Source organism: Gossypium hirsutum, chromosome D11 (assembly GCF_007990345.1).
Source record: "Gossypium hirsutum isolate 1008001.06 chromosome D11, Gossypium_hirsutum_v2.1, whole genome shotgun sequence".
Classification (NCBI taxonomy): domain Eukaryota; kingdom Viridiplantae; phylum Streptophyta; class Magnoliopsida; order Malvales; family Malvaceae; genus Gossypium; species Gossypium hirsutum.
The window spans coordinates 3,666,288-3,736,873 of record NC_053447.1 but is presented as its reverse complement, the minus strand read 5'-3'; the positions used below and the strand labels follow the sequence as shown (position 1 = coordinate 3,736,873).

The following is a 70,586-nucleotide window of genomic DNA, read 5'->3' as shown; positions in this document are numbered from 1 at the left end:
ATATGTATATAAAATCCATGCATAAAGATTCAGCTCAAAATTCATAGCTTATATTTTTAAAACACATGGATATATAAATCTTAATCTCCAAATCTAACTTGGTAATTCAATAATTCAACCAAAACGTATTTATATATATAACCTCATACTTTAGATTCTACTACTAATATCATAAGATTTAACTTATAATATACTATGTACCTTTAACATTCGAATACCACATATATACCTATATAATTTCAATACCATTTCAATACAAGATCTTATACATGTACATATATACATATTTGAATCTAACAAATATATATACATATATATAATTCTATACTTATATTCGAAACAAGAACTTATACCTATATACACATACATATTCGAATTTAACCTATATATATAAGTATAATTTCATGCTTATACTCAATATAAGTATTTATTCATAAGTATACATGCTTATTCGATCCAACTTATACAAACATTTTATACACATATATATATCTATTCGGACATCTTGTAAACATATATAACAAACAACATTAACTAAATTCAAATATTATTTACACATATACATACATATGTTCGAATATATCACATACCTATGTAATTCCATACCTAAATTCAATACAACAAAATTTACATGTATATACATGTTTATTCAAATATAATTTATACATACATATATATATTCATTCCTAAATTTATTACAAAGACATTTATATGCATATTTGCACATTCATAGTCATTCGAACCTAACACATATATATGTACATAATTTCATACTTTCAATTCGATTTATATACTTTTAATTTTAACTCAATAAAACTACAATTGATATACATACATATATACTGATTTAATAAAATTAAATAGCTAATAGACTTACCTCGGACAGTGTAAAATCAAAACTGGACGATTACTCGACGACTTTAGCTTTTCCCCGATCTAACTCCAATTTCTTTGGTTCTTGATCTAAATATATTCAAAATGAGCTAGTTTAAATATTATCACATTCAATTTAGTCCAAAAACACATAAATGGGCCCCTGACATTTACACTTTTTGCAATTTAGTCCCTATTGCATAAAACACAAAATACACAAAATTTGTCTACACTATACAAGGGTCGAATATCCCTAGTGCTCATACAAGTCCACATATTTCATTTATTTCACATTTTAGTCCCTCAAAAATTTAATTTCACAATTTAGCCCTAATTACTCAATTTCACCAAAAATTCAAAGACAAAACATGTTAATCTTTCACGTATCTTTCATATTTCATCATCAACTATCACAAAGCTCAAGCATTCATCAATGGCATATCACAAAATCAACACCAAATTCAAAAATTAAAGCATGGGTCTTATAGTACACAAAACAACGATCTCAAAAATGTAAAAATTATCAAAAACCGAACAAAGACTAACCTTAAATTAAGCTCAACAATGGCCGAATGTTTCAAGCTTCCAAACCTTGTTTTTCTTTTCTAAATTCGGTGAAGAAGATGATAACTAGCCTAATTTTATGTATTTTTAATTAACATATAATGTAATATAAGGCTATTTACTTAACTAACCTTATTTACTAAATATAATATATATAAACATTAAGGTTAGTCTTGTCGATAACCATCCACTATCCATATAGTGGTTTAGTTGCACTTTTAAACCTCCTAATTAAAAAGATATTAACAAATAGATGCTTTTAAATTAAATCCCTAAGTTTTCATTTTACGCGATTAAGCCCTTTTTATTAAATTGAGCACTCAAATGATCAAATTTTCATACGAAATTTTCACACACTATAACTCACATACTACAAATACTAATAATAATTTTAAAATATTTTTCTGACTCAAATTTATGGTCCCAAAATCACTTTGTCCGATTAGGGTCAAAATCGGACTGTTACAATTTTTAAGTCACTTGTAACTTTTCAGTTAAACTATTGGAACATTATAAATATTTTGAAAATTTTCCAACATTTCATAATATTTGCTTCCACTCCATTGCTATCCACAATCTACAAGTTTGTTATCCTCAAACAATTTAGCAGATTTATACAAGCCAAATGAATAACAAAAGTTCGATTAACTTCAATTGTAGGTGGTGTTCCATTAGAGGTGCTCATGAGCTAGGTCAGGTTCAGACCGGGCCAACAAAAAATTAAGCCCATTTTCTAGACTCGGGCCCGGTTTGGCCCAAAAAATGAGCTTAAAATTGTATCAAAGCCCAACCAGGATAAAAATGCTAAAATTCGGGTCTAGCTCGACCCGGGCGTATTAATTTTTATATTATTTTTATATAATTTTTAAATATATATAATACATCAAAAATACTAAAAACATTAGAATAAATATTTCCCAACAAATTAAAAATAAATTTTAAAAAATATGTATACTTAAATAACACTAAGATAGATACAACTTAACAAGCAAATGCCTCTTATCTTTTTTTTCTTTTTGTGAATTCAGACCGGGCCCAAACAAAAATATCTTACCTGAGGCCTAGCTCGCTTTTTAAACGGACATTTTTTTTTTTTGCCCAAGCCCATTTTTTTGGCTTATATTTTTGCTAAAATCTTCTCACTTTTCAAACAAAACTTTGAGTTGGGCTATGAGCATGTCTATGTTCCATTAAGTTATAATATTTTAAACAAATGAAACAGAATGTATTCAGAAATGGCGGAAAGAAAAACTAAAAAGACCTAACAACAATGGTAATAGTCGAATGATGGGTTGTAAGGCGGAGAAAGAATAATATTGTAATTCAGAGTAAGGCCAAACAAAGAGATAATCTTTAGATATTTTTAAAGAAAGTTTAGAAGTCATAAGTTTCACAAAAATATTAATATATTTTTACTAAGAAAGAGCTTAAATTGTTGGCAATGGTGAATTGTGAAAAAGAGTTGATTATAATTCTAAAAGGAAAGGAGAAAAACTCAATATTATAGAAAAAGATTAAAGAAAAATATTTGAAGTATCTCTATATTTATCTACCAAATCAAGTTTTTTGGATAACCCGAAAATACTACAATATTCTAAGATTATCTCTACTTCTTCTACTTTAGTAAAATAGTAGTGTCTGAAATATCTTTTGTGGAACATTTCTTGAATAATATTTTGCTTGGGATAATTTTATTTTACTGTAAGTTGTTTTGTTTTTTCACGAGCTTATTTTGAATAATAACTATTGTTGAAAAATAATTGTTCTAAATCAAATTTATTTTGAACATAATTGTTCTTAAAAAACAAGAACTTTTCTAAAGAAGAGTTGACTCGAACAATATTTATTTTCAACAAAAATTGTTTTCAAATGACAATTATTCCGGATGACAATTGTCTTAAATTGTTCTTAGCTATTGTCAAACTATGATTATTCTAAACAACAGCTACTAGTTATCCTAAAATAGATATTAAAAATAGTAGAAGAGATATTATAAGTCAAAACTAAATATATCACATGTGTAATTTATACACATTTAACGACACTTGTTTAGAATTCTAAATTATGGTCTATTGGTTAAGTATTCACTATTTTCATGCATAATCTGATATATTGTTGTGCTTACATAATTATATCTTCGGATTAAAAATCATGACATTGGTGATTATTTTGGATTACTCTTATAATTTTGTGTTAATAATTTCTCTAAATTGACATTGAAGATAATCCTATGTGATGATTGTTACAGCTCTACAGATTAACAATATCTGTTTCATTGATGTATAGCTTACTTACAGGAGGTCAATTTTTTTAATAATCTATTGTTGGTAAAATAATCAAGATGTGAGGGTAAAACCCACACCATATCTTAAACTAAACAAATCATCAGATAATTGTCATCATCGGGCATAAGCACCAAGGATAAAGGGCAAACGAAAATGCACTTCCATATAAGACAAATAGCTAGAGATAAATGAACTCAGTTCCATGGGCATTGGCGACAGTTGCCAGGAGAAAAAAAAGGTTACATAGTGAAGTAATTGTCAGTTCCCACAATTTATGTCCAATCGCCAGCTCTCACTCTTCACTCAAATCCATTCATGCTACAAATTGCTTTTATGGTTTGCTAGGACCTAACTATCGGAGGTCCAAAATTGCCATATAGAAAAAGGAACACAATGAAAACAGTTCCTAATGTTGTTGGTTAGCAGCTTGGCATTGTCAAAAGAGATGCCACAGCTGCCGCATTGCCGCCAAAATGGTGATGGCTCCACCGATAAAAGCTAAGGTACGGTTACCTCCAGTTCCACCATTTGGGGATACCATCATTGGGAGATTGTATCCATCAACAAGGCTAACATCATAGAAATCCACTTCCCCAGCACCATTTAATGTAAACTCTGCAAGAGTGGCAGGAGGGATAGCACCGCTACTTGAACATTCTAGTGTAGATGAGCCGCAGTCTCCAGTGAGGCAAGAAAATTTGCCAGAAGAGTCCTCGGTGCAAAGAGTTTGACACCATAAGCGACCTGACCAAGATGTTGGAACCGAGACGGATGTTGATTCGCCTCGTCTAAGAATGAAACCTGTTGGAGAAATCTGTGTTGTTCCAGCACCTGACAGAACCCCTGGCCAAACTGTGTATCTGCATTTGTTTACCATTGTGAACACTGATGAATGAGATTGAGAACCTGTAAAACAAGAACATGATTTTAAACCAATACGAACAAAGCAAAGAAAAACTAAAAACGACAACGAAATATCAATTGGCAAAAGAATTGAGACTTAAGAACAGTTGAAGGAAGAACATAGCCAACACAATGGAAAGCTGATGAGTAGCCATTGAATAAGGAGGGAATGAAAGAAGTGAGCTTCAAAGAAGGCTGTGAACAATCAAATTTAGAAGCACTTGGTAGGAAAATATTTAGATGAGGAATATGTGTCTATGTGTATAAGTATTTATAACCTAAAAAAGATTAGAATTGATGTGGGAACCATGTGATGTGTTATAGAATAGGAAAGGGTTGTGGGGACAGCCAGACAGGGCAAACTGGCAAAGAGGCAAATGTTCATTGTCATCCCAAATGTAGCTCTAGTATTTTCAACTAATAGGTATGACCTTTTTCTGCATATTTGTAATACTAATAGAGCGAAAGAAAGAAGACAAGGGCAATATATAAAGATCATAAAGGGATTCCTGCAAAAATATGATGATGGGGCCATACGAGAAACAAACAAAAACCAGCTGAACTTGCTAATGGCTTATAGACTTGATTAATTTGCAATTTTGCATCTTAATGTGAAAAGGGCAATTTTGCATTTTAATCACAATGCCTTCATCATTTTTCTTTGAGTCCTCCACAACTTTAGCAGGTAACCTGGGCTCTGACAGAGACCATTCTCCTTCCATTGGAAACATCTCTATAGTAAACAGACAGGAACCTGAAAAACAAAAGAAGCAGCTGATGAACTTCCAATATGCACATTACAAAAGAGAGAGAAACAACATTACTACTATATCATGAGTAGACCTGTCCATGGGTCGGGCGGCCCGGCCCGGCCCGATGGCCCGTCCGAAATATGAGAGAGTTTGGGTAAAAATATAGGCCCGAAATATGGGCTTGGGTAAAAATTTAGGCCCGTTTAAAAAATGGGCCTGGCCTCGGGCAAGATTTTTTGGCCCGGGCACGGACCCGGCCCGGCCCGAAAAATATTAAATATATATTTTTTATTTTTAAAATATAATAGTTTTTTATTTTAAGTTTATTTACTTTCATTTCCTTGACTAGTGTTACTAATCAAATGTTAGATTTTGTTACAACAATGAATACAATTAATACAATTAATAATTTGATAAATTTACTAATCAAATGTTAGATTTTATTACAACAATTAATACAATTAATACAATTAATAATTTGATAAATTTACTAATCAAATGTTAGATTTTATTACAACAATTAATAATTTGATAATTTTACTAACAATTAATTTTAATAACAATTAGTTTTAATTTTATTAAAAAAATAAGTTTAATTTTAATTAAAATGGGTCGGGCCGGGTCGGGCCCTGGCCCCATATTTTTTCTCCTGGCCGGGCCTGGGCAAAATCTTAGGCTCATATTTCGGGTCGGGCTGGGTCCGGGCCTAATAAACGGGCTGAAATTTTTGTGGGCTCAGCCTGGCCCATGGACAGGTCTAATCATGAGTCAATGTGTAAATGTGGTTTTGATTTTGATTTTCACCAAAAATAAAATGTTCATTGTTCAGCTTTTGGGGCAAATCACCAAAAAAAGCCCTATTTTTTTAAAATTTACCGAAGTGGGCCCGGTATTTTATTATTTACCAGAATGGGTCATTTTCCCCGAAATCGCGTCCACGTCAGCGCGATGTCAGGGGACGTGTCAAAACATCGCATCCACGTCAGCGCGTTTTGCTTACGTGGACACAAATCGCGCATTCGAGGACGCGATTTGCTGACGTGGATGAACAATTTATGCTTTTTAGATTGGAAAACTTTGAAAGGCCATAACTTTTGGCTCGGTTGTCCGATTGAGACGTTTTTTTTATTTCGAATAACTTTTCGAGATCTACGCGCTGACAAACGACCAAAGGCAGTTTGCCGCGGTTTTCGTCGAAAAAGATCTTTTTTTGCCCCTAAATTTCGATTTTTTCGGTTTAGAATTGAATTTTGAAACATTCAAATCATTATTTTCCTTATTTATTTGAAGTAAACACCGGATTTTTTTTTTACAGAATTGTTGTATTATTTTTTCTTATTTGACACGTGTATGGAATAGGTCTGATAAATCGTTAGAACGTAAGTAATATAATTAAGATAATAACAATATATCTATAATATGTCAATTAATTAGTTTAGCTTAGATGGTTAAGATGCTTGCTCTTTTCCCTTAGTACCTTGGTTCAAATCTTGTTGGTAACAATTTTGAATCTTTTTTATACTTGTTGCTATTGATGTAATATTGAAGAGTTAATTGATTAAAAAAATAAATACAAATACAAAAAGATTCAAAATTTATTTTTTCAAAATACCAAAAAATCCCTATATTTTTAAAATTTATCGAAATGGGTCCGGTATTTTATTTTTTTGACTGTTAGGTACTGTTCACGCGCGGGCCGAAATCGCGTCCACGTCAGCATCTCGCGCTAATGTGGACGCGATTTCCTGACGCGTACCCTGACATCGCGCTGACGCAGACGCGATTTCCCGGAAAAGAACCATTCCGGTAAATAATTAAAAAATTGGCCCATTTCGATAATTTTTTTTTAAAAAAATGACTTTTATTGGTAAATTGCCCCAGCTTTTGGTGTGGGGGCTTCATGTGTTGCAACTTATTTTTGGGATTTATTGATTTTTATTTTCACATAGTCTTAATAAATTATATATAAATATATTTCAAATATGTCTATATAAATTTATTTATTTTTGAAGAAAAAATATATTTATGATAATTATTTGATAGATTGAGGTAGAATTTTGTTTTAACTCTACAATCGGAGTTATAGAGATAAAAAATTCAACCATCAATATATCAAATAATTATCTATATATTTATATGTAAATATAAATTTTAAAATTATTAATTAAGTTCAGTAACTTAATTTAATAATTATGTTTTAAATTTAAATGTATTTTTTAAAATGTTTAATGTGAAAAAAAAATTATATTTAAAATATCAATATTTTGTACTAATTGATATGAGCTGGCATACACAATAAAAGATAGTATTGATTAAAACAAGTCGAAACATATCGAATCCTCACTAGAATAAAGCCTAAGTTACTTAGTACTAGAGGTGTTCATAGGTCGGGTCGGGTCCAACCAAAACCTTAGGGTTGTTTGCTAGGCTTAACTCGACCAAAAAATGGGTTTAAAATTTTACAGAAGCTCGACCCGGGTAAAAAATACTAAAACTTGAGCTTGTCCTGACTCGTCCGTATTAATTTTTATATAATTTTTAAAATATATATAATACATCAAAAATACTAAAAACATTAAAACAAATATTTTCCAACAACTTGGAAGCAAATTAAAAGAACTATGTATGCTTAAATAACATTAACATAAGTGAAACTTAAAATATTATGTATGTCTCTAAAATAGTAAAAAAATTAAAAATAAAACAATAGTTGTAGAATATTCGAACAATAACAACAAAATAATAGCAACATAATAGTAAAATGATAATAAAATAGTAAAACAAAAACAAAAAAATTAGTAAAAAAGACAGCAAAAAAATTCTTTTTAGTAAATTCGAGTTGTGCCGAGTTCGAGTAAAAAAGCTTTACCCGAAACCCGATTTCTTTTCTAAACAGGTTTTGTTTTTTTTTTCCAAATCCATTACGCGGCACATGGAGAGTTGTACTTAGTACCGACTGATGACCGAAACTGTAGGTACTGGCAAGTACGGTACCGAGTATTATGGCCGACAGTCCTTACATCTAGTGACTTGTTATTTTCACCTACCACTTGTATAAACTTTAATTCATTAATAATTCTTGTAATATAGATTCTGGCAGGTCTGTGTATCTGACATGTTCTTTTATATTATGTCATCTTCTGGGTATTATTTATTCATGTATTTGTTTTAGTCCAGTTGGTTTCATATATAATAATGGTTGATATAAAATTAACGGATCTTCGTTCAAAAGCTCCATGTAAGCAACGGTATTTTGTCCATATGTAAGAACTGCAGGAATGGAATCTGATTCTTAGCTTGCAACGCAATCATCCATATAGGAAATATCACCAAACCAAAGTGCTCCACATGATGTAATGGGTTTGGATGGGTGCGGTGTGTTTAGCTTACTTTTTGTCTCACGCTACAGTATTATTACAGTATCTAATCTCACCGCTATCGCTGTTTGTACACTAATCGCAGGTAAACGTACCGCCCATCCAAACTCACCTATAGTAAAGAGTAACAAATTTGGAGAGTACAAGGTAGGCTATAGCAATAATTTCGAATTGGTTACCAACCTAGTGATGTGAATGGACAGTAGCATGCGAATCTCACAATTGAAAGTGAAGTATGTTGCATTGAGACAAAGAATCTTGCAAATGTACCTTCGGCATGAAATGTCATCACACCATAAACTGATGTTTCAGCAGAAAAAAGAGGCTAACTTTGCATTTCCCAACATTGCATACAGGAAAAGCAATAATACAGGAAATTTAATTTCTAGTTTATAAACTAACAGACAGCTGGGATTCCTAGGGCAATTGGTGAGTACACAGAACAGAAAAAAAAGCAGCAACTCTGCAAATGGCTGACAATACTACTTAGCATGCATTATGGAAGACTTCTAACTGTATGTACACTCCAATTTAGAATTATGAACTCAATGATGGGGTACTGTATAAAGAGAGAAATTACAAAGGGAAAGTGATTGGATCAATGAAATCCGGTTGACCCTCTAGACTGATACAGCTCCAATCTACTTTTGGCCTCTTGTAAGAGTTTGCCAGTTGCATTCTGGGTCATGTTGGATTGCCTGGATGCCCATTCGAGGACGGTAAGAACCTTGGCTTCAGCAAGTTCCTCGCTGTCAGGTACATGGTGGGAAATGTAGCATAGGAGAAGTAATGCTGGAAGTTGAACAATATGTTCCCCGAAATACACAAGCTGAATCAAATGCTTTGCACCTCCTGCATTAATGATTGCCTTGGAGTGATCAAGGTGTAGATAGTTGTCCGTGCAAGCAAACTTGGCAAGTGCAATTGCAGCCTCCTTGGAAACTTCGGCTTCCCTTTCGTCAAGAAGTTTGACCAAAGGGGCAATCATCCTTGTTTCCGTAGCTCTAAACGTCCTAGCCAAATTTCCGATAGCCTTGATACAAGGAATCAGCAGTTCTGAATCAGCCTGCTCGGTGATCTTCAACAGCTGGTCCACGATGAGCTTACAAGCATGAGAGTTGGGCTTGAAAGCAGACCTTCTCAAATCAGGATCCTGCTCTGCCACAGCTGTAATCTCCATCAATGCCATAGCTGAATTAAACCGCACTTCTTCAGTTCCTTTTTCAAGCAAAACCGCGAAACATAGCAATGCTCTGGACTCAGTTATACTCTTGCAGATAAGCGAATTCTCCTTAGCAAGATGCCATAAGGCTCTAGCTGCCATTGCTTTCATATAAGACTTGGTTGCAGGATCTTCCGATTCCCTTCCCTTAGTACTCGCCCCTGTAATCAAACCATTCTGGTGATACTGATAACTAAGCTGGTGAGCTTGCTTGGCAATGACATTGCCCTGACTATTACTCCTAACATGGTTATTACTAGGCTTTTGTGGCAATTTCGCCCCTCCTTGCATTGCCATAGTATTTCTAACCACATGATGGATCTGATTCGGCTCTCGGTTCCCCATTGGATGCGGAATTTGAGTCTGATGATCTTCCTCAACAACAATTTTCACATTCGAATTATTATTACTACTCGCCATAACCACTGCGTGGATGGATGAAGCCTTGTTACTAGCAATTGCATATTTGCTATGCTCTTCAATCGTTTCAAACGCCAAATGACTAACGAGTAATCGGATGACATTGTTCTGGGCAAACAAATCTTGACATTTGGGGTAATTAGCAGCCAACTCAGACACTGCCCACGCACTCACGGCTTGAACTTTCATTGGACCTTCTTTGAGGATTTTAGCAAACACCGTGCAAACGCCAGCGTGGATCATGTGCTCGACGCTTTCGGGGTCCCGGCCGAGAAGCCCAATTGCTTTGGCGGCGTTTTCTTGACCTTCGACTTTCCCTTCTTTGACCAATTTCAATAACGGCCCAACCCCTCCTTCTTCTATAATCAGTTGCCCGTATCGATCATTATCGCTGGCTAGCGAAACAAGCGAGGCAGCCGCTTCGGACCGATTTTCAAGCGAACCGTTGTAAAGAATCGCGATCTGTTCCCAAATTAGGTGTAAAATAGGCTCGTTAGCAGCGATCGGAGGAAGGCCTAAGTACTCATCGTCCCGATCGTCAGCTGAAGCTGACACACGGAGGAGCCAGGACACATCGCCGATAGAGTTCTCGAGCTGAGAAGACATTTTACGGAAGGCGGCAGCAGGGTTGATTGTGAACACGCGCTTCATAATGCCGTTGGCGCGGCATTTGAGGACCAAAGAGAGGGCTTTGTCGAGGACTTGTTCAGTATCGTCGATTATGCGGCGCGTGGGACGAACGTAAAGGTCGGAACTCGCACGCGCCGCTTGTCGGAGCAAGCCAGCAAGTTTCTCTGTCTTGGACTTAAGCTCCGCACACTCTTGCTTAAACGAACTCGCTTCATCCGCCGCTTTCGTTACTTGGTCCGCTAACTGAATCGGCTTCGCCAAGATTTGTTTCACAATATCCGCCATCACAACAACCAAAAAAGTAAATAAAATTGATCGGACCAGAAAACAAATAAATCAAGCTGAAAACAAGACAAAGCAAAAGGGCAGATCTTTGTCGGGTTTTGGTTCTTAAGATTCTAGCAAAAGGCTTGATAAGTGGAGAAAATGGAGGGAAGAAGTGGAGTATTTGAAAGTGTTGGATTCAGCGACGTTTTGCGGCCTAAATTGCTGTTTTTCAGGGCAACAAAAATTTTGGGTGTTTTTTGACTCAGTTTGTGCACGCGTTAAAAAGGAAAAGGAGATTGATGAAGATGAAGAAGAAGCATTCATGGTGAACGAGTTTTACAAGGTCAAACGCGTTTTTCATTCCCTGGGGGGAGAGCTTTAGTGTTCAGAACAACGAAAACTAGCAATTTATTATTATAACAATTATGAAGTCTTGCTGTCATTTTTTACTTTTCTTTAATATATATTAAATTCTTTTCAAATAAAAATAAATTAATCTAACACCAACCCAATTAATAAATACCTTTAAAACAACTTATTAACAGGTAACAACTCAGTTAAAAAGTGCCTTAAAAACCTTTGTTAACAAATACCAATAAAAAGTATTTATGGGTCAAAATAGTCATCATCATGAGTCGGGTTAAATTTAGATTGGGTCAATATTAATTTTTAAGCTTGTTTTTTAGGATTGGGCTCGACCCGTACTGAAAAAATTAGTTTGAAATTCTGCCTAAGTCTAGCCCAAGTAAAAAATGCTAAACCCAAATTTGATTTGGCTCGCTTGTATTAAATTTTTATATTATTCTTTTTATATAAAAATAAATTTTAAAATATAATACATCAAATACACTAAAAATATTAAAATAAATGTTTCCCTACAATTTAGAAATACATTAAAAAAGTTTTTGTACTTAAATAACACAGTTGCAACTTAACAAGTAAATGCTTCTAAAATAGTAATCAAATTAACAATAAAACAATAGTTATACAATATCCAAACAATAACAACAAAATAATAGCAATATAATAACGAGATGGCAGCAAAAAAGAAAGTATAAACTGATTCGGGCTAGGGCCAAAAAAATTTTACTCGAAACCTGATTCGTTTAAAAAATGGATCTTATTTTTTTGTCTAAACCCATTTTTCAAGCCTTCATTTTTGTCTAAAATCTTTCAGTTTTTATACGAATGACTTAACCATTAATGAGGCCTAGCTGAAAGTTGTTAAATGAAATTCATGCCAAAACTTCATGCATCAATAAAATTTCATGCTCCAGCCATTTTCACTGAAATTGGACTCTAGTGGTGGCGACTTTTGAAATCGAAACTCCAGCTACCGATTTCGCATACTTTGCTAAATAACTATACAATCCATACACTTTTACAAAACATTTTTTTTTAACTCATACACGTGAAGAAAAAAAAAACGGTTGCTTTCGTTCAAAAAGTTTTAATTAATATTCAAATCGGAGAAGATGATTGATGGAAGAAAAATCAAAGTTTTAAAGAAAAGTAAACCCTAATATTTTTTTTTAAATGAATAGAAATAATGTGGTTTTAAAAAATAAAAATAATTTTCGGTTTCATTTTATTGGAAAATGAAAGATAAACGCATTTAATTAAAAATTTTGAAAATGATTTTTAAAGAATAAAAATGGAAATACGTACAAATTAAAAAATAATGAAATTTTGTTTTAACTAAAAGTAAAAATAATGAAAACAAGAATTTTTAATTTAAAATAATTGGTACCTATTCAAACTCATATAAAAATAAAAAAAAAATTTATCAACAGTTTTTTGAATATTAAATCTCATACATTGCTTTAATTTTATATAAATGTAAAGATATTTTATTTTATTTCTTAGGTCTCAAAAAGTTCATGATTTCATTATTAAAAATAAACTTTTATTTTTATTTATCATTTTTTTACTTTTTTTTAAAAATAAAAACTGATTTTTGGATATTGTTTGGTTTCTATTTTTATTTTCAGAATAATAGTTTTCATTTTCAATTTTTCAAAAATTAGAAAAATAATTATAATGAACTTTTTTACCCTTCAAATTGATAAAAAATCACTTTAGCCCTTAATTTAATTTTTCGCTTCTTTCAGCTCTTGAACTTGTATTTTTTGCAAATCACCCCAAATTTGAAGAAAAAGTTAATGTTTGCTAACTTTACTATGTGGCATACACCTGGATTGCCACGTAGATGGCAAGTCAACATTTAATTATTTTTTAAATATTAAAAAATTATAATTTTAATGATTTTTAATTTTTAAAATTAGTTTTTATAACTTTTTTAAAATTTTTAAATATTAAAAAATTAATTAAATGTTGATGTATCATCCACATGGTGATTCACATGTATGCAACGTCAATAAAGTTAAAAACGTTAATTTTTCCATTCATTTTGGGGTGATTTGATAATAAAAAACTTAAACTTAAAGACTAAAAAGGACAAAAAAAATTAAATGGGTGAACAAAATAATTTTTTTTATAAATTTGGAAGATCAAATAAGTTATTATGTCAAAAAAAAAAATTTTGCTTTTAAAAGGGTTGAACCGGTACCATTTTTTTTAAAATTAAAAACTTTTATTCATTTTTAATAATTTTCTATGTGAATACATATTAACTTTTTTTGTTTTATTTTTTATTCAAGTATATAAAAATTAACTTTAAGACAACTTCAAATTTTTCTTTATTTCTTTGTTTTTTATATTTTTAATCATTTTTACATTAATATCTTTTACATAATGTAAATTATATAATTTTAAATAAAAATAATTTTACAAATTCATCTAAGGTAAATATATGGTTGAACTAAATATAAGTTTAAAGCGCTTAATTTTACTTAAAATAAAATATAATTCCATGATATCTCAACATAATTATAAAACAATTAAATTTTTATTATTTTATAATTAAAACAAAGGGAAATGAATAAATTAAATAAAAATATGATAAATAAATAAGGATAGAATTACTATTGATTTAAAAATAATTTATGTATTCAATAAAAAAAGGGATCTAGTTATGTATTATTGATTGATAAAATCACCCTTAAGTAAAACACAGATAATAGGTCAACTGTTTGAAATAAAATCATATCTATTGATATTCATTAGTTGAAACGAAACACAAGTAGATATAATGATTTATGCCGTGAGATTGAATAACAAAAATTATCGGTTATCGATGTGTATGACAATCATTTATTTCTTGACATACGTTAACAAAATCTTATAGTCAATCACAAAGCATCGTCTAATGCTTTTATGTAAAAAAAATCTTTTATTAAATATATATACACATTTAAAAATATAAAAATTCAAATATATATAATCTAGAAAAAAAACATATAAATTATAAAACATCTATAAAAGTAAATTTTAAAAGGAATTAATTAAAATCAATAATATTATTAAAAAATATAAAAAAATTTGTAAAAGTTATAAAAATAATATAAAAAATTGTAAGAAAAATTCAATCTCATTTAATTATTGCAATCTCCACTCACCAACCCTCAAAAAATCACTTTAGCTCAGACTCTTTAATTAAAAAAGCTAGCTTTATTCTTTTTAGAAACACGTAAAAAGGTTGAAGAGTACGGGCCAAAATAAACATTATTGGAGGAGATAATTGATGAATGATTATTAGAGGAGATATCACAAAATGATCAATATTAGAGTCCCACACGGGGAAGCTAAAATATTTTTTTACGATTTTAAATTAAATTATAATTTTTATGATAATAAAAATATAATTTTATTATTTTAATAGTTTATATTTTTATAAATTTTAAAGAGTGTCAAAGTACAATTTAATCTTTATTAATTTAAAATTTTAAAAATTTTAAAAGAGGATCGGGGACTCCTGCCAACTCCCTTAGCTACGCACTTTGCCGAGCATATTTGAACCTTACATCAATGTTTATGTCTTTTACTTTTGTAGCTAGTGGGATCCATTCTTAATTTCATATAAAATTCCTCCTCGACGAGAGATATTGTAACTCCAGTTGCTTCGGTTATTATAGTTTCAATAATAAATCAATATAATTAAATTTTTCACACCAATTAAAATTTTAGTCTGTACAGATTATATTAATTTGTTTCGGTCAAAATATTATGTATCAATTTTTAATTTTTTACCGCTATGATAATAAAAAATAAAAACTTTTATTAAAATATTGAGTGTCAACAGGTGCATGAATATTTTATATTTGAAATTTATTTAATATCATTCATTTGATATTTATAAAATATTTTTAAAAAAAATATTAATAAATTTAAAACGATACACTAAAACAGAATAATAGGCACACACCAATCTCAATTGAAAAATAGTGTATATGTAAATATTCTCTTTCTCACCTAATTAATTTGCAAATTTTGTTGAAAAATTTAACTGTTTGTTTCAATAGTTCCATTTCCTGTTTGAATAGTATGATTAAAGCAGTCAAAGTATATCTCTTGTAGCAGTTAAAGGTATATCACAATTTTGACTTGTATAAAATTAATTTAAATTTTTTGAATTTTATAAAATAATTTTAATTTTTTATATTAAACCAGTTGTGTTGAACATGTCTTTTTTAACAAGAAAACTAGACTCAAAAAAATTCCACTTTTTTTTTGATTTTTTTTATGTGTTAGCAGTTTTGAAGGATAAAAAACTCATCTTTATTTAAAATTTCTTACTATATTTTAAAGGATAAATTGTTAAAATAGTCACTTTTGTTTATCTCATATTACATTTTATCAACTTATGTTTGAAATGTTAATGTTGCGTTTTAGTCACTTACGTTAACATTTTGTAATATTATAGTCACTAAGCCATTAATTTTTGTTAACAGTGTAACGGTAAGCTGACGTGGCATGTTAAATCATCTTTCAAACAAAAAATTTAAGTTAAATTATACAATTGGTCGAGTTTTTTACTAAACTAGGCTAAAATTTTTTTTTACTGAAATAGGGTGTCAGAAAAATTATTTACGAAAATGGGTTACTTTTTTCATTGGTGCCTATCTCAGAAGCGCCAATGAATAAAAAACTATTAAATTTTTTTTCTTGTTTTTGAATAAAATATTATTTAAAAAAATTAAATAAAAATACGGGTCAAAATACGGTCAACGGGGAAAATGGGTCGGGTGGCGCCTCATAGGGAGGCACCATTAAAAGTGCCTCATAAGGAGGCGCCATTAAAAGTGCCTCATAGGAAGGCGCCAATGGGTAATTTTGTATGTATATTGTAACTTTTTGTATGAATATTATAATTTTGTATGAATATTGTAATTATTTTATAATTCATTTTGTATTTATAGTTTTGGATTAGTATTTTGTATGAATAGTGTAATTTTTTGTATGAATATTGTAATTTTTTATGAATATTGTAATTATTTTATAATTAATTTTGTATTTATAGTTTTTGATTAGTATTTTGTATGAATATTGTAATTTTGTAATTTTGTATGAATATTGTAATATTGTTTGTATGAATATTGTAATTTTGTATGGATATTATAATATTGTTTGTATGAATATTGTAATTTTGTATGAATATTGTAATTATTTTATAATTAATTTGTTAGTAATTTAGGATTATGTTATAAATTTTTGTGTTTGTAATTATTTAAAATTTAATTTATTAGTAATTTAGGATTAAGCTATAAATTGTTGTGTTTAGTTTAGTATTTGGTGAGTTTAACATAAAAGTTTATAAAAAAATTAAAAATCATTTTATTAAAAGTTTAATTAGAACTGAATTTTTTAATCATATAGTTGTTGTTAACTCATTTAATTTTTATATAATGTAACTTTTATATTATGTAATTTTATTTGATTTTGTATTTATTTAACAGCATTTATTAATATTTTGAAACAAATTTTTACATAAAATAATACCATTGGCACCTCTCAGATAGGCACCACCATTGGCGTCTCTGAGATAGGCGCCAATACTATGTATTATACGGGTCATATACTGACCCAGGAAAATATTTAATTATATTTTATAAAATTAACCCTTTGCGGACCCCATTCTCCAAAGCAATAAACACAGCTTCTTTCCTGATTGCTCAAGTATCCCCATCGAGTAGAAACGATAAACGATGTTTCGTAGTGGTGGCCTGTGGCTATGAATATCTGAATCTGATTTTTGTATTTAGCCATGCACTCAATCATCCAAGCCCCATAAAATGCTCAAATACAATTATGTCCATGCACAATACCTTATAAATTATCATATTGTATTACTGCGTACTTTTGTTTTCTCGTAGAACAGTTCTTGTGTTAGAAACTCTGACGGATATAGACTAAATAACAAACAAAGAGTGGAATACAGCTAGAGTCTCCTTGGGCTGAAACTGCATCGTTTTAAAACGTTTGTAGCAACGACCGAGAAGGAAGAAGGAAGAACAACCATTTTTGCATCTATTAAATAGTTTCAAAAGAGATTATTGGAATGAAAAGCTAGATTTTTGTTGACACTTTTTGGGTTCTTTTTTTTTTACCTCATTGCTTTTGCCTGTCTGCATGGGAGACATCAATGAAACAAGTCAGGGAGCTACTTTCCTTCTCTCCAATAAAAATAACGCAGCTGTGGTACGGATTAAAGGTGAGTGATATGCCAAATTAGCTGAGTTTATTATATGCTATAGGCTGTTTGGCCGCTTGTTAAAGCGTACATGTTTCCTGGAAGCAGCCGCAGATGTGGAATTTGATGTGCATGTGGAGACGTCATAATCCAAACGACAAACTTATAAAACAATTGTTTGTACGTAGATGATATATGGTTATGTACGTATGGTGAAGAGTGATCTTCGGAAACCCTTTTCTTTCTAATACGTGATTCCCAAGTACTGCATATTTCACGCTTTTATAATACTATCTTTTGAATAAAATGAAAGGTTATTTTTTTTTGGTAAATCAAATTCAGTGAGTATCTTTTAAATGCAATGAAAGTTTACTTACCTACATGCTGATTTACTCGAGTTAATTTCTAAATTTGGTAATTGTGCTTGTATTTAGGGGTGTTCAAATTTCGATTAAAATCGAATTAACCGACCGAACAGAATTAATTCGGTTAATTGGTCAGTTAACCGATCTAATTAGGTTGGAGGTCGGTTAATGGTTTTTTGAAAGTTCGGTTATTGGTTACTTCGGTTCGAAATCAGGTACTTAACCAAATTAACTTTGAAAAAATCAATATTATATATTATCAATTCGGTTAATTTTAATTTGGTTAATTCGGTTAAATGAACATTACCAAATTATTTTTTGATATGTTTTATACTTGTTTTAACAATAACAAAAACATAAAAAAAATTGATTAACCGACCGAATGAACCGAAATAGTTTGGTTCGGTCAATTTGTTTTGAAAAAAATTTCAATTCGGTTAACGGTTAAGGGTTTAAAAAGTTCAGTTAATGCTAGTTCGGTTCGGTTAACCGACTGAACACCCTTACTTGCATTAGGTCTTGAGTTTTATTTTCCAAGTTAATCCATAATATTTCCTTATAAAAAAGTTGGACCTAAAAAAAATTAAAGCCCCAATATAGAAACAATTGTCTAATTGAAGCTACAATTAAAGAATAATTATCAAGCTATCAGACTAACTTGTCCTAACCATATTTAATTAAGAATATAAATATCGTTTATTAAATAGAATGTAAATTTTTTAACTTCACAAATGAGATAAAATATTATTATACATCTCATTTTTTATTCAAACCAATTAAGAATACACTATTTTTTTAATGCCATGTGTTTAGATATACACATAAATAAGATAAATATGAGTTTTATTCATCACACAAATTGATATAGTAAGTATTATTTATGGTGTAGTTCCCATTTTCAAAATTGGTGCATTTGGAGTTTGGACCACAGAAAAGTGTACTAATAAATTTCCACACGAGAATTTTCAATAAGACATTGAGTGAATAAGACTATCAATTATCTAACACGAAAAGGGAATACAAAAAATTGAAGAAAATTCCTTAAAACAGCCTATATTAATGGTAATAGAAGGCCATAAACAAGGCAAGAGTGGACAAAAAAGTGGTTGAACCCGCATCGTGCTAATTATCTTTGTTCACGTGCACCCCCTATTGATTTGAAGTAAATGTAGTACAAAGATATATATGTATATATGTACCAAGATGCAAATTCGCGGACCATAAGAAATTGTCCTATATATAATCTCCACAGTAACAATGAAAATGGCATGTGCACATGCATATGAAGATGGATAGGTTATGTTGTGTCGTGACCATAATAAATATATAACCGGCCAAAATTTAGTAATTACTTGAACCGTACCTTTTCAAGATAATATATATGTGATCTACTTAGAAAATTTCAAAATTCATGATAACGATGAAAAGGGGTATCTGATGAGCTGTTATCCCCTTCTAGATATTAGACGATCAACTTTTCACTTCTTTTAAATATTTGAGGTTTAAAGTCATGTCACCCAATGAGACGCATATCGATTAGTAAATTCATGTCGTAAAAATATTATCAATATTTATGTAATTATATCAACTTCATAACTAAAATTATTATGAACGCATACCGAATAGTAAATAGATTTTGATACAAAATACTGAAGATAGAATCTATTGGATTAAGATCATACGCGGTAAAGGGATTGATTGGTATAATTCGTAATTAGTTTTTTTTAGCGATTACTCTTAAAAAAGATAAACAATTAATCACAAAGTATATTTCATTCTCATGACTGAGCATTGAATCCCGGACCACATAGTTAAGGGACGAAATAAGCCATTATCATGTAACGTTTCATGGTTAAAAAATAATTTTTAATAAAATCACTAAATATAAAAATATTATCAAAATACATTTAGTGATTACATCATAATTTAATAAAATCAATCATGCATGGATGCAGGCCCAAACCAAAGCATTGACTGGGCTTTTAGAATTTTCTCCATTATTGGGCCCCAGTTCTTGAATTAGTGAGCAAAGGCCGATTCTGTTTAAATTTAAACAAACGAAAGCTTTTTCTTCTCGATAAATGTATTTTCTCACACTCGGTTTGAATGGTCGGTGCATTTAACTACAGTTAGTATAAAAATAATAGTTACAGTAAAATTAAATATTGTAACGATACTGTAACTTAAGACAAAAAATAAATTAAAAGCACCGCACCCAATCCACCATCTAAACCCAACTTTAATTTTTTTACCGTGCATCAGCCAATAAAAACAAGAAGAAGAAAAAAGCGCTCTTACGTGGCACAATCAACGGCTCTGATTTCTCCCTCAAAACCTTCTGGTGCTTTTTATAACCAACTGTACATGCAATGTTCGGTAGCGTGAGTAGGAGAGTGAGTCAACTCGCTTACCAGCACTGATCGGTCTCCCAACTCCTCCCCTTATTATATCCGGTAAACCTAGAAGCGGAAACCAACGGCCTTTGGCGTCTCCAGATAAGCTTACTATCATATACGGCTCGTTTCTCGGGATCCGATAAGGTACTGTAAGCCGTGTGTATCTTCAGGAACTCCTCGGCGGATAAGTCTTTCCGGCTGATTTCAGCCACGTCGGGATGGCAATCCCTTGCCAACCGTCGGTACGCCGCCTTGATTTCCAGATTTGAGGCACCCACGGATATCCCTAGCACTTGGTACAACGACGTACAGAGTACCATTCCTGGACGGCTCAGATAACCGCCTGTCGAACCTTTCTCTTTTTTGGAAGCATAAGTACTGGCGATGGTGGTGGCGGTGGCGGTGGCGCCGGCGGCGATAGACGGTCGGAATCCGGAAAGAGAACGTGATGGAGGTGAAATTTGGAAATTAGGGAGAGAATAGATCATGGTGAAGGACGGTTATGGAGTTTCTTGTTTTAAGAAGCAAGATATCGAGTTTAGGAGATTTTATTCATAAATTATTTTTTTTACTTTTAACTATGGTTAATTGTGTATTAGCGAATTAATGCGATGCTTATTCCATTTGTGCTGAGTTTTTGAACGAGTGAACTCGGCAACATATTCTCTTCTCTTTTCTTTTTTATGAAATTTTGTTTTCTTTATTTGGTTTAAAGAAAATTATTTCATCATTATTTCAATAATTCATATAATGTTTTTTTTAATTATCGCATAGGATGTATACTGTTTAGATTTTTTTTTTTCAAAAAATACTAACATATATGATTTATTAAAAATATTAAATTTTAATAAATAATAATTATGAAGATTCAATTAAAATTTTAATTGTTTTTGAAAGAAAATTTTAATTATTTGACAGATTTATTCTCTTTTAGCTTAATATACCATTTGGTACTTAAGTTTGATATTTTTTTAACGTGGTATCTATGTTATTTTTTGGTCAAATTTAGTACATGTATTTGACAAAAAAAAATATTTTTTGGTATGCAAAAGTAATTTTTTAGTGTTTAATTTAATTTTTAGGGTTGGATTTAATGAAAATTAATTGTTAGTATTACTATATTTGAATTTTTCATTATTTTGTTAATAGAATAAATTTAGTGTTAAGTGGAATTTTGTTTAATTTTACTATTATTTTGTCAAATATAGTATGATAGATGTGATTTAATTCGAGTTTTAAGGCTAGTTTAATAAATATTTATTGCTGATGTTACTAGCTAATTATGAATCTTCATCAAAATAACCCAAAAACTCAAACTAAACATTAAAAATTAATATCGCTGCCTCTAGATGCCGAAATGTATAGTTTTTATCAAATACATGTACCATATTGGACCAAAAAATAATGCATATATTGCATACTAAATTATATATTAAGCTTCTTCTTTTTTTATAAATGAAACTATAAACTGTCAGCATTATGAGCTAATAAATTAAATTTAAATTTAAAAATGTTTAGGTCACTAATCGACTATCCAAGTAGATGGTGTGTCTTTCTCAAGCTTCTATTAATTGTATGAATTTTAATTAAATAAATGTGTGCATTGTGTTTTGGATTGATTAATTAAAATTTAGCCACTATAACTTGCTTGTAATTAGATTTGGTTTCATTATTAATTATCCTTTCTAACAAAGATTAAGATTTCCATATTCTCTAATTACACACATAATTAAATTGTATCGATAAAAAATATAATATCTTTTTTATTTTTTATATAAAAGACTTTTTTTTATCAAACCAACTAATTAATAATCAAAATTTCCGATAATTTTTTTTAAAATTTTTTTAATATAAAAAAGCCCATTAATTCAAGCAACTAATACATATTAAATTATTTGATTTTAATATAAAAAGTTTGATTAGTTTTTACATTAAACCAACTAAATTAATATTTACAATCATAAAATAATACGATTATAAATACATATTTGAGTAAGTATAAAGTAGACTTAAATTCGAGACAAAAATTCGAAATATAATTGAACAAAACACATACATATGATGAGAAAATGGAAATCCCGAACATTATAATTATAAAATGTGAAAATCAAAATTTGAATACTTAAGGTACAATATCAATGTCTCATTCACATTTGCTTGATCAAAATAATTAAATTACGTGGATCAATTAAGAATAAATTTTTAATGATTTTAGGCTAATATTCATCCCTGCATCAACGTCAATAACAACAACTGCATGTGCTAAAAGATGCATTCATTTCCCACTTCCAAAGAAATGTCAACCATAGCTATTTCGTAACGTTTACTTTATTTGTTGAAAAGAAAACAACTTAATTTTATTAATAAGTATTTATTCATTGGCGGAGCCTGAAATTTTGTGTGGGTCGAAATTAAACGTACAAATATAATTTTATTATTTTGATAGTTTATATCTTTATAATTTTTAAAAAAATTAAATTAAATTTTTATCATTTTTGAGAGGTCAAAATGTAATTTTATCATTATTAATTTAAAATTTTATAAATTATAAGGGCCTCCACCATTACATTTATTTATATTATATATATTTTTATACATAAAATTACGTTATTATATTGACTAGCTCTCTTGTAAGACTAGAAGCGTTCTAATTAATTATTTATCTATAAATTTATACAGAAGGTTTTTTTTTCCTTATATATTTAGACACTCATAGGCATAAGTTTGGTGAACATCATATAAAATTATCGATTTATATATATTTAACACTACTTCAAAAATTGATAAGAAAAATAAATCTTTCTTTAAGTAGATTAATGATGTTTGTAGGTATATTGCAAAATGAATAGCTTAAGGTAAGGAGTAGTCAGAAAACTTTTTTTAGGGCACAAATTAAATTGTATATTTTTATAATAGTAAAAATATAATTTTATTATTTTTATAATTTATATTTTTATAATTTTTAAAAAAATTAAATTAATTTAATTTTAAAAAATAAAATATAATTTTACCATTATTAATTTATAAATTTATAAATTATAAACAAACTTAAATAAAAAAAATTTTCTATGGTTGAACTTCAATCAATGCAACGAAATTTTATAAATGGAAGGAAGGCAAGCTCAATTCTTAAATGGGTAGCTAATTTTTATTAAAAAAATTAACAAATTAAATATTTTGATTTAAAAGGATGAAAAATTGATCTTTACATACAATTTCTTTCTCGGCCATCTTACATACATGTTTTGAATTGAGAAAGATGACAATTTGATATATAACTGTTATAACAACTATCATAGATTCAGTTATTTCAAGATTCTTCTCAAGAACCCTCTTTAAGAAATTCGACTATTTTAAGATTTTCCGCTTCTTCTTTTATCTCGTTGAAGGAAGGGGGCTACCAACTAAATAATGCATCAACAATAATATATAAAAGAATATAATTTATTTTTGAGCCAATGAAACATTAATCTAAACATTTATGCACCGTTTTAATTAAATTAACCTATATATGAATTTCTTTTATATAATGTCTAGAATTATCTATAAATCCTCTCTAATTTTTAAATAAAAAATAAACACATTTTAATATGCCCAAATCCACATATTTTTGCATTGATATCAATATTAATCCAAACTAAACAAACTTTGCTATTCCTTGGGGAATAAAGTAACATATTTATTTATAATATTGTATAATTAGAGATATTCTTAGATCAAAATTTTAAATAGAGAAATAGGAGATAAAAAAATAAAACTTGACAATGTTAAAATTTCGAATGCAACCATTGTAGTGTACGTATAAGAATTTAGAAATTCACTTATATTTTATGAAATTTAATCTTTTTATTTTTAAAATTTTAAAATTTTAAAATTTAGGTCGAGCTATTAACTTTGTTAAATTTTTTTATTAAATTCATTACTGTGATATTTTTCAAATAATAAAAATTCACTTAGTAACCATGTAACAATGTTTATAATTAAACCTAAATTTTAAAATCTAAAAAATATAGAGAAACTAAATTTCATGAAATAAAAATATTGATAAGTATAGGAACTTGTATCACATTTTAAACTAAATGGTAGCCATATATTTACAAAATGAGAGGGGAATGTGGAAGACAGTAGATTTTATTACCAAAGTAGAAGTAATGGAAAAGTTTTTACAAGTAGAGGATGGTAAAGTAAAAGTAAAAAGAAATATTTCTAAACTATTTTTCGATGTCTTGTTTAGGCTTCTTCTATCCCTATTTATAAAAAAATTCTTAAACTCTATTTTATTTTCTTTGAATCCTGCACAGTTTTTTTGATAATGATGATATTAATGGTTACTTCCACATAGCTTTTTTTGTCTTGTCATATCATTAATGGTTTATTCCATGTTGCAATCTTTTTGTTTGTATATGGATGCATTATCCTTTAAGTAACCTCTAAACTTGAATGCTTCTTTTTTGGATGTTATTCTCCCACGTGACTTTCTTGTTTAGCTTTATCCTTCTTGAATATTATCTAGATTCATTAACTCTATGTCATCTAGATGTAATGAATCTGTTGACAGTCTTGGTGGTGAGTTCCAAATTTCCCACGTGTTCTTGATTTTCTCTATTATGTGTGATAGAAAATCGTCTATCTCCATGTCAGTTATATTTTTTAATAGTTGCACGGATTCTTCATCTCTGTCATCCTGGATATTTCTAGTATCATATGTCAATATTCTTCTTCCATCAGTCTAGAGTTTATAATTCTTTTGCTGAAGTAAATATTGGGCTTTTGTCATTAAATCTATCCCTGCTTGAGTTTGATAATAACTAAGATTATTGTAACACTTGTCAATGTTTTTGTCAAGTGTCCTCTGTCTTCTTTGATTGCTGATAAATTGGGACTTCCAACCATTTTTTGAATAATCCAAATTTGATATGGCTGATTAAATTTTTCTTTTCCAACTATACCAATAAGACTACTTATTTCAAGATAAAAATAACAGTAAAAATCATCTTCATATATCATGCGTAATAATATAGATTTAATAAATGCAGGAAAATCTTTTAATAAATGAAAAGAGAAATTTTGCACTGTTATTTCTTTAACAAAACCCCATTCAATACTGCTTATATCAAATGGTTCGTGATAAAGTATAAATTTTATAGTAGGAATTTTTCATCTAAATCATTAATAAAAACATAAGCTTGTAGAAAGTATTCTGAAAAAGCTTTATGAAATTGAGCTTGCTGTTTGCAAGTAGCTCCATTTATTTTTGTAAAAATTTCCATTGGTAGATTTTTTCTAGCTTTATTGTATAAACAAAATCTAAATATTCTATTCATAATAGGACAATTTGTTCATTTATTAATAAAATATAGAAATATATCAAGAAAATTGTTTATCTCCTTAATATCTAAATAACCTATTTCAAGCTTTTCCCAATCTCTATACAAAATAGATTTTAGTAATAAATCATGAGCTTCATTTTCTTTAGTTGCTTTTTCAATTAAAAATTGTGAAAGCTTAGTGAGAGCTCTTCTAAAATTAGCTATTTGTTCAGAAATATGGGTTTTCCATATTTCATTAATAAAGTTATATAATTCCAATAGTAAGCCTGGATTATAAAAATATTTTATTTCTTGAATTTGTTCTGTTTTCAACAAATTTTCTGCTCATTTTATTATTTCAACGTAATTGGCTTGATACGCTGAGTTTAGATCTTGGGACCAAGGGAATTGACTTACCGTTTTTAGTGTAAAAGATAAATGAGTTCCAACTGATTGTCTTACCATTGGATATGAAATATAATATCCTTGATTAGGATAAAAAGATGTTTGTGCAGGTAACGTCACAAATCCTTTATTAGGATTTATTGTTTTCCCTTTGTTGGGTCTTTTATGGACAGTAGTCCATTCACCAACTTTTTCGAGAGGTTTTTTACTCTATCCATAGGGCCTACTAAGATAATCAGCAATAATATTATCAGTTCCTTTTACATATAAAATTTCAAAATTAAAAGTACATTCATTGTACCATCTAATTCTCCTAGGTACAGTTTCCAAACTTTTGTTAGTAAGAAATTGTTTAACTGCCTGATTATTAATTTTTATAATAAATATTTCAGGTGCTAAATATATAAGAAAGTTTTTTATTCCCTTTTTTATTGCTAATAATTCTTTTTCATATATAACATAATTAATTTCATTTGGTTTAAATTTTCCTGAACTATATCCACATATTAGTTCTTCATCATTTATTGTTTTAGCTTTTAAAATGCATCCCAATAATTTTGTGAGGCATCTGTTTTTAAAATCAGTTTATCACATTGTTTAAGTAAATAAACTTTTGGAATATGATTTATTTCAGATTTTAGGTTTTGTATAATTTCTGAGTCTTTTTTAGACTAGATAAAAGGTTTATCCTTTTTTAATTTTTCATATAATTTACCTATTTTTTTAAAATAAGTTAGGAAAGAAATTTCATTCATAATTAATTATTCCCAAAAATTGTTGAAGCTGCTTTTTATCTTCAATATTTTCAGGAAATTATTTTATTTTTACTATAATATGATCTTGTAGTTTAAGACCATCTGCAGATAATTTCAATCCTAAAAATTCTATTTCTGTTTTTTCTAACTCTATTGTCTTAGGGCTTAATATGATTCCATGATTTATGAATTCTTGAGAAATAATATTTAAATGTTTTCCATGTTTTTCTAATGTATCTGAAAATATTAAAATATCATCTATATAGACTACACAAATTTTTTTATATTTATTAAATATAGAATCCATCATGGAAGATTTGCGGTGCATTACGTAATCCAAATGACATTCCTCTCCATTGATAATGTCCATTTGGTGCAATAAAAGCTGTCAAAGATTTAGATTCTTCAGTTAGCATGATTTGTCAAAATCTCGATTTACAGTCAATTTTACTAAAATATTTTGCTTGTTTAGCTTGATTAATTAAAACATCCTTTCTTAGAATAAAATATCCATAAAAATAATATTTTGAATTAATCTTTTATAGCTAATAACCATTCTAGCTTTTCCTCTTTTTATTTCAGCATGATTTCTGACCATAAAAGCTGGACTAGAATGTGGACTATTAGTTGTTTCTATTAATTCTTTTTCTAATAATTCTTTTATTTGTATTTCAAATTCATCTATATCTTGTTTAGTATAGATCATTGGTTTAACTTTAATAATTTTATTAGGATTTTCTAATTTAATTTCACAATATCTAGGGCTATTTTTCCATAATTTTAATGGTTCTTCACTAAAATTATTTTCTAATATTTTAAACAACTAATGACTTGTCTCAAGTTAGTTAATCTGTTCTTTTCTTGGTGGTGTAAAATTTTTATCACACACAAATTTATGATTTTCTACTAATGGTATTTTTACAGAAAATTTTTCTACAGATAACATAATTAAAATTTTATCAATAGAAAATGGTAAATGCTAGTATATAAAATTATTTCCTAATAATATATCTCCATGCATTGCAGGAAAACATAATATTTTGGGTATCACAAATCTTACATTATTTATGTAGATTGGTACATTTCTAGCTTTATATTGGATTATGATTTCCAATCTTATAAACAACCTATAGAATATTGGAAGTATAAATTCACTAAGAGTTCTGATAAAAACGAAAGAGTTGAATATTTAAAATTAATAGAACAACTTTACGAAAAACATAAAGATTTATTTACTTTATTTAACTATCATTGTATGTTAAACTATGACACTACAGACAGTAGTAGTTCTAGTAATTCTGATAATTTTATAAACCTAGAAGACCTAAAAGTTCCAAGTTATAAATTTAATGAAGAAAATACTTCAACAGATGAAAACGAAAATATAGAAATACCATAACCTATGGATACTGATCAAACAGATCCTTATAGAAAAAGAAAAATAGAGCCAGATTTTCAAAATGATGATTATCTAAGATCTTTTAATAAATATTTTGAAAAGTTGAAAATACAACTAGAACTTTTGGTAATAAAACATAAAATATAGCTACAAATGAAATAAAAACTGAAAATCTAGGAGAATCATCTGCTCAACCAGTTCCACATAGAATAGATGATTTAAATAAAAGAAATGTTTCTCAAGGAGGAATATATTTAGATTTAACTAATATTTCTATAGCAGACTATGAAAAAATCATAGATGACTGCGCACAACTATGACTATTATTGTAAACAACAACAATATGTGGTCAAAAGAAAAAATTTTAAACTATTTTGTTGAAACATTTCAGGGAGATGTTCTAAAATTTTAGAAGAGCTCTCACTAAGCTGTCACAATTTTTAGTTGAAAAAACAACTAAAGAAAATGAAAGTAATGATTTATTACTAAAATCTATTTTGTATAGAGATTGGGAAAAGCTTGAAATAGGTTATTTAGATATTAAGGAGATAAATAATCTTCTTGATATATTTCAATATTTTATTAATAAAGGAACAAATTATCCTATTATGAATAAAATGTTTAGGCTTTGTTATACAATAAAGCTAGAAAAATTCTACCAGTGGAATTTTTACAAAAATAAATGGAGCTATTTGCAAACAGCAAGCTCAATTTCAAAAAGTTTTTTCAGAATATTTTCTACAAGCTTATGTTTTTATTAATGATTTGGATGAAAAATTCCTACTATAAAATTTAGACTTGATCACGAACCATTTGATATAAGCAGTATTGAATGGGGTTTTGTTGAAGAAATAACAGTGCAAAATTTCTCTTTTCATTTATTAAAAGATTTTCCTGCATTTATTAAATCTATATTATTATGCATGATATGTGAAGATGATTTTTATTGTTATTTTTATCTTGAAATAAGTAGTCTTATTGGTATAGTTGAAAAAAAGTTAATTAGCCATATCAAATGTGGATTATTCAAGAAATGATTAGAAGTTTCAAATTATCAGCAGTCAAAGAAGACAAAGGACACTTGACAAAAAATATTAACAAGTGTTACAATAATCTCAGTTATTATCAAATGCAAGTAGGGATAGATTTAATGACAAAAACCCAATATTTACTTCAGCAAATGAATTATAAACTCTGGACTGATGGAAGAAGAATTTTGGCATATGACACTGGAAATATCTAGGATGACAGAGATGAAGAATCCGTGCAACTATTAAAAAAGATAGCTGACATGGAGATAGATGATTTTTCATCACACATAATAGAGGAAGTCAAGAACACGTGGGAGATTTGGAATTCACCACCAAGACTGTCACCAAAATTACTTCTAGATGACATAGAGTTAATAAATCTAGATAATATTCAAAAAGGATAAAACCAAACAAGAAAGCCACGTGGGAGAATAACATCCAATAAATGAGCATTTAAGTTTGGAGGTTACTTAAAAGATAAGGCAAACATATATAAATAAAAAGATTGCAACATGGAAGAAAACATTAATAATATAACAAGATAAAAAAAAAGTTACGTAGAAGTAATCATTAATATCATCATTATCAGAAACATTATGTGAGATTCAAAAAAAATAAGATAGAATTTAAGAATTCTATAGAAGCAAAATTGAAAAGTTGATGAATGATGATAGGGTGGACATCTTTTGCACTTGTAATTAAAGTTGAAAAGTACCTGTGGTGTGTGTTGATGATCTGGATTCATATATAGAGAGAGACGTGAAACTTGGTGTAAAATCTGTCATTGGTGTCGAGGGGGCACCATTTTAGGGATGTGCAAAGCAAATGGAGTTAGTAAATAATAGTCACTCCGCTTGGCTTGCCTTTGCATCATATATATGTCATTCCATGCCAGATTTCAACATGGGTAATTGTTTATTTTGTGTCTGGCAGTGTCGATTTTATCTATACTTCAATAATCAAACTTATCTTTTCATTTTCATCATTATTAGTAGAGTACAGAGAGGAGAAGCATATTTGGACCCTTTTGAGTAGGTGTTTTACAGCTTAGGGCTAGTAATAGGGTTATGGAATGTTACTTAGGATTACTAATGCTTTATTAATACGAGATTTGACCCTATTTTCAGAATCAACAGTAAAATAATGAACAACTTCGTTAAGTGTAATACAAGAAATCTTCGAATAAATTTTAATGTGATCTAAAAGTGTTCCTCGTTATGAAAATATAAAAACCTTTAGATGAATAATCCTGTATATAGGCGAGCTCTTCTTGGATTCAAGTGGTAGATTTGGTGAGTACTTTTTAATAATTTTACATAAGTAACGCACTATATTCAACAAATTATTTATAAATTAGTATACGTAGTTTTGACAAGTTGGATCTCCATTGTATTCATCATTTTTCAACTATCAATAATAAAGGTAAAGTTAGAAAATTACTTTAAGGAGTTAGGGATTGTTGAGAGTGTAAAACTGTTGTACCAGTATTTGTGTATAGTTAGTTAGAAATTAAGTAACAGTATGTAATTAGTTATAGGATTAGTTACATTTTATGTATATATTTACTGCATCTTTTACTTGAAAGAATTAACAGTTATTCATTCAATTCTTTAAGCTTCTTTCTTAACATGGTATCAGCCTAAATCTTTTTCTTTTTCTAATCATCTTTGATCTAGTTTTCTTCTTCATTATTCTCTTCTTTCGTTTTTTTCTCTTCATGGCTAACCCTTCATCTTTCACTTTGCCATTTGGCCATCCTCTTTATTTGCATCCTTCTGACATGCCAGGGATGATTTTGGTTTCTCATCAGCTCACTGGGACAGAAAACTATTGTGTTTGGAGCAGGTCTATGCGTATCGCCCTTCTTGCCAAGAATAAGCTTGGTTTTATTGATGGTTCATGTTCCCGTGATGACTTTGATGCTGATCTAGTGCCTCATTGGGATAGATGCAATGCTTTGGTTCTCTCTTGGATCCTTAACACTGTCACTCAGGAACTCTCTGCTGGAATTGTTTTTGCGTCCAATGCTGCCATTGTTTGGAAGGATCTTCAGGAAAGATATGACAAGGTTGATGGTTCTCGTATTTACTATCTCCATCGTGCTATCTCCACTCACACTCAGGGAACTTCTTCTATTTCCACTTATTTTACTAAGCTTCAATTATTTTGGGATGAATATGATGTTCTCGTTCCTTCATCTACTTGCGATTGTGATCTTATTCGCCGAAATGCTCAACTTCAGCAACAACGTCTTTTTCAGTTTTTGATGGGTTTAAATGAAACCTATTCTAATGTTCGATCCCAGGTCCTTTTGATGCAGCCTTTGCCCACAGTTAATCAGGCTTACTCGCTTGTCATGCATGATGAAACTCAACGAGAACTTGCTTCTCCACTACTTGTCTCGGAACCTACTACTCTTCTTAGTCAGCAATCCTCAAATTCTTCGGTTTCCAAGAAGCGTTCTGATTTGTCTTGTAGTTATTGTAAAAAACGGGGTCACATTCGAACCGACTGTTATCGCCTCAATGGTTTTCCTGCCGATTTCAAGTTCACCAAGAAGAAATCACCAACTGTCAATCAAGTTGTTGTTCCTTCTTCTGATTCTTCTGATATGCCTGCTTCTTCACCATCTATTGTTTTGGCTCCTACATTTACTGCTGAACAATATCAACAGATCTTGGACCTATTACACAAGAATTCTTCTGTGCAAGCTGTAGCTCATATGGTAGGTATATCTCATGCATCTGACCCGATTCATTGGATTCTTGATACTGGGGCTTCTAATCACATGACTCATGCTTTTAATGCTTTAATTCAACCTGTTGCATGTGCTAACAACTCTTTTGTTAAATTGCCTACTGGTAACACAGCCACCATTACTTATATTGGTACTCACAACCTTACACCTCATTACACTCTCAAAGATGTTCTTTACATTCCCTCATTCAATTTTAACCTTCTCTCCATTTCTAAACTCACCAAAGATCTTAATTGTTTTCTTTCTTTTTATCCTACATTTTGTGTTTTACAGGACATTTGCAGTGGAAAGATGATGGGGATTGGTAAAGAACAAGATGACCTTTATCTACTTCTCCCTCAACCCTCCCCAACTCCCACTTCCCTACCCGTACCTCTTCATGTACATTCTTCAAATGTTACTTCTTTATCTGTTTCTAAGCATGTTGATTACCCTCTGTGGCATGCTAGACTTGGTCACACATCTTTTTCAAAGATGAATAAAATACGTTTTTTACATAATGGCTCTGTGCATTCTCATAACATTCAAACATGCACTGTCTGTCCATTGGCAAAACAAACACGCTTACCTTTTCCACAAAGTACTTCAAGGGAATCAAAACCTTTTACTCTTGTCCATGTCGATCTTTGGGGCCCTTATCGAACTTCAACTCATTCTGGCCATAGATATTTTTTAACCATTGTTGATGACCATACTCGAATGACATGGATATATCTTTTAAAACTTAAAAGTGATGCCCTTTTTTACCTTAAGCAGTTCATTATGTTAGCCAAAACATAGTTTTCTGGAATTGTTAAAACTGTTCGCACTGACAATGGTCATGATTTTTTTATTAAAGAGTGTACTTTCTTTTTTCAATCCCTTGGAATCATTCACCAATCATCTTGTGTCCACACACCTCAGCAAAACGGTGTGGCCGAACGTAAACACCGCCACCTTTTAGATGTTGCCCGAGCGTTAAAATTTCAATCGCATGTACCTGTTAAGTTTTGGGGGGATTGTGTTTTAACAGCTTGTTACTTAATTAATAGGTTACCTTCTGCAATGCTTCGCTGGAAAACTCCTTTTGAGCTGCTGTATAATAGGCCACCAAACCTTTCTCACCTTAAAATTTTTTGTTGTCTTTGCTATGCCACAGTAACCAATCTGCATGACAAATTTTCTCTCAAAGCTACATCATCCATCCTTATGGGTTATTCTCAAGTCCAAAAAGGATACATCCTGTTCAATCCTATTTCCCAAAAATTTTTTGTTAGCCGAGATGTTCTATTTCATGAATCTGTCTTTCCTTTTAAAACACCCTCCAAAGATCAACCCCTCTTTCCCTTGGATGTCAATACATTTGGTTTTTTGCATGATCCTGATTTTCTTCTTACCACTTCAACACCATTACCACCACCTTCCCCCCTACTTCCTTTATTTCTCCTACCCTACCAACATCTTTCTTACCCTCTTATCCTTCTCGAAGAAGCACTCGAATCACTAAACCACCTATCTGGATGCAAGATTACATTTGTCCCAATTCTTCATCATCTTCTACTACTGCACAAGGTCAGTATTCTATCTCCAACTTTATAACATGTCATCACTTACCCTTACATACTCAATGTTTCGTTGCTTCCATCTCTACCACCTCTGAACCTCGAACCTACCAAGAGGCTATTCAACATGCTTGTTGGAAAGCTGCGATGTAACAGGAAATTCAAGCTTTAGAAGCAAACTCAACTTGGAAGGTTGTTCCACTCCCACCAGGAAAACGTCCCATTGGCTGCAAATGGGTTTTTCGAATCAAATACCATTCAGACGGCACTATTGAACGCTATAAAGCCAGATTAGTGGCTAAAGTCTATAGTCAAAAGGAAGGTATTGATTTTTAGGACACTTTTTCCCCGGTTGTTAAGCAGGTTACAGTCCGAATTGTTATTGCTCTTGTTGCTTTATTTGACTGGCCTCTCATTCAAATGGATGTCTATAATGCATTTCTTCAAGGTGACCTTCATGAAGAAGTTTACATGCACTTACCTCAGGGATTTGGCACTCCAGGGGGCAATCATGTATGTAGACTGCTCAAATCCCTTTATGGATTAAAACAGGCTTCAAGACAATGGAATTTGAAGCTCAGTGAGGCTCTCATCAACACCGGTTATGTTCAAAGTAAGCATGACTACTCTATGTTCATCAAATCGTCTGGTAGCAAAGTTGTTATTTTGCTCATTTATGTTGATGATCTCTTGATCACTGGGAATGACAAATCCTTAATTGAAGACTTACAAGCAACTCTTCCTCAGAATTTCAAAATGAAGAATTTGGGTACTCTCAAGTATTTTCTTGGCATAGAAATAGCAAGATCTAAATAGGGTATGATTATGAATCAGAGAAAATATGCTCTTGAACTTATTAATGATCTTGGTTTGACAAATGCAAAGCCTTCAAATACACCATTGGAGCAAAATTTAAAAATGACAAGTCTGGAATATGATGCAGCACTAGACATACACGATGCAGATACAAAATTAGAAGATGCAAGTATATATCAAAGATTAATAGGAAGACTCCTATATCTCACCAATACTAGACCAGATATTGCATTTGGAGTACATCACCTTAGTCAGTTTATGCAGATCCCGAAGAAGGAACATTATGAGGATGCTTTGCGTATTGTGAGATACATCAAGAAGAATCAGGGTAAAGGTATTTTTCTTACAGCAGAAGGAACGACAGATCTACATGCATATTGTGACTCTGATTGGGCTTCATGCAACATGACTAGAAAGTCAGTTACAGGATATTGTGTCAAACTGGGAAATTCTTTGATTTCCTGGAAATCCAAGAAACAGAACACAATATCTAGATCATCTGCAGAAGCAGAATACAGAAGTATGGCCAACACAGTTGCAAAGCTAGTCTGGTTAAAAGGTTTATTAGCTAAGTTGGGAGTCAAAATTTCAAAACCGATGTTGTTACATTGTGATAATCAAGCTGCCCTTCAAATAGCTTCAAATTCGGTCTTCCATGAAAGAACAAAGCACATTGAGATAGATTGTCACTTTATTCGAGAGAAAATTCAAAAAGGTGACGTGGAAACAAAGCACATCTCAACAAATGAGCAAATGGCAGATTTACTCACTAAAGGATTAAGCATTCCTCAGCACAAATACTTAGTGGCCAAGTTGGGAATGAAAGACATTTTTCATCCTCCAACTTGAGGGGGCATGTTGAGAGTGTAAAACTGTTGTACCAGTATTTGTGTATAGTTAGTTAGAAATTAAGTAACAGTATGTAATTAGTTATAAGATTAGTTACATTTTCTGTATATATTTACTGCATCTTTTACTTGAAGGAATTAACAGTTATTCATTCAATTCTTTAAGCTTCTTTTCTTAACAGGGATAAATCATAATTTTATAAAATTAAAATGTAATTTTATCATTACACTAAAATGTGATTTTATAAAATTTTTAGGGATTAAATAATAAATCTACCATTCTTGAGTGCCAATACCGAATCGTTTAAAACAACTATTAGAGCTTTCATCTCAGTATTGGATTGATAGGAGAAATATTTTTGTTCTATTAAAATTTTAAAATAACTTTTTTATTTGATTCCATTAAATGTTTAAGATATTTTTTTATCCATAAAACAATAATAAGATATTTTGGGAATCTAAAAATATTATTTTATAATTTCCTTTTGCGCATATGGCTGCTGACGTGGAAGAATAACGAAAGGAAAACGGCCCACAACCACAATTTCTTCTTTCTTTCCTCCATTGTTTCGACTCACCAAAGAAACCTAAAACCCCAACCCCCCCAAACTCAGAATTGATCAAAAAAAATCCCTAAATTATCGTAATTGAAGGTGAAAAACGACCCTTCCTTCGCTTCTGGGTTTGATCCCACTTCAACTGTCTGCTGAAATGCCTCAGACGGCTATCGAAGCGCAAGTTGAGGATGGTGGGTCTGCTTCCAAGCCACAGCGCATCATCAAACTTAGCAAAACCACTGATGATAGCGACAAAAAGGTTCTCTATTTTAACTTCTTCAATTGTTTTTCGTGGCATTTATCTGCATTTCCTACTAAAACAACGTTCCAATTTTTTTCTTTTGGCTTCTTTAAGTTTTTGGTAAAATTATTCCATTTGCATAGTAGGAAGTAGTAGCTGTCGTTTAATGCTGCATTCTTTTTCTGTGAGGTTTTTAATAAGTCCATGAGAACTGAATTTACTATTCCTAAGTAAGAAAAACGATAATTCTGCTTTAAACATTCGAAAACAATAACTGGGAAATGTTGTAACTGCCATTTGATTTGCTTATTGCTTAGAAAGATTTTTCCTTTCCTGTTGAGCTCTATCTCCATTATAATGACATTGTTTGTTTTGTTTTCTGATCATTTTCTAGGGTACAAACAAGAGAGTTAAAGATATTGAGGTTTGTGTTCCAATTGTTTATGGAACTATTGCTTTTTATCTCGGTCGAAAGGCTAGTGAGTAAGTATGTTTTTCATTAAATAAACATCACCCCCCCGGGTTTTAATCTTGTTTAATAATACTAAACAGATTGATCTCCTTCGATTAGGTCGCAATCACATAAGTGGACTGTTTACGTGCGTGGGGCAACAAATGAAGATCTTGGAGCAGTGATAAAGCATGTTGTATTTCAACTTCATCCCAGTTTCAATAACCCTACAAGAATTGTTGAAGCACCACCTTTTGAGTTATCAGAATGTGGTTGGGGTGAATTTGAAATTGGCATTAGCATTTTCTTCCATAGTGATGTTTGTGACAAGCATTTGGATTTGTGAGTTGTTTATTTGGTTGCTCACTTGATTTGATGCCTTGTTTACTAACTAGGCTCTGTATTTGTAGGTATCACATGTTGAAGTTGTATCCTGAAGATGAATCTGGCCCACAGTCTACCAAGAAACCTGTCGTTATGGAATCATACAATGAGATTGTTTTCCAGATCCTTCTGAGTGTTTCTTTGCTCGTGTGCAAATCATCCAGCTGTTGTTGTGCCGCGGATGCCTGCTGGGTTTAGTTTGCCTGTTCTGGGTAAATTTATTGGTTCTGCCTTCTTTTTGGACATTTGTTCGTCGAAAATTTTCTTTAAGATTGGTTCGTTTGTTTCTGCAGCACCAGTTGAAAATACAAATGAGAAGGGAAGGGGCGATACCAAGGATCATCCACTCAGTCAGTGGTTTTTGAATTTCTCAGAGGCAGATGAATTGTTGAAACTTGCCTCAGCTCGTCAGCAGGTTGGAATGGCTTAATTGCTTTTCATATTAGGAATTAACTTGGTTGAGCTGTTGTGACGTTTTCCGTGCTTTTATACTACTAGTTATGAATAGGCATGCCGTTTGCTTATACAGACGTCTAGCCAAATGTACAGGTTAAAGCATCTTTCAACATTACTTTTTTTGTAGATGTCTGTCTTTCCCATGTCCTGTCAATATGAATTGTTGAGTCACACTCTTGGCCTTGATAGTGTGTCTGCTCCATTAGCTTTCGGCCTGACTTACAGGCTTTTATGTGTAATCATGCATGTTTTGATATTACTATTTTATTTTTCATGAACTTGTGGGACAAAAGACAATATCTTTTGACAGTTTATACCACGTGATAGGTGCAAGCCCATATTGTTAAGCTGAGAAGAGAGTTGAGTGTGATTGATGGGATGTCTCAACCTCTAAAACCGGCCTCCAGTTACGAATGTACATGATGATCATGGTAGGTTACCATCGGAGTTCATTTGTTGGGTTTCTATTATGGATGACAGTGTGAACTGTGATGAAGATGTAGGGATGTGGATATTAGATGTATCAACCTTATTTCTTAGATTTAGTTGTAACTCATTTCCTCAAGAGAACTGATTGTAGCTAAATAGTATATGCTAAGTTGTTAACAACAGTAGATGATTGTGTAGCTCATTGTGAACCTATGAAATGAAAGAAAACATATGCAACTTTCTATTTTATTTGTAAACAGTTTACTTGATGTGATTGATCAGGGATTGAAGAAAGATGATGAAATTGTTTAATTGCTTCATTGTAGTTACATATACCTGTATGCATGACTGTTAATTTTGTTTTGCTTCTTTAATTGTTTACAGCATGTATGTAAGTTTTTCCCTCAAGTGGGCACTGTAAAGATTTTAAGGGAAAATCCAGGTTCTTTTCACCTGATATTGGGCTCTTGAATTTGATTTCTTCTAATTAGTGGTTTGCTTGTTGCTTTAGTTATTTGTTCTTCCTTTTCTCCCTTCACTTTTATTGACAAAAACAAAAAACAAAACTAACGAAATGAAGCTCATTTGATCACAAATAGGATGCAAGTGCAATTTGAACTTGGGCCAAAAAAATTGGGAATTTTGTGCTTTAAGGTGATGATCATGATAGTAACATTATCAAATCACCTTGATAATCTTGCAAGTGATACCAAATGCTACCTTCTTCGGCAAAGTTGTGATTGATGGTGAGATAAAGCTAGACTAGAACTGTTTGTATGCCAGGTCAGGTGGGCCCATATCAGTGCTCTTGTTACTGTTTCTGCTTATTTACTATTGAATAGTACAAAAGATTGGCCATTTTTATATGTTTAACAGCCTATATTAGCGTTTTGGTAAATTTAGTTATTCTTTTATGAAATTGGGTTTTAATGCTATAGTCATTATTCATGCCCTGTTCTTATCATGAGAAGAAATTTGTTTTTGTGTTGGGTATGCCTTTGGGGGTAATTTGGGTTTAGTTAATTTAAGTATATAATAAAAACATATAGTAAATATATTTAAAATTAATAATTGGGTGACTATTACTGAAATTTACCCAATCCAGAAGACTTATCCAAAAACTCGCAACGTTTTTTTAAAGAAAACATATGGTAAATATATTTAAAATTAATATTTGGGTGACTATTATTGAAATTTACCCAATCCAGAAGACTTCTCCAAAGACTCGTGACTTTTCTTAAAGAAAAACAGCTCAATTTGAATCAAAATAAGCAGTGAAACCGTTAATGCCCCCCATTTCATCCCTCTATGCTTTTCTTCTGAATTAGACCTAGATACAGAAAATAACATAGTTAAGAAAGAATTATGTGTTTCAGTTTGAAGGGTTTTTTCTTTCGGGGTTTTGGGTTTTCTTTGTTTTGATTTTCTCCATTTTGTATTTTACTAGTTTGGTGCCTACACGAGTTTATCCCAACAGTATGGTTAAAACAAAGTCATTTTTAAGCAACTTACTTTTGGCACTTGTAATACTTGGCATAGCCATTTGCCTGATCATTTTAACATTTGCAGTCACCATAGAATCAATATATGAACCAAAACACCAACAACAATTGATACTCAAAATCCATTCAATCACCATGTCAGGCCTTAACGTATCCTGTTTCTTAACCGAGACAAGATGGAACGTAACCATGTTGTTCGTGAATCGGAACAGCATGTTAGAGATGTCCATACACAGTTTCGAGAGCTCGTTGTATTACAATCACAATAACCCAATTTCGTGTGCTGCTGTGGAAGCAATGCACCTTGGGCCAAAGAAGCAAAGGCTAGTGGAAATGCAGTTCAACAGGGCTCAATGTGGGGAAGAACAACCATATGTTAATGATTGGGTGTTGGAAAGGATAAGGAAAGATGAAATTAAAGGGGAAATGAGCTTTGTTGTAGGGATGAAATTGAGGGTTTTGTATCGAACAGGTATATTGGAATGAAATTATAATTTGAATCCTCATTGTCCTAAGCTTCATATGCAGCTTGTTCCAAGTACTGGTAATGGTGGAATCATCTTTGAACACCCTAAGAAATGCTTAGTCACACCATTAAATTCTTAGTTGATTCTATCATTGATTTTTTTTTTACATGTATTGGTCGATTATTTTTACTTGGAACAAATTTAGAAAGAACTTTTTTTCCAATTTAACCACCTAAGAAATTATATTGGTGTTTATATATTACATTTAAATAATGAATTCCTTATCTAAAGCCTTGTTGATGTAGGAAATGATTAATGAATAGCGTAAACAATTGTTTTGTATTGTTTCTTTTAATTGTTCTATGCTTAAGGGTGAACAAAAAATCAGTTAAACCAAATAAATAAAAACAACTGAATTAATTTAACTAAAATTAATTAATTAATTTAGTTTGCTTAATTAATTTAAATGTTTATTTGATCAATTATTAATTTTGGATATCTAAATGTTTATTTGATCAATTATCGATTTTGGATATTTAAGTCTAATAAACCATTAGGTATTATATAAATCTAACCCTATATCCATAGGGAACCTAATAGTCAAATACTCAACATCCAACTGAAATCAAAATATACATTAACCCAAAAAAACTCTAATATAACCCAATCATAAAATAATCCAATCTAATCTAGAGGTGTGTATAAGCTGGGCCGGGTTGATGCCTAATTTCAAAAAAAATTTCAAGCCCAAGTTTATTTTTGGGTCGGCCTGATTCACCCAAAAAATTCATTTTACTATTAAAAAAATAATGAAATATTAAAAATATATTTTAATAATAATTTTAATTTTTTCTCATTCTTTTAAAATTAACCCTTAATATTATAAAGAAACAAAATTACAAAAAAACTAAATTACACAATGTATAAATGTTGGGTGTTAATTAACACAATTCAAAAATGTTGAGGGCTAAAATTACACTTATGCCTATTTTAAAAGTTACCAACTTATCGTCATTCGAGCTTCGTATTTTTATTCAAACTTTCAAAATCTTTTCAGCGACGGAGGACCAAACCGTTGAACAACTCTAGACAAAACACACAAGCCACTGACATACAAACGAGTAAATATGATTTGGAGCTGGGAAAAATATTATTAGTTGCCTACTCAGATATTACTCGTAAGTGCCAAGATCTTTTTGTGAGAGAATTGCAGTTAATTATAAGGGCATATAGATCTGCCATTTCATTTCATCATTACTATAATTTCTACAATCTGCGAGTTCCGATCAGAACCCCAACTGCACTCTGAGTGAAAAAGAGAAAGAAATAATATCTAGGACAGATGGGGCCAGCCGAATTGCTATGGCAAATTCAGAGCCTACCATATATCCCATAAACCTGGAAATCTATACAAAAGCTAGATGGCACAATTCTACTGCTCATTCTTCCCTTCCAATGAAAAAAGACGACCAAAACTATGTAAATGTTTCTCTCGCTCAAGAGTAGAAGCAGAGAATGTAGATTTGGTACGCCTGTGGCTGAGGTGAGACAAGCTCGTCAAAGAACTCGATGAAAGATTGGGCTCATTATCAAAGGGACTTGGTGTGGAATGACTATAATGCAAGGAATCCTCACTCACAGATTGCACATCAGCAGAAGCTACACTGTCTGTCTCAATGCGATCAAAATCATCGATGTGGTGAATATCCTGTGCCTTTGAACCACTATGATTCAGTCTGCCTTCTGCAGAATTTTCACCCGACAGCTTGTCGCTGTGATGAGTCTGGTGGTTCTCTGTCTGAGGGTGCAAAGATTGCAACTGCCTCCCAAGAAGATATATGGTCTCCTGGCATGCCGCAAGCTTTTGTGCTGCGTCTTTTAACTCTCTTTCCTGCCAAGAGAGAGAAAGATAATTTCAGCTAAAGCTTTCAAGTTAACAGTCATTCAGAGAGCATCAAGGAATACTATAATCAATTAAAAGATATCTCCAGCCTTTATATGATGATGAACAAAAAAATAGGACAAGCGAAAAAAGTGCAATCAGCCCTAGAGATGAGAGGATAACAAACATTCTAGACAATAAATGTGCAAGAGAAAAGCATATCAGTCACCCCTAGATGCGTTAGAGCAGCATATCTGAACAACCATCAGTTGATTATACGTTTTATTGCTTTCTTGATTAATATTTTCTTTGAGTGGGTTCTCCAACGAAGTTACTATCATGCTACATACCTGTTTCATCTTCATTTCAGAATCTCCTATTGCTGATGACGGACAGAAAAAGGAGGCCACATTCCTTTAACAGAATCAGAGTATTTAGAGAATGTTAGAAGACATAATGCTACACAAAAAAAACTGATGGAGCTTACAGTGCAACATCAAAATAGCCAACAACTTCCACATAGTAGTTTATCATTTTGGAGTGCTTTTTAGTTCATTGATTTAATAAATTCCCTTTTTTTTATTAGGTCAATTGATTGCCTGTTAAAGATTATATGTGCTCACTGTATCATCAAGCATTATGAATAATTAATCACTTACCTTTGCACTCTGTCCTCAAGATCCTCGCATCTAGCCAGCGCATCCTGATGGCCACGCTTTTCTTCTAGTAGTTCATCATCTAACTTCGCTGACTTTTCTTGCAGAAGGTTTACCTCAGCTTCTAACTCTTGAGCACGCAATTCCAGTGACTTGTAAGACTCAGTCATACATTTTAGCTGAGTTTCAGCGAGACTGTGAAGATTTTGAGAGGAAGCCAACTGTAACTTCAGTTCAGTTAGATCATTCTCTGTTTCCTGCAGCAGCAACTTAACATTTTCAAGATCTTCGGTGCTTCTTGCAAGATCCACTGTGATATTTTGTTTATCCAACTTCAGCTGTTCCAACTCTTTCAATAAGCATGAGCATGATGTAGCACTGGGTTGAAAACTTGGATCGGAGATTCTAATTACCTCTGAATCAGGACAGGAATGACAAAGATGACACCCTCCGCCACATGCATGTTTCAATGGGTTATCTTGTACAACCTTATTCTCTAGCAAAGCAACCTTGTCTATGCAATGATTATCGCTGGCATTTCTATCATAATCCATATATCCCAGGAAACCAAGATTCAGTCGATCAGCTTCAGCAAAAACATGAGAAAGTCTTAAGATGAAGTCAACCAAACCCTTCTTGTCAAATACAAATTTATCCACAAAGGCAGAGAAGTCATCTAACTTTTTGCTTAGCCTATGGCCATCAGTAGGAGGGTCCTGAACTCTCATTGCTTCTCTGCCAATAGATAGTACAACCTGATGAATCTGAGATATTGCAGATGCCAAATTTTTCTTAGTAATGTTCTCTTCATCTAAGAATATCAAACTCTGTCCAGATACATCCTTTGGATCAGAGGGACCATGACCTGCTTGAACTCCTTCATATAAACAGTGCTGAGGCAGAGAACCTTGTATTTCCAGAATAGCACATTTGATATCCTCCAAAACCTTCCCCAAATTCAAGTCCTTAGTTTGAGACTCAAATATCAAAGAAATCATCGACCGAAGCTTTAGGAAGGGCAGATTTTCCACATCCTGCTGAAGCTCCGTTGTTGAGGATCTTGCACTTGAAGAACCCTGCTTTGATGATGGACTAAAACCAAACTCCTGCACAGAGAAGAGGTCCTGATCTTGGACAGCATTGCGTGATGTATTACCTTCTGCTCTATAATTCCCATAATTACCTGGATGGCTTGAAACATCATTAGCTCCACCAGCATCATTTGGCAGACATGCCAACTTCTCCATCTCCAAAAAGTCGTCCATCAATTCCAAGCAATTGGGATTCTCTTGCTTGTGAACTTTATGGCTACTCTTCTGCATCCCCAAATGAGAGATATCAGAGGTCACCGGTAGCAAAGATTCAGCTGAGCGTCCTTCAACATCAACCCCATCTTCAGACATGGAAGTGATACTAGGTGCATTGCTAGCATATTGACTTGAAAGATCGCCGGCACGGTGCCCGATGCTTGACTTAGGGGAGCTTGTTTGATTATTAAGGGCCTGTATTTGTGCTTCTAAGCTCTTGACCTTTACACTTGTCTTAGCACACATGTCTCTGGCAGCCTGCAGTTCACTATTGCGACTGGCCAAGGCTTCTTTAAGCATCTTTGTTTCCTCTTCCATCTCCAACAAACGCATAGTAAGATAATCAATCTCTTTTTGGGATTGCAGCAAGTTGCCAGCAGAAAATTCCATCTGTGGAGACAAATTCGGGTTAGGATTCTTAACCGCATTCCTTTTTGATTGAGGTCCACCAAAATCTCGGCCAAAATGATCAATTTCTTGCTTCATTTGGGCCAATGCAGCTGGCCCCGGCAACCTCTTACGAACAAGGCCACGTAATCTTTGACACTCCGCCTCCAGTTTAGCAATTTTGCGAACACTCGCTAAATGTTGCTTGTTTGCTGCTTCTGCAGATCTTACACTAATATTCTTTTCTTCGTTGCGAATTTCGAGCTCCTTAGAAACCATATGTAACTCATACTTGAGTGAGCTTATTTCCTTCTCACGTGACATAAGGTTTTCCTTAATAAGTTCCATTTCAGCTTCTGCTTTAGATTTTTCTACCTCAATCTGAACTATCAAATTTGACCGCTCATGCAACGAGCTTGAAAGCGCTTGGTTTTCAGCTGCTGCTCTCAAAAGCCCTTCATCTAATTCAGCTATTTTCGCTTCAAGACCGAGCTTTACTTTGTCCCATTGTATAGTTTTGGCTAGAACCACATCATGAAATTTATGCTCACTTTCCTCTTTCACATTCCTTACCTGTCTCATACACTCCTTAAGCGCACCATCTAAATGGGCTGCTCGATCCTCTACCGAAAGCTTCAAGAGAGTAAGATTTTCAAGTTGTCGTTTCAACGCAAAAGCTTCCGCATCCGCCTTTTCCCATCCTAAAAAGTACATGAAAGCTCTCAAATCATAACTCTTAATGGTAGGATTAAAGAGAAAATTAAAATTTCCAACCCATACCTGAAACAGCTTCCTCAGCAACTTTAGCATGTTGACTAATCAAACCATCCTTAGACTTGATCTCTGTATCGGCTTCAGATAGTTTCCCTTTCAAATTCTTTACTTCATCCTCACATAATCTAACTTGATCCTTTAACTTTTTAACTTCATCCTCTAACCCAGTCAAATGTACGTAAGATTCCATGGATATTTGAACATAATTTACCTTCTTACACTTTTCCTATCAGTAAACAGCCAAAAAAAAATCCAAACTCTAAACAATTAGGAACAAGGTCCATAAATGGTTTCATTTTATAGCATTTTTCAAGTGAAAAATAAAAAGAAAAAGAAAAACCTGATCTCCAAGAGATGCTAAGGAAGACAAAGAAGCACTGGTTCCATCAGATACAACCGCCTGCTTGTCAGTTCCAGTCTTTTCGGAAGATTTCTTCTTCCATGGCCATCCTCGTCGGTCCATTTCAAAATCTATATTATAAACAGAAGAAAAAAAGAACAAAACTTAAACTGAAATTTAACAAAAATAAAATTAAAAACTTTTTTCACAACGAAATGGAAGAAGAACAGAATTGAACTTACTGGAAAGAAATGCAGGGTATCGGTGATCAGTGAACTGGAATTGATTTAAAGAGTTAAAAAATCAATCCCGAGAAAAACTCGGTTTTTTTTTAATTTTTAATTTCTTTCTTCAGAGTGTGAAGAGAGAAAGAACAACAGAGACAAGACAGAGAGGGGAGCGGGTTGGCTTCACTTTAAAAACGCTCCCTGAAATGGGAGAAAAAAGCGACGGCGTATTGACCTTTTAAAAAGCTGCCAAATTGATTTTCGTTTGATTTGCGAATTTGCCCTCCATTGGACAGGTGGCAATGTATTATGGGTTACATCTCCGCTCTTCATAGGTGGAGTACGATGGTGCAGTTAGGTCTATGAAAAGCATCGTGTTACCGCATTTGGGTGGACCGTTTGCCTTGCGCGATCGAATGAATTCAACGGCCACGATTGAAAAGTCCTTTTCCTATACGGCAATTTCTTTAAAATTAATTAGTTGGATTTGTTTGGGAGACCCGATTGGGTAAAGTAATCTTTGATTGGTATGGCCAAATCAGTTTTAGATTTAATAAATATTTTAAATTTTTTTAGGATTCAGAATTACAATGTGTAACATTCAAATGTGGCATAATATTGTGCAGAAAGAATGATTATATATATATTGAATAACTTTAACTTTTTAAGAGTTAACATGTAATTTGCTCTTGAATTTATCTAAAAGTATTTAAATTTGTCCAAAAAGTACCTAGCTGATACTTGAATTTATCTAAAAAATTATACTTTTTAAAATTAATTTATATTTTTAAATTTTTTTTAATTTATGTTCGTTACGTGTCATATTTAGAGGTTGTCACTATTACTATAGATTGGTTATCAATATTACATCAGCACAAACTGACAGCGTTAGTGCAGAAGTGCTAACCTAAGTGACGGAAAACATGTTCAAGTATCAACTAGATAAAAAAATTAAATACTAAATAAATATTTTTGAATAAATTCAAAAAGCAAATTACATTTTTGTCCTATTAATTGTGATAATTTATTATCCAAATTCAAGGTTTATTATAATAAATACGCGAATCTGAAATCTATTTCATAATTTTAAAATATTAAAATAATTATGCGGATACCTTAGTAGAAAAACTCTAAATATTTGGCTTTTTTTCCTCAAAATATCTGGCAGTTTTTTTATGCCTAACAAATATGATTATCTGGTTGACTAATCTCTTATAAATGTGTAGTAAAACATTAAAAGAATAAATATTTAAAAAAACACCATAATAATTTTTTAAAATTACTCGTGAAATAAAAATATATATATTCTCAATACACTAAATATTAATCCATAAATTAATATAAAAATACTTAATTCAATATCTTCAAAATTTACAAATATTTAATGTTACCATCCTTGTGTAATTTTATAGAAAATTGTTGTGTGGGGCTGTCACCCTTTTACCGAAATTGTACATTAATATTGACCACATGGTTGGTACAACTCTCGCTAACCTCTTTGTTGCTTCGAAACTATGGTACCAACATTATTATTTCTAATAATTGATTTGCTAAATATTATGAAACAAGGTAAGATAAGTTGTCGCAGTAGGCAAGAGTTGCTTGTTTCTCTTTTATTTCATAACCAAAAGTTGATGGATATTTAATGCCTTTTATTTTACCAAGAATGTACCTAACACATGTTATTATTTAGAATTAGTTATTCAGATAACATGCAACCTGTTTCTATTTACATGGTTTCATGATAATTCAACACACAGGGTGGGTTTCGTACGTATTATGAAATTTCCACATCTTTACTCGTACATAACTAGTGTTGGAGTCCTCTTGATGCGAGGCACGAAATTAAATTATAATATTAGGTCGTAGACCTTAATTGCTACCAAGCCTAGCCCCAACAGCTGAAACATTTGTGCTACTTTGGATTCTCTATAATTATAAATATACTAAAATGAATGGGTAAAATTGTCAATATAGGAATATATAAATTCGAGTGCGCTGAAGCGTATTATTCTCTTATTTATAAATTAGGAGTAATTTTGCACATTGTGTAAAAAAAAGAATATATATATAAATATATATATAAAATAATGATAAGAATATAAACAAATTTGGAAGAAATTTAATCCAATAACACCATGGTAAACTTGGCAAAGGTCAAGGTCCCTGATGTTGGAGGCTTAGGTTTTACATTCACCATCCATCCGCAGTTGTAATGTGTGGATCTTACTCTCATTTTGAGTGTATGTCATATGTGAGCTTTATCTTGGTTTTTGTCTATTGTGGATTGTATTGGTTGGATTCTACATTGTATTTGGTTAGATATATATTTGTACTAGTGAAACTTCAAAAAAAATTTTTTTTGATTAAGTCAATTGATTGATCTAAAATTGATTTAGTTGTGTCTGTTCTTAAACTCTAATTTAATCGGATCGATTTTTTTGTAAATTATAACAGGTTAAGCCAATTTAATAAAAAAAAAACTAATCTGATTGAAATAATCGTTTTTTACCTAAATTTTAAGGCACTTTCATTTTGATTACTCAAAATAAAATTCTTGCAATTTCATCACCAAACTTTTAGGGCGATTTCATTTCAGTCACCCAATCGTTAAATTTCTAACTACAATTAACTTTACACACCACATTATACTTACACTTTCACTTTGGTCACCCAAAAACTATATTTTTTTTAAGTATTGGTTGAGGTAAAAAAAAAATCAATGATTAAAGTGAATAATGATAGAAACTAAAATAATACACAAAATTTATCAAATTGTACTTGTTTATTTCATTGCTAAAAAATATATATTTTTTAATATTGAAATTTTAAAATTCAAAACATTAAAATGTAAGTTGTTGATGTCAACCAATTTAATGCCATAGTATTGAAATTAATTAATTTAATCTCTTCCTACATTTAAAAAAATCAACTCAAATAACTCATATTTAATGATTGCCTACAAAACTTAAATTTCTTTTAATTATATAATCTTGAATCTTCCATGTTAAGCTAAAAGAAAAGAAAACCACCATTGCAACTTATTAAATTATTTGCTTGTTCTTCGTTTGGATAAAGAAATGATAAAAAAAAATTATGAGTTTTGTTTGGCATGGAAGATAAAATTAATTAATTAAATTAATTGTAAGGTTTTTTTCTTTGCTTTTAGCTTAGCATGAAAGATTCAATGTTATACAATAAAAAAAAATTGTATTTCTTAGACAATTATTAAAGTTGAGTTACTTTAATTGATTTCAAGTTAAAAACATAAAATAAAATTTAAAAATTTAGAAGGAAATTAAACTAATTAATTTAATTAATTTTAATATTTTAGTAACAAATTTGTTGACACTATCAAGGGATAACATTTTTCAATAACCTATTTAATTGATTTTGATGCTTCAAATTTTAAATTTTAATATTAAAAAAAATTAGAATTTTCAGCAAAGGGTCAACAAGTATAAATTGAAAATTCTTTTAAAGAATTGTTTTAGTTTTTATTGTTTTTTCAATTTAATACTTAACTCTTTTACCCTGATCAATACTTAAAAAAAGCTATTTTTTAAATGATCAAAATGAAAATGATCTAGAAGCTAGGTGACCAAAATGAAAGTGTAAACATGATGTAGCATGTACAGTTAAGCACTATTAGAGATTTAACGCATGAGTGACTAAAATGAAAGACACCTTAAAAGTTGGGTGATGAAATTGCACAGATTTTATTTTGAGTGACCAAAATGAAAGTGTCATAAACGTTGGGTGACTAACTAAGTAGTTTACCCAAAAAGATTGAAAAACTAAGTTTTGGATCTTTACAAACATATACAATAATACAAGTCTATCCAAAAGAAATTGGGCCAAAGCCACTGATTTTGGATTGGATAATAGCAACAACCCAATATTTTCTCTTAGCCCAAAATCAAATTCTAAATATAGTCGCTGTACATTTTCGGTTAGATCCAAATCTCTTACCTTAAAACCCCATTTAACTAGTCTCTTCTCTTCCATCAGCCGCCTCAACGAGAGAGGTCTCTTCATAACCACCCAATGGGTCGTGTCATCCGAGCTCAACGTAAGGGTGCGGGTTCCGTTTTCAAGTCCCACACCCACCATCGCAAGGGTGCCGCTCGTTTCCGCAGTCTCGACTTTGGTGAACGGAATGGCTACCTTAAAGGTGTCGTCACGGAAGTTATCCACGACCCGGGCCGTGGTGCTCCCTTAGTCCGCGTCGTCTTCCGTCATCCATTCCGTTACAAGAAACAGAAGGAACTGTTCGTTGCTGCCGAAGGCATGTACACTGGACAGTTCGTGTACTGCGGTAAGAAGGCTACTCTTATGGTCGGGAACGTGTTGCCTCTTAGATCTATCCCTGAAGGAGCGGTCGTTTGCAACGTCGAACATCACGTTGGTGATCGTGGTGTTTTCGCTAGGGCTTCTGGTGATTACGCTATTGTAATCAGTCACAATCCTGATAACGATACCACCAGGTCTCAGATACTTACTGTCTTTATTTGGATGTAGTGTTGATACATTTTTATATTGTTTCGGTTATTGCTTAGCCTTATGTGCGAATCTAGAAAGAACATTGATACAATTGGTGGATACAGAGGGTGCTTAATTGTTTACTGGATTCCGATTTCAATCCAGTATTTGTGTTAGAATTCTATGTCCTGTGTTCAAATGAGGTTTCACCGCCCTTTATCGTGTGAAAATTTAATTGTCTAATGTGTTGACAATCACAGGCTCTTGCATGTGAAATTCAATACTCTTTTTGATGCGTCCATGGTTCACTGCTAATTTTTTCTTAAATCGTTGAAATTAGGTTGTTATGATTGATTATAGACGGACATGGAACTAGTTGTTTTGGCAATGACCCTGTAGTGTGTAATCTTTACAGGATCAAGCTTCCTTCTGGTGCCAAGAAGATTGTTCCGAGTGGGTGCCGTGCAATGATTGGCCAGGTTGCAGGAGGTGGAAGGACCGAGAAACCTCTTCTTAAGGCGGGCAGCGCATACCATAAGTACAGGGTGAAGAGGAACTGCTGGCCTAAGGTGCGTGGTGTGGCTATGAATCCGGTTGAGCATCCCCATGGTGGTGGTAACCATCAACACATTGGTCATGCTAGTACTGTTAGGCGTGATGCTCCTCCTGGGCAGAAGGTTGGTCTTATTGCTGCAAGGAGGACTGGTAGGCTCAGAGGACAAGCCGCTGCCACCGCAGCCAAGGCTGATAAGGCTTAAGCGTACGCTATTACTTATTGTTTTAGTTCTTTTGGCATTTATATTTAGGTTCATTTTGTTTGAATTTAATAATGCTTGTGTTTTCAATTTGGATAAGTTATTTCATCACTTTATGCTAATGTTTCCGATCCTTGGTTCTCTTATGTAACCTTCCATAATGGTGTTTACCAAAGCACTTGGGTGTTGGGGAAACTGTAAGGCCGAGATGGTGGCCTATGGAGCCCGCATCGTACATAATTTTGTAGTAAGATTTGATTGGATAAATCACTAACTAAAACTGTGGTTGTTTAAAATGGATTGGATTAATTATTTAGATCGAGATTTGATCTATATATCAATATAGAGGATAGGTTGAGGTAAGCTCATTTTGAACTGTGGTTAAACTTACAATAAAATTGAGTCTATTAATCTTTTATGTTTTTAGGGTAAATTGAGAAAAAAAAACCAACCTTAAATTCACTAAATTTAAAAATTAAAGTCAAGTTTAATCACCATCTAAAAAAAGAGGTAAAGACTAAATTAAAAAATATAAATATTAATGATTAAATTTGTTATTATACTTAATTAAATTAAATTAAACTGATTTTCATAAGCAACGAGAGGACACTTTAGAAGATAATACCCAGTTTTTCTCTACGACTAGGGTACATGAATGAGGACTTGCGAATACACCGTAGCTTTACACAGTCTATATATAGCAAGTTAGTAACTTCCTTTCCCCTCTTTGTTTTCAGTCTCTTAAAAACTGCAAAGATGTCATCATCAACAGCGGCCAATCAAGTGAGGGCATCTCACATACTCATCAAGCACCAAGGCTCTCGTCGTAAGGCTTCTTGGAAGGATCCAGAAGGTCGCGTCATCTCCACCACCACCCGAGACGCCGCTGTCTCACAGCTTAAACTTCTCCGCGACGACATCGTTTCCAACAAGGCTAAGTTCGACGAGGTTGCCTCTCGCTACTCCGATTGCAGCTCCGCTAAACGTGGCGGTGATCTCGGTGAGTTTGTTTGACTTGATTGCGGTGCAGAAGTTGAAACTTTCTCTGCTGATTTAGTTTTTAGATATGAAAATAGAGTTCTCCGATCTGGAACTATGTAGTTTTTTTCTTTAATTGAATTCTATATTCTGTTTGGTTGCTTAGAAACTTGTAAGAAGCTGAATCATGGCAGGGGAAACAAGATGCTTTGAGTCAATACAAGTATTGAAAAGTTAGTCTCAATTGAGTCATATAGTTATGGGTTTGTTTAATGAGACACTTTGGTTACTACTAGCGTTTCGCATACTTTGTAAAAACATAGTTTTGAGGTGAAGTGGATTACTGAAATTAGGGTTTCAAGTCTTTAAGATATTAGACTTTTGGGATCCCTTGCAATCAGAGCTGTAATTGTCAAGTAGGTTGACTCAACAGATTGTTGCTCAGTTATTCATCGGCTTAAGAGATATCCAATATGTTAATAACTGTAGTTTCTTGGTTAGTTTGCTTCTGTGTTAATGTTTTGCTTTAAAGTATTAAAGACTTAATTGGTTTCAATGGCTGTGCTTTGCTTTGCAAGTCAAGATTTTTAACCTGGCAAACCAAATTACCTGAACCATTGTTTTGAGCAATTGAGATATTGCCTTTTATTTTACTTAAAACACCAGAAGCTTAGAAATTGTTTGAACCAAAAAAAAAAAAAAACCCTTAGAAATTGACAACATCCCTTTACAGCTGGCTTTCTTTGTCTTTTATCTGCTATCATATCCATCCTCATGGTGGTAATATTTCAGCAATTGTCTTACTAAGTTTAAGCCTTTTTCTGGTTTTTTTTTTTTTACTGTATCATGAGCTTCTTACAAAGAAACTAAGATAAAAGTGGACTTTCATGCATATATGAAAATGGATACTTTAAATTTTATTAAGAACTCTTCTTCATTCTTATTATTGATGGAGTTTTAACTACATGATTTGAACCCAAGGTTCCAAGGAATACTAGTTCTTCCACAATGGAAGTTAGCCTAATCTTAAATTCTAGCACATTTTGCAATTATGGTCATGCTGTATATGTTATTCGTTATTCACATCGGTTACTGCCAATCCATTAAAATATTGAAATTCTAGTGCAATTTTCTTTAACTATATCCCACAAGGAGTGTGCCTGAACTCAATTCTTATTGTTAATTATCTGTGACCTTTAATTGGTTTATACCAGCATTAGGGGACATAATGCAAACCAAAAACCTTATAGAAACTTTTTGGTGCAGGTCCTTTTGGTCGAGGCCAGATGCAAAAGCCATTTGAGGATGCAACATATAATCTTAACATAGGCGAGATAAGTGACATTGTGGATACTGATAGCGGTGTTCACATCATAATGAGAACTGGTTGATCATTAGTGATGGAGCCTGGATATCGTGAGCAATTAGTTCAGTCTTCGCGGACTATTCTATCCAAGAACATTCTGAAATCACTTCTGATAATGCCTATGGCTAATTTCATTGAACTCTTTTTGCTTGAGAGTGACCTAAATGCATGGGATAATTTGGTTGCTAAAGCATTTAATTTTTGAACCTTTTTGGTTTTGGTGTGACAGTTTATAATAAATAAAAAAAATTTGGTGAACTAAATTACTCTGCCTTCTTCTCTTCTCTTCTCTTCATCTCCCTCTCTAACCTAACGGCCGTGTATGTCAATAATTCTATACACCAGGTCGTTTCATGTGGAATTGCTCTGTTCTAATGATGATTTAATTTTTTGCAGTTTTCTTGTGTTAGTGTGTGGAACTAAGGACTGAGGAGATTTTATGTGCTTGATAAAGGCCTTGTTTCCATTTTCTAGGCGCTAATGCATTTTGTGATTTAAAGGTTCACGTCTTCATTATCTTTGTTCCAGTTTTGCATTAGAAAATGAAGGAAAATACTATAGTCAAAAATGAAATTTAATCTTTGTATTATAGAACCAACTAACTTCATATTTTTAAGTTTGATGATAATATTAGTGGAATCTTTTTCTTTTAAGAACATATGTTTTGTTAGATTTTAACTCATCTATTCCGATTTTAGAAATCCACGTCGGTTTTCAGATAGCTTTTATGAACGATGTTTTTCATTTTACTTGTTTGCATAAATATTAAATTTCAAATTATTCAATGACAGGTTAATTAGGTACAATTTGATTAAGAAATTATTAATATACTTTTTTATTAAATGTCTGGTATTATTTTAATAATTTTTTTGTCTTTTCATATTTTTATATAATTTTAAAATAAAAAATTTAAAATTAACATATTTAGGAATTAAATTTGTGATTAATAAATTTAGAAATGATTTTTTATTACTACACCATTAAAAAATTTTTAAGTAGCCTTTTTAAAAAAAATAACTTTCATTCTAAATGTGTGGTACTTATAAATATATATATATATGCTAGGATTTCTAATATTATATAGGTTAAAAGGACCTTTTTGGATGAGTGTTTAACTCTAGTGCGTCGCATTTAGTTTTTTTATCTCACACTACAGTATCTAAACTCATTATCATGACTATTTTTATACTAATCGCAAGTAAACAACTACCCATCTTTAAGAGCCAAAATTGTCAGATTGTCAAAATACATACGTTTTTAACTATTTCAAATTTGGAACTTATCAAAAATGGGTTTTACATTTCTGTTTTTTTTTTTGGGGGGGTAAAAGCTTGAACTCTACTCCTAGTTGTCCAACCAAAGGACCCAAAGAAAGCCATCCATCTTTTCATGTCTAAACCCTTTCTTAGTCAGTTTACTAAAAACTAGCATAATTAGAAATAGTAATAGTATAAATTTAATCTAAAGCAAATATTTACAAACAAAAGCACTATTACTTTCTTCCTATCTCTTTTTTATTTTTATTTTGTCACGATTCCATTTATGAAATGTTGTAGTTCATTGTTTGGAATCATGGAATATCTTAAGCTGTGGATTGCCTATTAATCTGCTTCATACACATTCCTTGAACCTACAGTCTTGATATCCTCAATGTCAACTGCTTGGATAATTTAGTGGGTTGCATACAGCCATATAGCTATATATATATACATGTCTATCATTGTATTTAGTAATTAGGAAATTTTGTATCCCATTTACTACTCCCTAGAATTTTATGTCGGTGGAACCCTGAGAGAGATCAAATCAAACTAAAAGCTAAAAGACCCATTTCTTTCGCATCGACATAAATTCAATGCGGTGACTGGTTAAAGCTGAAATGAGCATTTGTCAACATGGCATCTCTAGGTTCCCCTAAAATGATGATTTTTCTTGACTTGTTGCTAAGTGAGAGCTTCAGCACTACTTAATCATGAGACAGTAGGTGGATGAAGACGAAATTCAACAAGGAAGAGAATCTTAATTGAAAAAACGAAAGGTCAAATCTTAAAAATGGGGCATGTTTTGGTTTGTTGTGTGCTATGATTGAGCATCATTTGCATTGTTTTCCAGAAAGATTCTTTGTTTTCGTCAACCCTTTTCACTAATTACCATCCAAATTCTCTCACTCACTCAAACCTAAATCATTCAGCAAAAGCATCTCTGATTTTTGTTTCTTGGACTTGGGTATCAAACGTTGGAGATTATTACATTTTCACCATCAATATTTTTAATATTCACCCACAACATAATCATTTAAAGTTCTCTGTTGATACCTCAAAGATTCGAGAACTATTATATATCTTTTTTCAAATTTTAAGATCCGACTCCTAACAATTATACATTAATTTAATTTGTTTATTACTTAATTATATCTCCAAGAAAAAGGAAAAAAAAATCATATAGCATGAAATTATTGGTAAAAGATTTTTTTAGTCCCTCACAATTTCGAAATTGAATAAATTGGTCCCTTTAAAAGGATCAAAGTCATTTAGTCCTGTCAATTTTGAAAGTAAGTAACTAAGGACAATTAGTCAAAACGTTAATGTCTACTGTCCATTGTACATAATTTTAATTGGTATAATAATAAATTTGGCCATTGATGTTTACATAATCTGTCAATTTGGTCTTGATTCTAAAAAACCAACAAATTTAGCCTCAACATTTACACATTTACATAAATGTTGTGAGTTAAATTTGTTAAATCATGACAAACTTGAAAGAATGTGTAAAATTTGGGGACTAAATTTATTATTATACCAATCAAATTTATATACAATTGATGAAAACAATTAATGTTGTGATTAATTATCCTTAGTTGGTCACTTTCGAATTTGACAGGGATTAAATCACTCCGATTTTTTTAAAATAACCAATTTACTCAATTTCAAATTTGAAAAATACTACAGAATTGTTCTTACCGAAATTATCCGATCTATATATTTAGTTTTGTTGCATGCATCACTTCAAAGGCCTTAAAGAGCTGAAATGTGTTTCCAATGAACTTTGTCAGCAGGAATTTCTAATCAAAGACAATTCTTTAAATTAGTTAGGTTTGTAAAATCTCAAGTAAGAAAAGGACAATACTTATAAATAAGGTAAGTTATTTTACCAAAAATAATAGTTAAATTATTAAAATAGTCACTTTTGTTTTCCTCAGGTTACATTTTAGTCACTTATGTTTGAAATGTTACTTTTTAATCACTTACGTTAGCATGTTGTAACATTTTAGTCACTGAGTCGTTAATTTCCATTAACAATGTAACGGTAAGCTGACGTGGCATGTTAAATCATTATTTCAGACAAAAATTTTAGGTTAAATTATACAACTAGTCCCTATATTTTTTTCGTTTTGAGCAATTTTTTATTTCTTTATTTTCCATTCTCTTCTACTTTTCTATTTTCCTCAATTCTCCATCTCTTTTAACATAAAAGGAAAAAAATTAAATTGCTCAAAACGAAAAAAATATAGGGACTAATTATATATTTTAACCTAAAATTTTCGTTTGAAATGATGATTTAATGTGTCACATTAGCTTACCATTACACCATTAACAACAATTAATGCTCAGTGACTAAAATATTACAACACGATAACGTAAGTGGCTAAAATGTAACATTTCAAACATAAGTGACTAAAATGTAACCTAAGGGAAACAAAAGTGACTATTTTGGTAGTTTACCCAAAACAATAAGGTAATTAAATTTCGGTATGATAATTATCAATTATTCTTTTACATATAATGCAAATTTTTATTATAATCATTTGATGATTAAGTGTTTAATCATTTCGTTGAAAGTAAAAAAAAAAGGCACTTGTTACAGAAAAAGGTAATTAATTATCTCTTAATTATATGAAAAGTAATTATTTAACTTTCATTATGGAAAATTAATGTAGGTTTTTCTTGTGACTTGGTTTTATTTATGTATGGAACTAAGAAGCTAGCGATGGGAAGGCTGAACATGAGCAGGGTTTAGGGTAAAAGAAAATGTGAATAAAGGCAATTACAAGGCATGGGCAACAGGAGCCATGGTGCCTAGCGCATGCTAGACAAGCCATGGACCCACCAATCTCCACACCACATGCTCAACATTGTATGATCAATTTCTATGTGTCTTCTGGGGATTTTCAATATTGGTCTTACTCTTATCTTCCATCGTGTTTGGTTGCCGAGAAAATCTAATAATGCATCAATAGTAATATATTAATCCAGTCGAGAAAAAGAGCCCATTTTCATTCCCAAATTTCTTTTTGTTCATTATTTTCATCCCATTAGTGTTATGATGGTAGCATGTTATAGTTATGTTGTAGGGTTGGGCAGACCAACCACTATCGTTCCAAGGATATCGATTATGAAAAAGGCTGTTAAACCAAGCTTTTTTGCGTTATTTTTTGCTTAGCCTGCTGCATTAACAAGGATATTTTAGCCTCTATATGTAAAAAATATCATATTTTCCTACATGGTTGCATATAAAATTACTAATACCTCCTTTGATTACGTAGTGATTAGGTCGGGATCGCAAGTTAATACCAACTTAGTTAAAGGATTTACTAAAATAACTTTGCATATTTTAAATAAGTTATATTATGACGAAAGTATTTTTCTTTTTCTTTTACTAAAAAAAATAATAAAAAAATTACAAAGGTTGATATTTGAACCTATGACACCAACATCTATAAATTTTTTTACCACTTCAACCAAAACTTTATTTTAATATTTATATACATTTCAATGTTATTATACAAATTATTTCACCGACATTATTTGTATATTTTGATAATGTCGTTGATTAAATTGGTGTCACAAGTCAACTCTATACCAACTCAAGAAAAATAACAATATCATGATAAACAATTGAAACGCATTTAATATTTTTAATTTCATGTATTTACCTATTTAAATTTCTATATACTCACAATTAAAATTTTTTATTTTAATTCATACATATTGCATGTGTTATTTTTAAGCTTTATCTTTTATTTATTTATTTATTGTATGTTATTTTTAAACGCTCACATGTACTCTAAATACGTGATTTCCATATACAAACGCATATGATAAAATTTATATTATTAATATAAAAACTTAATTTTTATATAAGTATCAAAACAATTTAGAATAATATGACGAATAATTAGTATAAATTTAAACTTACAATTAAAGGTTAGTAAAAAATAATATCTATTCAATATAACAAAAAAAATTTCCTCCTTTTGCTCAAAGTGAATCATGAGTCACTAAATATTGTATGTGCTTTTTTTGATAGAATGTCTAAACTAACTATAGCCCCTCCCTAACCCTTAAGTAAGAAGATAATGCACTTCAACACACTCGAACCCATGTCCTCATGCATTAACGACAATGCCAGTGCCAATCGAAGTAAAATTCAATCGGCATTGTTTGTATTATTTTGAATGTGTTATTTTAAGTTTTTTCAAATTTAAATTATTCTTTTATAATTATAAGTAAGTTATAATATAGTATTTTGAATTTATAATGTTAAAAGCAGTTAATTAATTAGTAAAGGTTATTAAAATTTCATGATTAGAGTTTTTTTAATAATGAAATTTTAGTCGAATTTATAATTTGATCAATTTAATATTATTATTAAATTTAGGTTGGTTTCAACTCTCTAGTCAGAGTATTGTTAATGTTGATCAATATTAATACGACTCGAACCCAAATTATATTTAGGGTGATGAACTCAGGTTAATACGGGATTTGATGTAATCATAAATTTAAGTCGAATTTTGGATTTTTAAGTTGTGAAATTAATTCCAACAGTTCAGGTTCGCAAGGCTTATAGGTATATCTATATACATGTATATATATTTATAATAGTAAATACTGATAATTTGAATGCAATTTTTCGAGCAAGAAATGGAGAGAACTTCACTCATTTCACAACTATTTTTCTTTTTACAAAAATATGTCTTCATTATGCATCAAACGATATAATAATAAGCAATAAAAGCCTCTTCATCATCATCGTAATCTCTTCATTTTCTTCCCCTTCACTTAGCAAATAAGCATATTCCAATATCACAATCTGAACTCGAATTCAAGAACTCGTTCAACTTATTCCCTTCTTCTCTACTACTATTCTGCAATAATATCAATGCCATGTCTGAGTTATTACTATTACTATTATTATTATTATTAATGGCGTCAAAGCTTGAAACTCCTTCACCCTCAAATCTATCTTCTTGGCTCAGCTGAGAAGCAACGAACTTATCAAGTGCTCTCCAATCAGTCAATTTCTTGCTATTGTTCAGCTCTTCATCATCTTCTTCTTCATGTTTAGTCTTCTCTGATATGGAGCTCGGCCTCTTTATTAATGGCAGTGATGGGCTTTCCAGCTGAGGAAGCTCTACAAACTGATCATCCGAGTGATCCACAAAGTTGGAATAATTATCTGCTTCTTTCTTACAAAGGAGATTTTGGGGTAAAAAGTTCTGCCTGGAGATGTAATCGATTGGATCGACCACTGAACTCATGCCACTTGCTTCATCATAGAAATAGCTCGACTCCCATACTTGCATGTTCTTGGTTTGACCAGTGATTCTCTTCTTAAAAGCTCTACAAACCACCCATCCTTCCTCCTGCAAAAAAAAAAAAAAGGCTTTAAAAACTAATCAAACAATAGCATATGACATATGAAAACTACAGAAGGAGAAATGGAATTTTGCGTAACCCATCATGTTGTCAAAGTGACAAGAATAAGGGTTGAGAGAAAGAGCCCATGCCAGAAAAGGAATAGGGCCGGGGTCGAAAAGCATACTAACTTTTTTTTTTGACTTTTTTTGGTCGAATCTTTTTTTGACTTTGAGATGGTGGACATGACATGAAGATGAAGAAGATATATATGCTTTTTTTTCATTTAATAACAACTATTTTAGACAAAGAATGGGATAATTTAATTAAGGATGATTATATATATATGTGTGGGCTTGCCTGCGGAGAAGCATGATCATCGGATTCGAGTCTGTATTCATGCATGATCCAGTCAGATTTCTGGCCATGAGGAGCTCGTCCTTTGTAGAAAACAAGAGTCTTCCTCATGCCGATCAGCTTTGATTTATCATACACTGCTTTGTCTCGCCCTGTTGCTTTCCAGAAACCAGCCATGGTTGCTCTGTTAGTTCTTGTCCCTGTTGGATACTTCTTATCCTTGTGGCTGAAGAAATACCACTCGTTTTGCTCCTCACATCCTATTTGGCATCTCTCTGTTCATCACCAACATACATTAATAAGCTCTTATGCATATACAGCTATACACACGTATACAACTGAACTGATCCATGTCTAGGGTTTTTAAGTTCTCATGCAAAAATGAAACCCAGACTGTGGATCTAGATCAGCAAAATTAAAGAAACCCTAAAAGATTATCAAAACCAAAAAGGAGAAAGAAAGAAAGTGGTTGGTGGTGATTTATATGTATATATATAAATACCTTTAAGATCCCACGGTTCGATTCTATAGAGATCGATTTCTCTGATAACATCAAGATCAATCTTCTGTGATGCAACTTTCTTCCTCAGATAATATCCAACAAGCTCCTCGTCCGTCGGGTGGAACCGGAATCCAGGTGGGACACATGACTCCGTTGACTCCATCATAACTCTTGTCGCTGCTGCATCAAGTTCACCAACACTACTACTATTAGCATTACCCACTCCTCGAGTCCTCTTACTTCATCATCTCTAAATTATAACCAATAAATCTAACTTAAATAAGAGAACAGGAGAAAAAGAAAAAAGACTTAAAAGGGTAAATGAAAAAAAAGCTAAAAGAGAGAATGAATTATTTCCTATTAAAAAGGTGACCAATGCTATAAATAACAATCAAGTGTATAACTTGAGTTAATTCATCTATACTATTCCTTTTTGTATCCCAATTTGCTATTTTTATATATAAAAAGAAAAAAGCATTATAGCTAGGTAGCTCATTTGGTAATAAGCAGCACTCACCCACAATGTTGTTCAGTTTCTCTTATGACAGAAACTTAAAAGTGAAAACCAATTATTTCATATATAAAAGAAGAAGAAGAAGAGATGAAAGGGAAAAAGGGGAAAAACAAAGAATCATTAGAATTAAAAAAAAAAATGGAACATAGTCCCCCCTCTAGAAAACAGACAACTAGAGGTTTGAGGTAATGATGTTGTCTTGTGTAGTTGTGCTGGTGAATGGTGGAAATGATGCATCAAGAACGGGGTTTCCATTACTAAACTATTGCTACTATATATATATAAACAAATTACATTCTTCATTTAAAAAAGAATAACTATACTATAAAGACATTTGAGATTGGGATTGTAAAGAGAGTAATATAATAAAATTTAAATTCACTTTAAAATTAAGGGGAATTTTAAATTTTAAATTTAATTATATGTTTTTTTACACTGATCACAATTAAGCATGCGTTTGTTTGTTTGTAAGACAAATTTTAAAAAAGAAAACAAAAAAAGGATGTTTGTTTTTTCCTTGGAAGGCAAAAAGAGAGAGAGACACCATTTCCATATGGATCAAAGGCCTGACATCTTCTGACAAGCACTATAGAAAAAGAAAACGAAAACGAAAAAGAAAATAGAAAAGCAGTGTTGATGAGGAACTTGCTGAAGCTGTGTCTGATCGCCAATGAAGCGGAGCCGGTCCACTTTGTCTGCTTGTCCAGAATATCCATAGCACCTCTGACCAGTGACTTCTTTTATGTGATAGGTTGATGATATACTATTACTACAAGAGAGAAAATCAAAATGCAAACCCGAACAAAATATTTTCAGGGTTTGGCTTTCAATTCTCGAATAGCTATACTTTCCAAAACGTTCACTTAATCAATAAAAAAAACGACTTTCAAACTTAATTCAGAATTTGGCAATAAGGTCATGTTTTCACATCATAAGCGAGGTGAGAGTCAAGATCGGGTAAGATTTTTTTGTCAGCAAGTTGCAAGCTGCTAGAGAGAGACCTAGAGTGAAAAGGAGATGGAGTCCAACTCAGGGTTTTTCTAGATCAAATCATCAGCTTAAGAAAAATTGCCGGTTAGTGTTAGAATGTGCAGAAGACAAAAGAAATGAACCTTCTAACAAATTGTTTACCAAATTTCAGTCTTATATATTATATGGAATAAGGTGGCTTTCTTTGACCAAACAAAAATTATGTGAAAAATAGAGAGATTAACCGGACTGTGACATCCAAACTTGTAACCCAGGGAAGCAGCGATGTGCTGCCTTATAGAAAGAGAAAGAGAGATTAAAAAGAAAAAACAGGCTGATATATGCAAAAGAATGTAGAAAAGAATAAATTATTGAATGGAAACAAAGATGATTATGCATGCAAATGCAAAGAAGCTTACCCGGTTATACGAACAATGAAGTAGTAGCTGTTGAGATAAGAAGACGAAAAGGAGAAGAATGAAGAAGAAGATGTGAAAAGGGACAGAGAATTATAGAATAGAAGGGGAAGCGAATCTAAAAGGGGAGAAGGGATAGGGGAGGACCGCTCGATTGCGCATGGTTGATGCCTGTCCCCACTGCCCTTACGTCAAAGCTTTCTATACTACCTTTCACTCTTTTTTTTTTTCTTTTTCTTTTTTTTTTCCGTTTTACATATCTCGACGCTTTCACGACAAGTCAATCTATATACCACATCTATTTTTATTTATTTATTATTTTTAATTAAAGCATAGGTTGATTTTATGATTTATAAAAATTAATTTTTTAGAGTTTATATTTATTATTTTAATATTCTTAATTTTATCTTTCTATTAAAAATACTACTTTTATTACCATGTTTTAATATGATTTTTATTTTTACTTTTTTATATAATACCTCCTATCTATAATCTCTTATAGGATAATACTAACGTATTTAAATTCACATTTTCTTACATTAACAATAATATTTTTATAATCGAATTATTTATTAATTATACATCTTGTAAATTTTAAGAAAAATAATAACGCCTCGTATGAGACTAATCCTAAGCTTAACTTAGCATAATAAATAAAATATTGTTAACTTTTTTTTATATATAAAGTCACTGCACTTTTCGTTTTAAATTATATTTATTGAAAACAATAGTATTCTTTACTGATACAGTTGCCACGTTGGTATACATTTTCGACAACCTCGGCCACGTGTTGCCGACTAAGAATCTTTCCACTCTGTCACTCACTGATTCACTAATATGTAAGACAATTTATAAATGTTAACTCTTCTTTTTAATACGTATTTGAATTTGAATTTTTTAATGAGATAATTGTATTATTTTTATTTAATAGGGTAATTATATTTAATAAAACTTATATATTTTAATATCGAAATATAATAATATTAATTTTTAATATTTAATTTGTGTTTTAGAATTGATTTAATAAAAATTCATAATTGCCTAATAATATTAACACTTAACTGTCATCAAATCAACTCTAATATCAAATTTAAATAACATCTGTTGTATTCAGGGGAGAAGCTAGAATAACTTTTTGGGGGGTCGAATGAAATTTTAATTTTTTATAGTCTATATCTTTATAATTTTTAAAGTATTAAATTAAATTTTTATACTTTTGGGGGGCCAAAATGTAATTTTACTTTTACTAATTTAAAAATTTTTTTAAAAAAATTAAAGAGCCTAAATGATAATTTTTCATTTTAGAGGGGCCAGGGCCCATGCCAACCCCCCTAGAATCGCCTCTGGTTGTATTGTATTTGACAAATTAAACTAAAATTAAATGGATTCATAATTAACACTAAATTTATTCTTTTAACAAAATTATGAAAATTTCAAACATAATAATATTAGCAATTGACTTTCATGAGATCAATCTTAAATCCCAAATTAAATACTAAAAAATAACATTATTACCTTTGGGGACAAAAATATATAAATTTTATCGAATACATGTACCAAATTGAACCAAAAATAATACAAATACCACACTAGAAAAGAGTGTCAAACTCGGGTACCAAATGATATATCATTTGAACCTGAATTTTTTTTAAAAGTGCATTGTTTTTTATCATTGTACTCAACAATTTTTATTATTATTAAATGGGTTAATACGTCTGAACTTAACAATTGTTCTTGCATTGGGTTCAATTTTTTTTCTCTAAATTAGCCCTTGAACTAGACAAATATTATTCTAACATTGGAGCCTGAATTGTTTTTTTGTTGAAGTTAATCCTTAGGGCTTTAACTTCTTTTTTATCCAATTTTTTTAGAAGATTAACTTAAACAAAAGAAAAATATAAATCCTGATATAAAAACAATTACAAAATTTAAGTATTAACTTAGATAAAAAGAAATTCAAACCCACCTTATTAGCCACAATTGTTGACCAATATATGATGGTATATATTCCTATCGTAATCCGAATGATAGGGCTGATGCATGCCCCAACAGGCGAGATCTGTGTTGATGATCAATTTAAACGAGCAATGCCGGCCTGGAGAAAAATGCAAGGACGCACTGGGGATTATATGGTTTGAAATTTTGGTTCTCATTTATTTTATGCAAATATCATAGAGTAATTCGGAATCAAGCATGCCGCACGTTCATGCTAAATTTGGATACCGATTTTTTGGCTTGGACCAATAAAACGTTACTTTTCTTGACCATATAATTTCATGCAAATCTCTGAATAATTCAAAAAAATGCCAAACTTTTGTACAAATTTTGTTAAAAAAAAACAGGAGAAGAAACGTTGAGTGCAAAAATTGAGTTACAGTCTTACAACAATTCAAATTCGCTTTCACAATTTAGTTTGAGAAGAAACAAAACTATAAAAAGGTAACATAATTTAACTGCATAAATTAATATGGTAAACTAGTCTATGTTAGAAAAATATAATTTGTTGAGTCTTGATTACTCAGGTTCGAAAATCATTATGTGCAATTATATGTGAGAGTTTCAAAAACCCACCATGTATTAATGCTATGTGTGAGTTTTGGTCCGGATTAATCATGTATTAAAGAGTACTCATAGCTAGGAGATGAGCCAGCGGTAAATACATTGATTTCAACCAATAAAAATTATTGCACAAATTAATTTAATTAATCTAAATCATCACCTTTAAAAAGAGCTTTCTATAATATAGTCTTGAACTCTATGATCACATGTATACTTCAAACATATATTTATATATATATATGTTATTATAAGACTCAAATCTTGTTAAAGATGATACATATATATATCCATCAATTACTAAAGCAAATGCTTGGATGCATATCTTTGTTTGAGTCATGATTTCTAAACAAATGGTATAATATAATATTATGGCCAAGAACATGGATACAATGGGGACAGGAAGTGGATGCATTGTCCACGTATGACGGTGGGGGGTCGGCGGTGGGTCTCCAATCATGCGGCGGACCGCATCATTGAACTCATTAAACCCTCATTGTGGACCCACAGCCACCACCTAGCTGGGGCGGTGAAGCCGAAAACCCATCTCTCTTCTTTTCATAGTTTAACACAACGATAGATATATAAGCAATATTAAATAATACTTGGCTAACATATGAAAATAAAATAAAATGTGAAGATAAGAGTTAGCGTAACCAGCCAAAGTATATCTTTGAGGGGTCCTATAAGGATCTTAAACCCCTTTTTTTCCTGACATAGACAACCCTCCAAACTCCTTTTTTTTTCTTTTCTTTTTTCCTTTTTTTTTTCTTCTCAATAACACTGCCTTACCTTAAGATATATAAAGCAATCTCATGACCTACACTTATATCTCGACACTCTTCCACTTGTACTCTTAAGGTGTGAAACACAAGCTTCTTTCAAGGGACTACCACCATGATTGCACCTCTTTGTAGGCATTAATTTCATAGCATTCGAATTCACAAAGAAATAAAAATACAAATTCTTCTGGACAATATATTTTAAAAATTTATCAGTAAAATGTCATTCTATGAGATGATAATTGACCATCATGTGATGTAGAGAGTAGTGGATATATCCTGTGGCTAATTTATATTGAAAAGCATGTGAATGATTTGAAAACAACACCCGAACAAACACTTTCTTCTCTCAAATGGTTTGCAAATTGCAGTAAAACCAGGGTTTTTAATATATCAGAATCATTGTGAAAGAATAGTTGTGTTGAAGGTTTTAACTTTTTTATCCTTTTAGGTATGTGTATATGTCAGTGAAAGAACAGTAACACTGAGAGACAAAACAGGTTTTAGGGAAAACAAGGAGTTTTTCAGTTTTCACAAAGGGACATATGTGTCTGATGTTGATTAGTTGGTCGCCTGTAATGGATAGGCCATTCATTAGACCACGTTTCTCAACAGGGAGAGCTCTCAAATATGTAGAGATGGGCCATTTTGATTGGCAAAGAATGGGCGACAATTTGATAATGCCATAACAAGGGAGGGGTGGGGGGGTCCTGGTGGTTTACAATGGGGAATTGGGCTCCTCACTGTATACATATTCTTTGCCCCATATGAGGGGTCCAATTCGCATCGATTATAACACGATGGAAATTGACTTGTTAGATCTCTCTGTTTAGCTCATGTTGCGCAGACAAACCTTTTTTGCTCTTTTTTCTTCTAGATTCTACAATTTGGGATTCATTATAATTATATTACGTTTTTCTTTCCCTTGTCAAAAAGGTTTGATTCTTTTTGTTGGTACCTTTTATTTTTCCATTTTAATAAGCTTTTGATAATACCCCAAACACACACACACACTCACACATGCAATATGATTACAACACATGGTTTTTACAAGATTACATATTTACACAAGTTGTGATTATTTAAATAACTTAGTTTTTCTAAATTAAAAAAAAACATATTTACATACAGTCTTTAAACTAATTAACACGTTTCAAGTGCATTAAACTTAATGGTAAGTGATTAAAGACAATGGTTAAGATAAGGTAATAGGGTTTTTTTGGTTTAAATTAATGGAGCCATCATTGAAATAATTAAAAAGCAAAGGCAATTAATATTATGGACATTGTGATGACCTTTCCATAAGTCCACTATCAGAGCTTTAGGCTCATTTCAAATCGTAAAAGACCAAAATGGACTCATCACTGGATAGCACAATTAAATGATTACACTTTGATGGTTTGTTTTTGTCCACATTAGTTGCTATTATTATTTCACGATTGATAAGCCTCTTTGAGTTGAGTTTTTTTCTAGTGTGAAAATGCGAAATTTTTTAGTATTGTTTTTGGGCTTTTTAATTATTTTTTAAGGAGTAGACCCATGAAAAAGTTCCCTAATTGAGCCCAAACTAGGCCTAAAATATGCCCATAAAAAACTTGTTCTAAAACAGGCCCAAGAAACATTTTTAATTGAGTTAATGGTATGGCTATGGGCATTGGCCACTAAGAAACTTCATAGTTCGTTTTGCATCTCTGTTTCTCTTTCTTCTCTAATTATTGAGGAAATCCACCGATCAAAGTTGTTCAAATCGTGGGTGAAAGTTTTGAGAAACTAAAATGGCGTCCACATTCAGCGGCGATGAAACTGCTCCATTCTTTGGCTTCCTTGGGGCCGCTGCTGCTCTCGTTTTCTCCTGTAAAAATCATGAACCCTTTTCAACTCCAAAAATTTTGCCGTTTTTGATCGGTGCTAATATCCGTATCCAATTGGTTCTCGGTTTTTTTTTCAGGTATGGGAGCGGCGTACGGAACGGCCAAGAGCGGTGTCGGAGTGGCGTCGATGGGAGTGATGAGGCCAGAGCTGGTAATGAAATCGATCGTCCCCGTTGTTATGGCTGGTGTTTTAGGTATTTATGGGTTGATTATTGCGGTTATTATAAGCACCGGGATTAACCCAAAGGCCAAATCTTACTACCTTTTCGATGGTTATGCTCATCTTTCCTCTGGTCTCGCTTGTGGCCTAGCTGGTCTCTCTGCTGGCATGGCTATTGGAATCGTCGGCGATGCTGGCGTTAGGTATTCTTATCTAATCTGATTGCAATTACCTTTTCTTTCTTTTTTTTTTGCTATTTTCCCTTTTCATCTCTTTAAGGTTGAAATATTGTTTGCAGAATTCAAATTTTTTTTTACCTGATTCTAGTAATAAAAGCAATTGAACTTAGGGCATGCTAAAATCTGTGATTTCGGAAGTGTAGTCTTAGAAGTCATTTTGGTGAAGTTTTAGCTTTTAGATTTGGCTTGCAACTACTCGCACCTAAGTCTTGTCAAAAGGCATTTCAAAGTACGGGCTTAAGTTTCTACATGTATATACATAGTATCATAGAGGCTCTTGTACTGAGTCAGATTTCATTTTGGCCCCTCTACTCAAAGAATTGGACAAATTAGTCTCTATATGTTACATCAAAGAGCAAACTAATCTTTTTGTTAACAGTAGAAATGGATGAAATTTTTAATAGAAAGGACCAGATTGCTGTTTGATCTAATGTACTGGGGCTAATTTGCCCATTTTCCAAGTAAAAGGGGGCAAAATGCAATCTGATTCCTAGCACAGGGGCCTCTATCATACTTTTACCAAGTAGATGCTCATAGTTCCCAATGTGGGTTTGGTGTGTTACATTAATATTTGTCTCATGATACCTGTGAGCCATATAGTTGGCTTTTAGAGAGAGAAAAAAGAAATCTCTTTTACAAGTCTTGTGAGAAGCTTGGAATAGTTGCCAATGGATAATTTCTTGCATTGCATCCAATTTATGGCCGATAGTCATTGTTGTTTTCTCTCGGTTACTTGTATATATAAATTATGGCAAGTATGAGAATGCACGAAGTTTGATTTAGTTTGTCTGTGAATTTATTTGCAGAGCCAATGCCCAACAACCAAAGCTTTTTGTCGGAATGATTCTTATTCTCATTTTTGCGGAGGCTTTGGCTCTGTATGGACTCATCGTTGGCATCATCCTCTCTTCTCGAGCTGGACAATCCCGAGCAGAATAGAGTTCAAGGTTCTAAGACTTGGGCTGTTGCTAGTTGGTGTCACTCAGCTATCTCTTCTCCAATAGCATGCACTGTGAAACATTTTTCCAGAAGTTATTTTGCATCCATTGATGAATTTCTTGAAGTGGTTTATGATGTTTGTATGATTGAGAAGATAGGTGTAAGTTGAAATAAACCTTGTTTTGCATTTTCTTTTTTAATCTATGCCTTTAGGCTGTAATTTACATGTAAGTTGAATTTAATGTATGATTGCTCCACTTTGTTCAGTTCATCATAAGCCTAATCAGATGGTTTTAACTTTTTATGTATATTAGATAGACAATATGTGCATCCGTTTGAAAATTGGATGACTAATGACACTTTCCACCTTATTTCAATTGAAGACGACTTTGGTGGATTATGTGAGTTGGTGCAATTTTTTCATATCTTGATTGAATTAATTTTTTCCATGTCAAGACATATTTTATATAGTGTTGGTGTGATATCAATTTTTTTCTATTTTGGTACTTGAATTCTGTCTTATTTTTCATGTCTCATTTCATCTAAAAAATTATTGGTGTCTAATGAGAATGCTACATAATAATTTAGATACCAATAATATAAAAAGGAAAAAAGTTTCTGAAGTGAAAAAAGAGTATGGTTTAAGAGCTAAATAACAACTTAAATCATAAGCATGTAATTAGTTTGATTTAAATAATGTGATAATGTGCATGATGAGTTTAAAAACTCACACATGTAATTACACACATTGAACTTGTTATAGAATTATAATAAAATATATCATAATTCGACCTGTTCTGATGATCCAGAATCTAACTCAGAAAAACCTCTTTTATATATATTTCTAAAGACCCTCTTTAGGGGTGTATGCTCTCCAGACATTCTAATTTATTTCTTCTTCACCAAAAAATCTTCTTTCTCCCTGCTCTAATCATCTGCATCCCCAACTTAGTTATGAACCATGCACCAACAAACCTGAATATCAAAAAACCCGAAGCTTTAGTCTTTGTTAACAATGTCGAGGACTCATTGACCATTGAATATATTTATTTTATGAAAACAACAATCACAAAACAAGCTTGTAGTCTTGAGTAGAAGATGGCTAACAAATGCGGACAAGGACCCCTCCAGGTGTGAACGGAGGCACCAAGGCTTAAGGAGGCCCTTTAAAGCACAAAAGTCTCAGAACAAGCTCGTAGGCCTGAGTAGAATGTTTAAAAGCTCTAAAATGCTTATAGCATTATTTATATGTAGAATATTTCAGGGACACGATCATGATTATACACTTATATTAATCATAAACAGTGAACCAAAGTGCATAAGCCTATAAATAACTTGTATAAATCATAATTAGTGGACCAAAGGGCATAAGCCTCCTTAGCTAAGGAGTCACCCTTCCCTTGCAATCTCTTACTGTATTTGTTAGGGTTTAGAGCAGTAGCGAATCTAGAAGGGCTGGCATGGGACCCGACCTCTCTAAAATATAAAATTATTATTTAAGTC

The 70,586-nt window shown here is 31.6% G+C and overlaps 9 protein-coding genes and 2 long non-coding RNA genes across 14 annotated transcripts in view; 4 read left to right on the top strand and 7 right to left on the bottom strand.

Moving 5' to 3' along the window:
• The window catches only part of LOC121223639 (uncharacterized), a 2,656-nt gene extending 1,176 nt beyond the window's left edge, over positions 1-1,480 (bottom strand). Inside the window, exons 1-2 of the long non-coding RNA XR_005920934.1 lie at positions 1,420-1,480; positions 878-963 (exon numbers count right to left, since the gene is read on the bottom strand). This is a non-coding gene — a long non-coding RNA (uncharacterized lncRNA). The remainder of the gene's footprint in view (positions 1-877; positions 964-1,419) is intronic.
• A 2,379-nt stretch (positions 1,481-3,859) lies between these two features.
• Positions 3,860-4,880, bottom strand: LOC107911246 (thaumatin-like protein 1). Its single transcript, XM_041105558.1, has 2 exons — positions 4,723-4,880; positions 3,860-4,628 (listed from the first exon to the last, which is right to left on the bottom strand). The coding sequence occupies exons 1-2, from the start codon at positions 4,778-4,780 to the stop codon at positions 4,159-4,161; spliced, it is 528 nt and encodes a 175-aa protein (XP_040961492.1). The 5' UTR covers positions 4,781-4,880; the 3' UTR covers positions 3,860-4,158.
• Positions 4,881-9,060: 4,180 nt separating this feature from the next.
• Positions 9,061-11,723, bottom strand: LOC107912028 (uncharacterized). The gene has a single exon (XM_016840058.2). It carries the CDS (start codon positions 11,309-11,311, stop codon positions 9,353-9,355), a length of 1,959 nt encoding a protein of 652 aa, XP_016695547.1. The 5' UTR covers positions 11,312-11,723; the 3' UTR covers positions 9,061-9,352.
• A 5,784-nt stretch (positions 11,724-17,507) lies between these two features.
• On the bottom strand, positions 17,508-18,203 carry LOC121223638 (uncharacterized). The gene is made up of 2 exons (XR_005920933.1): positions 17,800-18,203; positions 17,508-17,719 (listed from the first exon to the last, which is right to left on the bottom strand). It is a non-coding gene; the product is annotated as an uncharacterized lncRNA (long non-coding RNA).
• A 2,191-nt stretch (positions 18,204-20,394) lies between these two features.
• On the bottom strand, positions 20,395-21,180 carry LOC107912030 (chaperone protein dnaJ 11, chloroplastic). The gene has a single exon (XM_016840059.2). It carries the CDS (start codon positions 21,129-21,131, stop codon positions 20,655-20,657), a length of 477 nt encoding a protein of 158 aa, XP_016695548.1. The 5' UTR covers positions 21,132-21,180; the 3' UTR covers positions 20,395-20,654.
• A 14,828-nt stretch (positions 21,181-36,008) lies between these two features.
• LOC107912031 (transcription initiation factor TFIID subunit 14b) lies at positions 36,009-38,335 on the top strand. Its single transcript, XM_016840060.2, is given in 8 exon segments — positions 36,009-36,321; positions 36,698-36,786; positions 36,875-37,096; positions 37,165-37,250; positions 37,253-37,288; positions 37,291-37,350; positions 37,432-37,553; positions 37,922-38,335. Coding segments are annotated over 8 exon segments (816 nt in total). The 5' UTR covers positions 36,009-36,216; the 3' UTR covers positions 38,018-38,335.
• A 2,870-nt stretch (positions 38,336-41,205) lies between these two features.
• On the bottom strand, positions 41,206-45,774 carry LOC107912032 (filament-like plant protein 5). The gene is made up of 6 exons (XM_016840065.2): positions 45,581-45,774; positions 45,339-45,469; positions 45,005-45,224; positions 42,534-44,925; positions 42,225-42,288; positions 41,206-41,883 (listed from the first exon to the last, which is right to left on the bottom strand). Exons 2-6 carry the CDS (start codon positions 45,459-45,461, stop codon positions 41,425-41,427), a joined length of 3,258 nt encoding a protein of 1,085 aa, XP_016695554.2. The 5' UTR covers positions 45,462-45,469; positions 45,581-45,774; the 3' UTR covers positions 41,206-41,424.
• Positions 45,775-49,520: 3,746 nt separating this feature from the next.
• Positions 49,521-50,924, top strand: LOC107912033 (60S ribosomal protein L8). The gene is made up of 2 exons (XM_016840066.2): positions 49,521-50,052; positions 50,463-50,924. Exons 1-2 carry the CDS (start codon positions 49,613-49,615, stop codon positions 50,803-50,805), a joined length of 783 nt encoding a protein of 260 aa, XP_016695555.1. The 5' UTR covers positions 49,521-49,612; the 3' UTR covers positions 50,806-50,924.
• Positions 50,925-50,939: 15 nt separating this feature from the next.
• LOC107912034 (peptidyl-prolyl cis-trans isomerase Pin1) lies at positions 50,940-53,409 on the top strand. 2 transcript variants are annotated; one of them, XM_016840067.2, is made up of 3 exons: positions 50,940-51,049; positions 51,540-51,802; positions 53,047-53,409. In XM_016840067.2, exons 1-3 carry the CDS (start codon positions 51,021-51,023, stop codon positions 53,169-53,171), a joined length of 417 nt encoding a protein of 138 aa, XP_016695556.1. In that variant the 5' UTR covers positions 50,940-51,020; the 3' UTR covers positions 53,172-53,409. The 2 variants fall into 2 exon arrangements, with proteins under 2 accessions (XP_016695556.1, XP_040961491.1); XM_041105557.1 differs by lacking the exon at positions 50,940-51,049 and adding an exon at positions 51,431-51,449.
• Positions 53,410-59,065: 5,656 nt separating this feature from the next.
• On the bottom strand, positions 59,066-62,690 carry LOC107912035 (NAC domain-containing protein 37). Of its 3 annotated transcripts, none has more exons than XM_016840070.2 (4): positions 62,540-62,690; positions 60,638-60,817; positions 60,139-60,410; positions 59,066-59,786 (listed from the first exon to the last, which is right to left on the bottom strand). In XM_016840070.2, the coding sequence occupies exons 2-4, from the start codon at positions 60,801-60,803 to the stop codon at positions 59,199-59,201; spliced, it is 1,026 nt and encodes a 341-aa protein (XP_016695559.2). In that variant the 5' UTR covers positions 60,804-60,817; positions 62,540-62,690; the 3' UTR covers positions 59,066-59,198. The 3 variants fall into 3 exon arrangements, with proteins under 3 accessions (XP_016695559.2, XP_016695558.2, XP_016695561.2); XM_016840069.2 differs by having other exon boundaries at positions 60,638-60,887; positions 62,540-62,663; XM_016840072.2 differs by having other exon boundaries at positions 60,638-60,814; positions 62,540-62,661.
• A 4,799-nt stretch (positions 62,691-67,489) lies between these two features.
• On the top strand, positions 67,490-69,483 carry LOC107912036 (V-type proton ATPase subunit c2). Its single transcript, XM_016840073.2, has 3 exons — positions 67,490-67,728; positions 67,823-68,108; positions 68,951-69,483. Exons 1-3 carry the CDS (start codon positions 67,650-67,652, stop codon positions 69,081-69,083), a joined length of 498 nt encoding a protein of 165 aa, XP_016695562.1. The 5' UTR covers positions 67,490-67,649; the 3' UTR covers positions 69,084-69,483.
• The last annotated feature ends 1,103 nt before the right edge of the window (positions 69,484-70,586 follow it).

What these genes read in the sequence shown, in the direction of transcription:
- LOC107911246 (XM_041105558.1), bottom strand. Translation starts at nt 4,780, where the DNA reads ATGGCTACTCATCAGCTTTCCATTGTGTTGGCTATGTTCTTCCTTCAA. An exon ending in CTTCCTTCAACTGTTCTTAA is followed by an intron (nt 4,629 to 4,722) that starts GTCTCAATTCTT and finishes CTTGTTTTACAG; the next exon opens with GTTCTCAATCTCATTCATCA.
- LOC107912028 (XM_016840058.2), bottom strand. Translation starts at nt 11,311, where the DNA reads ATGGCGGATATTGTGAAACAAATCTTGGCGAAGCCGATTCAGTTAGCG.
- LOC107912030 (XM_016840059.2), bottom strand. Translation starts at nt 21,131, where the DNA reads ATGATCTATTCTCTCCCTAATTTCCAAATTTCACCTCCATCACGTTCT.
- LOC107912032 (XM_016840065.2), bottom strand. Translation starts at nt 45,461, where the DNA reads ATGGACCGACGAGGATGGCCATGGAAGAAGAAATCTTCCGAAAAGACT. An exon ending in TAGCATCTCTTGGAGATCAG is followed by an intron (nt 45,225 to 45,338) that starts GTTTTTCTTTTT and finishes GTTTACTGATAG; the next exon opens with GAAAAGTGTAAGAAGGTAAA. An exon ending in TGCTGAGGAAGCTGTTTCAG is followed by an intron (nt 44,926 to 45,004) that starts GTATGGGTTGGA and finishes TGTACTTTTTAG; the next exon opens with GATGGGAAAAGGCGGATGCG.
- LOC107912033 (XM_016840066.2), top strand. Translation starts at nt 49,613, where the DNA reads ATGGGTCGTGTCATCCGAGCTCAACGTAAGGGTGCGGGTTCCGTTTTC. An exon ending in CCTGATAACGATACCACCAG is followed by an intron (nt 50,053 to 50,462) that starts GTCTCAGATACT and finishes TAATCTTTACAG; the next exon opens with GATCAAGCTTCCTTCTGGTG.
- LOC107912034 (XM_016840067.2), top strand. Translation starts at nt 51,021, where the DNA reads ATGGAGCCCGCATCGTACATAATTTTGTA. An exon ending in GCATCGTACATAATTTTGTA is followed by an intron (nt 51,050 to 51,539) that starts GTAAGATTTGAT and finishes CTTTGTTTTCAG; the next exon opens with TCTCTTAAAAACTGCAAAGA. An exon ending in TAAACGTGGCGGTGATCTCG is followed by an intron (nt 51,803 to 53,046) that starts GTGAGTTTGTTT and finishes TTTTTGGTGCAG; the next exon opens with GTCCTTTTGGTCGAGGCCAG.
- LOC107912035 (XM_016840070.2), bottom strand. Translation starts at nt 60,803, where the DNA reads ATGATGGAGTCAACGGAGTCATGTGTCCCACCTGGATTCCGGTTCCAC. An exon ending in CGAACCGTGGGATCTTAAAG is followed by an intron (nt 60,411 to 60,637) that starts GTATTTATATAT and finishes GGTGATGAACAG; the next exon opens with AGAGATGCCAAATAGGATGT. An exon ending in ATGATCATGCTTCTCCGCAG is followed by an intron (nt 59,787 to 60,138) that starts GCAAGCCCACAC and finishes TTTTTTTTGCAG; the next exon opens with GAGGAAGGATGGGTGGTTTG.
- LOC107912036 (XM_016840073.2), top strand. Translation starts at nt 67,650, where the DNA reads ATGGCGTCCACATTCAGCGGCGATGAAACTGCTCCATTCTTTGGCTTC. An exon ending in TGCTGCTCTCGTTTTCTCCT is followed by an intron (nt 67,729 to 67,822) that starts GTAAAAATCATG and finishes TTTTTTTTTCAG; the next exon opens with GTATGGGAGCGGCGTACGGA. An exon ending in GTCGGCGATGCTGGCGTTAG is followed by an intron (nt 68,109 to 68,950) that starts GTATTCTTATCT and finishes ATTTATTTGCAG; the next exon opens with AGCCAATGCCCAACAACCAA.